The sequence below is a fragment of the Oryctolagus cuniculus genome, unplaced genomic scaffold (genome assembly GCF_964237555.1).
Source record: "Oryctolagus cuniculus unplaced genomic scaffold, mOryCun1.1 SCAFFOLD_82, whole genome shotgun sequence".
NCBI classification, from domain to species: Eukaryota; Metazoa; Chordata; class Mammalia; order Lagomorpha; family Leporidae; genus Oryctolagus; species Oryctolagus cuniculus.
The window spans coordinates 330,928-403,016 of record NW_027208366.1 but is presented as its reverse complement, the minus strand read 5'-3'; positions in this window follow the sequence as shown (position 1 = coordinate 403,016).

Below are 72,089 nucleotides of genomic sequence, written 5' to 3'. Positions count from 1 at the left end.
TGAGCCGCGGCGCCGGCCTTTTTTTTTTTTTTTTTTTTTTTTTTTTTTTTTTTTTTTTTTTTTTTTAGAGCTTCTCCAGGGAACCTGTCTTCAGGAATTTTTCTTTCATAAGATCTATTTATTAGAAAGGAAGAAAGGTTGATTTTTTTTTTATTTACGTATTGGAATGAGTTATAGAGAGGCAGAGACAGAGACAGAGTCTTCCATCCCCTGGTTCACCTCCAGATGGCTGCTATGGCTGGAGCTATGCTGATCCAAAGCCAGGAGCCAGGAGCTTCTTCCAGGTCACCCACATGGGTGCAGGGGCCCAAGGACTTGGGCCATCTTCTGCTGCTTTCCCAGGCCATAGCAGAGAGCTGGATTGGCCCCAATACAGTGCAATCTTCTTTTTTTTTTTTTTAATTTTAAAAGATTTATTTATTTGGGGCTGGTGCTGCAGTGCAGCGGGTTAACACCCTGGCCTGAAGCACCAGCATCCCATAGGAGTGCCATCAGACAGAAGACCTCTCTCTGCCTCTCCTCTCTCTGTGTGACTCTGACTTTCAAGTAAATAAATAAATCTTTAAGAAAAATTGATTTATTTATTTATTCACTTGAAAGAGTTACACACAGAGAGAGAGGAGAGGCAGAGAAAGTGAGAGAGGTCTTTTGTCTGATGGTTCACTCCCCAATGGGCTGCAATGGCTGGAAATGTGCTGATCTGAAGCCAGGAGCCAGGAGCTTCTTCTGGGTCTCCCACAGGGGGTATAGAGGCTCAAGGGCTTGGGCCATCTTCCACTGCTTTCCCAGGCCATAGCAGAGAGCTGGATTGGAAGAGGAGCAGCTGGGACTCAAACTGGCGCACATATGGGATGCTGGCGCTTCAGGCCAAGGCGTTAACCTGCTGCACCACAGCGCCGGCCCCCAGTGCAATCTTTCTTTAAAAAAAAAAAAAATCTTAAGGGAACTCGGCTCAGCTGTGATTCCGTGATCCGCTAATATGAGGTCTATTTCCAGTCCCTCCTCCTCCATTTCCAATCCAGCTCCTTGCTAATTCACCTGGAAAGCCACGGGAAGATTGACCCACTACTTGGACCAGCTGGGAGATGTGGAACAGATGAAGCTCCCGGCACCTGCCTCCTGGATTTGCCCTGGCCACCCAGAGCCCATCCAGCAGATGGAAGATCTCTCTTCCTCTCCCAACCCTCAGCCTGTTACCCCATAACTTTTCCACATACATAAGAGTAAATTAATTTTAAAAAGAATTGGCTAACTAAATCTCTGAATGGGGGGGGATGGGCTGGCCCTGGGGCATAGTAGGTTAAGCATCTGCCTGCCTGTGTGTGTGGCTCCACGCTCTGATATGAGATGCTGATGTCCCAAATGGTGTCTTTTTTTTTTTTTAAGAGCTTCTCCAGGGTACCTGACTTCAGGAATTTTTCTTTTATAAGATCTATTTATTTGAAAGAAAGGAAGGAAGGAAAGATTTATTTATTTATTTAAAACAGAGTTACAGAGAGGCAGAGGCAGAGAGAGACAGAGTCTTCCGTCCCCGGGTTCACTCCCCAGCTGTGCTGCTCCGAAGCCAGGAGCCAGGAGCCAGGAGCTTCTTCCCAGTCTCCCACGTGGGAGGCCATAGCAGAGAGCTGGATTGGCCCCAGTACAGTGTAATCTTAAAAAAAAAAAAAAAAGTCTTGGGCTGGCGCCACGGCTCACTAGGCTAATCCACTGCCTGCAGCGCCGGCACACCGGGTTCTAGTCCCAGTTGTGGCACCGGATTCTGTCCCGGTTGCTCATCTTCCAGTCCAGCTCTCCGCTGTGGCCCGGGAAGGCAGTGGAGGATGGCCCAAGTCCTTGGGCCCTGCACCTATAAGGGAGACCAGGAGAAGCACCTGGCTCCAGGCTTCGGATCGCTGTGGTGCAACAGCCACAGCAGCCCTTGGCGGGTGAACCAACGGAAAAGGAAGACCTCTCTCTCTCTCTCTCTCTCTCACTGTCCACTCTGCCTGTCAAAAAAAAAAAAAAATCTTAAGGGGGCTCAGCTCAGCTGTGACTCCGTGATCCGCTAATATGAGGTCTATTTCCAGTCCCTCCTCCTCCATTTCCAATCCAGCTCCTTGCTAATTCACCTGGAAAGCCACGGGAAGATTGACCCACTACTTGGACCAGCTGGGAGATGTGGAACAGATGAAGCTCCCGGCACCTGCCTCCTGGATTTGCCCTGGCCACCCAGAGCCCATCCAGCAGATGGAAGATCTCTCTTCCTCTCCCAACTCTCAGCCAGTCACCCCACAACTCTTTCACATAAATAAGAGTACATTAAATTTAAAAGAGAATTGGCCAACTAAGTCTCTGAAGGTGGGGGGGTTGGGCTGACCCTGGGGCATAGTAGGTTAAGCATCTATCTGTGGCTCCAGTTTGAGATGGAAGGACTCTCTGTAACTCTGACTCTCCAGAAAAAAAAAAGATAAAAATCTTAAAAAGAATTATTATTATTATTATTATTATTATTAGGGGGCCTGTGCTGTGGTGTAGCAGGTAAAACTGCCACAAGCAGTGCCGGCATCCCATATGGGCTCCCATTCGAATCCCATCCCAGCTGGCTGCTCTCTGCTATGGTCTGCAAAAACAGTAAAAGGAGGCCTGAGTCCTTCTGCCTCTGCACTCCCACGGGAGACATGGAAAAAGCTCAGGCTCCTGGGTTCGTATCGGTGCAACTCAGGGTGTTTCAGCCACCTGGGATGTGAACTGGTGCGTGGGAGACCTCTGCCTCTCTGTAACTCTGCCTGAAAAAATAAATATCTACAAAAAAAAAAGAATTAGAAGTGAAAATTGTGATAAAATATTGACCATGTAGAGGGAGGAGATTCAGACAACGGGCATGGCATGTGACACAACATGAAAAAAATCACAGCTTGCTTCTTTTTCTTAAAGGAAGATTGCAAGGCAGAGTGAGTGCGGCAGGTGGTCATTATGCCCTTGTGAGTTATGCTTGGGATGCACACACCCCACGGAGGAGTGCTGCTTTAGGTTCTGCCTGGCTGCTCTGCTAAACATATAGTTTCTGATGAATAGATCCTGGGAGTACCTTCTCCTTTTCACACACACACACACACACACCCCTACCTCCCTACCTCCTTCCCTACCTTTCCTCTCTGTAAGTCTACATTCTAAATCAATCAAGCCAAGACATCTTAGCAGGAAGGAGGAAGAGCCCACACTGATCTGAGAAGCTGCTGACCCAAACGCTGGATTTTTTTTTCCCTTTTAAAGAGCTTCTTCAGGGTGCCTGTCATGTATCGGGGTACACCTGATATATGACAGCAGAATCTGCCTTAACCCGCTGTGTTACCACACTGGTCCTGGCATCACAACATGTATGAATGAAGCCTTTTACCACCTTTTACTACCTGTCCCTGTGCTATAGCTGAGAAACTGAACTGAGAAAACATCATATTACACAGGAGATTGCACTTACCCTGGCTGTTACATTCAGGGTTCATGTGATCAGGTGACAGAATGTGTGTGTGTGTGTGTGTGTGTGTGTGTGTGTGTGTGTAAAATCCCAAATCCTGATGATGAATGACAAAAACAATTGAGGTGGGGTGTTTTGTGGCATGGTTGGATTAGCGGTTGCTTGAGATGTTGGCATCTCACACCAGAGTGCCAAGTCGGGTCCTGGGTACTCTATATGCTTCTGAATCGAGCTTCCTGCTAATGGGTCTGGAAAGGCAGCAGTGGATGGCTGAAGTAGATGAATGGAAGCAGATTTCATAATATAAAGACACTGGTGAGACCGGCATTGTGGTGCAGCAGGTACAGCTGCCGCCTGTGACCCCAGCATCTCATATGGGCACCAGTTTGAGTCTTAGCCACTCCAGTTCCAATCCAACTCCCTGATAATGGCCCCACGGGAGACCAGGAGAAGCACCTGGCTCCTGCCATCGGATCCGCGCGGTGCGCCGGCCACAGCGCGCCGGCCGCGACGGCCATTGGAGGGTGAACCAATGGCAAAGGAAGACCTTTCTCTCTGTCTCTCTCTCTCACTGTCCACTCTGTCTGTCAAAAAATTTTTTTTTTTTTTTTAAATATCCAATCCAGGTACTCCAATGGGAGAGGCGGATCATCTTATGATTACTTGAAGATAGTTGAAGATTCAACCCCACAATCGATCACTTTCTTTTCACTTTTTAATGGATTACATATTTATTGGAGAGGCAGCATTACAGAGACAGGGAAGGAGAGAAGGAGGAGGAGAATGAGAGAGAGAGAGAGAGAGATGCAAGCATTGTGAGGCATCTGGTTAAGCTGGATCAGTCCTGGACCAGGTGGCAGGCACTCAAACCCATGCTGCTGTGGGATGCCAGCGTTGCAGGCAGAGACTTGAGACCAAGGAACCGCTTCCTAGGGCCCTGAGGTTGCCACTGCCTGCGATGCCAGAGTCCAACTCCCTGCTAATGTGCTTGGGAAGATAGCTAAAGATGGCCTGAGTGCTTGGGCCCCTGCACCTATATGGGAGACCTTGATGAAGTTCCAAGCTCCTGGGTTTGGCCTGGCCCAGCCCAGGCTGTTGTAGTTCCATTTGTGGGAGTGAACCGACTGTCTCTGTAACTGCCTTTTGAGTAAATGGATACAGGAGAACCTGGTTGGTGACAGACATCTTAGAGACTACTGGTTATTTTTAAGCAGGAGGTTTCTGGGAATAAAGCGGATACTGTCGATAGCCCTACCTGGACTCTCTTTGGGCAGGTCTCTGTGGATGTGGAGTTGATGGGGAAGGAGGGAGGGAGGGAGGATCCAGTGTGAAATTTCTGCTTCCCTTCGTTTCCTCTTCACCGGGCCCTCCCTCACTCCGCGAGCCGAGCCGAGCCGAGCCGAGCCGAGTCTCTCTTGCCTGAGGCTCGCGCACCACCTAGCGGCCACAGTATTGAACATGGGTTTGGTGAAGGAGAGCTAAGATGGAGTCACAACTTTCCGGGCTGGCGGGCGGTTGGGGGTGGGGGCTTGTTTGGCATGGGCTGGGTGTGGAGCACCTTTGGACTTCCTCCTTTGGAAGCTGCTGGCATGCCTTTGGGTGGGGCTGGCCCATGTGGGACTGGAGACTGGGGTCGGTCGGTCTCCCCCCCCCCAAGTCTCCCCTTCTTCACCTGGAAAGGTGGAAGAAGAAAGTTGTTTGTTCTGAACGACATCGACCCCGGATTTTGTCCCTGTAGGAAACCATAGACATGACTGCCCTGTGGATTTTCTGACTTGGGTGCCTGGATAAAAAAAAGAAAGAAAGAAAGAAAGAAAGAAAGAAAGAAAGAAAGAAAGAAAGAAAGAAAGAAAGAAACCTAGTGTCTGGGTCTTCTTCTCCCTGAAGGAGACTATGGCCCAGGCCTGACCTCTAATTGGATCAGTCAACCCCCTCTCGCCCGTGCTGTAGTTCCCTTGACTGAATTTTTCTCATTGTCCCCCGTGCCTGCGACTTTGGCTGCCACACGTAGAGAATGATATCTACCCCAAAAGGAAGGCCTCAAAGGCCGCCTGAGGAGCGATGTTTCTCTGTGATCTACTTCTGTCTGTTGCTCCTCATCTCCCCCCCCCCCAGTCCCAGGGGAGTGAGCCTTGGGAGCCAGAAGACTTCTTCCCCCAGGTGGGTTCCAGAGACCTGACATCCCTCCCCGCCCTGGTGTTCCAGGGTGGTCAAGCTGCAGTCAAAATGTGTGTATGGTACACTGGTTTATTTTGGTATGTTATTGAGACACACACACACACACACACACAGCTCTGAAGGGCTCTCTCCATTTCCACACACATGCATACACGTACACACAGGTCTGACTGGGTGTGTTGTTTGTCTGGAACACTTGGAAGGCCATTTTAGGGGCAGTGCCTTCCCAGGCAGAGAGGAGAGTGGATGAGAACTTCTCAGGAGCAAAACCCCTCTTGGAATGGGAGGGTGAGTTGTGCTGCGGTATCTCCCGGGATGCGGTGACTGGCTCTCCCCTGCCTCTTTCTGTGCCTCACCGGAGGGAGCAGAAGCTTCTTGTGGGCTGAGCTGGATCCTGTGTGCCCAGACGCTGCTCACTGTGCAGCCATTTCTGCTCATGTGCTGGGAAGGGGAAGGCAGGCCAGGCTCCTGTCCTGTTTCCCAGAGACCCAGTCTGCTCTCTTCCTCCTCTGACCCCTGCCTGCTGATGGGGAGCAGAGTAAAGTGTGCTCTCTCTCTCTCTCTCCCTCTCTCTCTCTCTCTCTCTCTCCCTCTCCCTCTCCCTCTCTCTGCTTGCTCTCTCTGGGAGACTGTCTGTTCTCCCCTTCTTTCACATCTCTGACCCACTGCCATTCCACCTCCTTTCTGTCCCCAAAAGAGCTCAGTGGCTCCCCTAAGATCTTAGAAGAAAGACAAATAGAGGCCGGCAGGCGCAGTGGCTCACTAGGCTAATCCTCTGCCTGCGGCGCCGGCACACCGGGTCCTAGTCCTGGTTGGGGCACTGGATTCTGTCCCGGTTGCTCCTCTTCCAGGCCAGCTCTCTGCTGTGGATAGGGAGTGCAGTGGAGGATGGCCCAAGCCCTTGGGCCCTGCACACATAATGGAGACCAGGAGGAAGCATCTGGCTCCTGGCTTCAGATCGGTGCAGCGGTCCGGCCATAGCGGCCATTGGGGGGGGGGGTGAACCAACGGAAGGAAGACCTTTCTCTCTGTCTCTCTCTCACTGTCTAACTTTGCCTGTCAAAAAAAAAAAGACAGAAATTTAAAGTTAGCTAGTGGGAGCTAGGCAGCATTGTAGCACAACATGTTAAAGACAACGTCAGTGGGAGATGGGCCAAGTAGTTGTGTCCTTGTCACCCACAAGGGTGGCCCAGATGGAGCTCCTGGCTGCTGGTTTTGGCCTTGCCCAGCCTCAGCTGCTGTGGGCATTTGGGAAGTGAAGATATCTCCCTCCCTCCCTCCCTCTCTCTCCCTCTCTCTCTCCCCCCACCTCTCCTACCTCTCCTCTCTCCCCTCCCTCTCTATCCTTTTCTTTATGTCACTGCATTTCACATGAAAAAGAAAAAAATGGCATAAATCAATGTATCTCTCCAAGAAGCATACAAAGCTGGGCAGGTTTGTTGTGCTTCCACCCTGCCTCCCGGTCTTCCAGTGGTGACCCTTCACATTTCCTTCCAACTCCTGGTGGTGGAAGGAGACACACAGCGAGGAGATACTGGGCCATCCTTTATAACAGTACTACCTAGGGAGGGCCGTCCCGGCTGGAGACAGTGATTGCATTGAAGAAAGTGAGTGTGTGAGTGTGACTGTGAGTGTGTGCCTGTGTTCCTGTCTGGCCCAGCTCCCAGCTCCCGGGAAGCCCTCCCTCTCATCATTGGCTGAGATTTCTGGAGAGCCAGGCCTGGAGAAATATGGCCCAAGGGTGTGTGTGTGTGTGGGGGGGGAATCTGGAGCTGACCCACGGGCCTGGGACCCAGTGTCATTCCTCATTCACCTTCCTCCCTCAGCCTCCTCTGCCCTGCCCTTCATCTCCCCCTTCCTCCCCACCCACCTACCCCCGCCGAGAGAACCAAATCTCTCTACGGCGATCCTCGCGCGCCACCTAGCGACCACAGTATCAGATCGGGCACGGTGGCCGGTGAAAGCCAAAATGGCGCTGGCGTCTAAATAGAGCGTCCTGAGTATCGCGAGACTTCGGGGTGGAGGCTGCGCAGTGGTTGGGGGCCTGTTTAGCACATGCGCGGTGTGGAGCACAGGCGAGCTTTCTGCTGTGGGGGCGGGGGGGGCATTTTTCTCTGGGCTGGGGCGCTACCGCCGCCGCCGCAGCTGCCGCGAGAGGGGTGGGAAGCTGGCCGGGTGCGGGGAGCGGGCCGTGACTGGGGATGGGCTCTTGGGTCCTTGGGCGCCACCCTGGGTGATCTGAGTCCCCTGTGGGTTACCGTTCGCGTCTTTCTTTCTTTCTCTTTCTTTCTTTCTTTCTTTCTTTCTTTCTTTCTTTCTTTCTTTCTTTCTTTCTTTCTTTCTTTCTTTCTTTCTTCCTTCCTTCCTTCCTTCCTTCCTTCCTTCCTTCCTTCCTTCCTTCCTTCCTCTCGTTCTTTTTCCTTTCTTTTATGTTCTCTTTCTCAGTTTATTCCCTGTTGTCTCTTGCTCTCGTGCTGTTTCCCGCTCGTCCGTGTGTCTGTCCGCCTCCTCCTAGCTTCTTTCTCTTTCTTCCGACTTTATTTCTCACTCCCCCCTTGACTTGATATTCTTTGTCCTTACTTATTTTTTCTCCCCACTTGCTCTCTCTCTCTCTCATCTTTTTAAATCTTCATGCTTTCTCCTCTCTTCCTTATTTTGGTTTCATTTTTTGTCTCCTACCTTCCCTCATGTGTTTCCTCTCTTTGTCGTGTCCTCACGTCCTCACGGTTTTCTTTCTAAACTTCCATTCCTTCTTTCCCCCATCTTTTACGTTTTCTTTCTCTCTTCTTAGTTTTTGTCTTTCTGTTCGGTCCTCCTTTTTTTTCTTCTTTCTCCAACTTTTTTTTTTTTACTTTCACTCTTTCTGTTTCTCTCTCCCTAGTGTTCTTTCAATGTTTTCCCCTCTTTTTAATTCTCTCTGCTGCTCTCTCGTCTTTTCTTCTTCCTTTCCTTTCCTTTCCTTTCCTTTCCTTTCCTTTCCTTTCCTTTCCTTTCCTTTCCTTTCCTTTCCTTTCCTTCCTTCACCTTTGGGTGGCCAAGTGGACTTTTTAAGAAGTCAATTCTTATGTGAATGTGATATCAATGCAAAGAGAAGAGGTTCTATGTAGTTCATAGATACAAAAAATAAGAATATGACACACTACACTCCCCTCCCCCCCCATTTTTTTAAACTTCTGTGTAAACAGTGATCTGTGGAGTGCATCCCCACGTGCCCAGGCAATAGTGAAGCCCATGGATGGCCTCTGCCACAGATGGTGTGCTGCCAGAGGATGAGCCTCCTTCCCGATGCCCCCCTCTCCCTCCCCACACCCACCCCATGAGCCACGAGAAGATGCTCCTCGCGGCCAGGACAGCCCTGGGGGTCTGACAGGCTGACTCCCCGGAGCCAGGCGAGGCCAGACCCGTCTTCGGGAGGCACTTCATGCTCTGAGATGCCCAGAGTCTGCTGAGTCCCAACCCTCGGCTGTGTGGGCACCTATGCCCCACAGCCTTTGTGGTTGTGCAGACACCTGCCCCCGACCCCCTCCACACACTCTCTGCCCCCGGGCAGCTGAGAAACACGTTCTGAGCTACGATGTCGTCCCCCTGCCGCCTGGATGCATCCAGCTGGCTGTCCCTTGGTTCCTCGGTGTCGGTTGTCGGACTCCACCTGGTGGCTGCCTTGATATGGCTGTCGCAGGCTCCGGAGCCGACAAGGGATGACAAGTGGCTGAGGAGCCCGAGACAGAGTGTGACGAAGTCCCTAAGCTGCAGGAAGGACTGTCCCTGCCCTGCTGAGTACAGCCTCTGTGTTTGTTTGTGTTTTCTGGGCTTTATCTACGGACTTGACGGTTTTGAATGGCTTTTGGCATGTAACATTTTGTTTTCTGGCAGCAAACGCTAATAGATTCTACATGGTGTCAATCCCTCCACACATTCGAGTTTTCTTGGCAGAACAATTCAGAATCCCGAGAAAACATGCTATTTCTGTTTGTAAACATGACATTGGATCCACTTGCCTAACAGAAAGATTGTGCTTTTCCCAAAACCACTTTGACGGTGTTTTTTTGGTTCAATTTCACCCGATTTCCACCACACTTTGTCCAGATATGCCTGGAGGAAAGCAGAAATATCCGGTGTGTTGTGGCTATCTCAATGCCAGATATTGATACAGCCTCTGTGTTTGTGTTCTCTGGGCTTTATCTAAGGACTTGACGGTTTTGAATGCATTTTATCATGTAACATTTTGTTTTCTGCGGGAAACGCTAATTGGTACCACATGGAGTCAATTCGTCCACACATTCAAGTTTTCTCAGCAGAACAATTCAATATCCTGAGAAAACAAGCTAATTCTGTTTGTATACCTGGCCTTGGATCCACTTACAAAACAGGAAGTTTGTGCTTTTCTCCAAAACCACTTTGACGGTGATTTTTTGGTTCAGTTTCACCCGAATTCCACCACACTTTGCCCAGATATGCCTGGAGGAAAGCAGAAATATCCGGTGTGTTGTGGCTATCTCAATCCCATATCTTGTTACAGCCTCTGTGTTTGTTTGTGTTTTCTGGGTTTTATGTATGGACTGAATGGTTTAGAATGCATTTTAGCATGTAACATTTTGTTTTCTGCTGGTAAACGCTAATTGGTTCCACATGCAGTCAATTCCTCCACACATTCAATTTTTCTCGGGAGAATAATTCAGAATCCCGAGAAAACATGCTAATTCTGTTTGTAAACCTGGCATTGGATCCACTTACGAAACAGAAAGAATTTCCTTTTCCAAAACCACTTTGACGGTGATTTTTTGGTTCAGTTTCACCCAAATTCCACAACACTTTTTCGGGTTATGCCTGGAGGAAAGCAGAAATATCCGGTGTGTTGTGGCTATCTCAATCCCAGACCTTGCTACAGCCTCTGTGTTTGTTTGTGTTTTCTGGGCTTTATCTACAGACTTGATGGTTTTGAATGCATTTTGGCATGTAACATATTGTTTTCTGGTGGCAAACGCTAATTGGTTCCACATGGAGTCAATCACTCCACACATTCGAGATTTCTGGGCAGAACAATTCAGAATCCCGAGAAAACATGCTAATTCTGTTTGTAAACCTGGCATTGGATCCACTTACCAAACAGAAAGAATGTGCTTTTCTCCAAAACCACTTCGACGGTGATTTTTTGGTTCAATTTCACCCGAATTCCACAACACTTTGCCCAGAATGCCTGGAGGAAAGCAGAAATATCCGCTGTGTTGTGGCTATCTCAATCCCAGACCTTGCTAAAGCCTCTGTGTTTGTTTGTGTTTTCTGGGCTTTATGTATGGACTGGACAGTTTAGAATGCATTTTAGCATGTAACATTTTATTTTCTGCTGGCAAATGCTAATTGGTTCCACATGGAGTCAATCCCTCCACACATTTGAGTTTTCTGGGCAGAACAATTTAGAATCCCGAGAAAACATGCTATTTCTATTTGTTAAGATGGCATTGGATGCTTTTGCCGAAGAGAAAGATTGTGTTTTTCTCCAAAACCACTTTGACATTGATTTTTTGGTTCAATTTCACCTGAATTCCACAACGCTTTGTCATGATATGCCTGGAGGAAAGCAGAAATATCCGATGTGTTGTGGCTATCTCAATCCCCGATCTTGGTAAAGACTCTGTGTTTGTTTGTGTTTTCTGGGCTTTATGTACGGACTTGACAGTTTAGAATTCATTTTAGCATGTAACATTTTGTTTTCTGCTGGCAAACGCTAATTGGTTCCACATGGAGTCAATCCCTCCACACATTCGAGTTTTCTGGGCAGAACAATTTAGAAAATGAGAAAACATGCTATTTCTATTTGTTACCATGGCACTGGATGCATTTGCCGAACAGAAAGATTGTGCTTTTCTCCAAAACGACTTTGATGGTGATTTTTTGGTTCAATTTCACCCGAATTCCACAACACTTTGTATGGATACGCCTGGAGGAAAGCAGAAATATCCGGTGTGTTGTGGCTATATCAATGCCAGATATTGATACAGCCTCTGTGTTTGTTTGTGTTTTCTGGGCTTTATCTACGGACTTGAGGGTGTTGAATGCATTTTAGCATGTAACATTTTGTTTTCTGCCGGCAAATGCTAATTGGTTCCACATGGAGTCAATTCCTTTCACGCATTTGTGTTTTCAAGCTGTACAATTCAGAATCCTGAGAAAACATGCCATTTCTGTTTGTAAACATGGCACTGGATGCATTTACCGGACAAAAAGATTGTGCTTTTCTCCAAAACCACTTTGACGGTGATTCTTTTGGTTCAATTTCAACCGAATTCCACAACACTTTGTCGGGATATGCCTGGAGGAAAGTAGAAATATCCCGTGTGTTGTGGCTATGTCAATCCTAGATCTTGCTACATCCTCTGTGTTTGTGTTTTCTGGGCTTTATCTACGGACTTGACAGTTTTGAATGCATTGTTTTCTGCCTGCAAACACTAATTGGTACCACATGGAGGCAATCGCTCCACACATTCGAGTTTTATGGGCAGAACAATTCAGAATCCCGAGAAAACATGCTATTTCTATTTGTTAGCATGGCACTGGATGCATTTGCCGGACAGAAAGATTGTGCTTTTCTCCCAAACCACTTTGACGGTGATTTTTTGGTTCAGTTTCACCCGAATTCCACCACACTTTGCCCAGATATGCCTGGAGGAAAGCAGAAATATCCGGTGTGTTGTGGCTATCTCAATCCGAGATCTTGGTACAGACTCTGTGCTTGTTTGTGTTTTCTGGGCTGCATCTACGGACTTGACGGATTAGAATGCATTTTAGCATGTAGCATTTTATTTTCTGTTGGCAAACACTAATTGGTTCCACATGGAGGCAATCACTCCACACATTCGAGTTTTCTCGGCAGAACAATTCAGAATCCGGAGAAAACATGCCATTTCTATTTGTTGCCATGGCCCTGCATGCATTTGCTGAACAGAAAGATCGTGCTTTTCTCCAAAACCACTTTGACGGTGATTTTTTGGTTCAATTTCACCTGAATTCCACAACACTTTTTCCGGATATGCCTGGAGGAAAGCAGAAATATCCGGTGTGTTGTGGCTATCTCAATCCCAGACCTTGGTACAGCCTCTGTGTTTGTTTGTGTTTTCTGGGCTTTATGTATGGACTTGACAGTTTTGAATGCATTTTAGCATGTAACATTTTGTTTTCTGCCCGCAAACGCTAATTGGTTCCACATGGAGTCAATCACTCCACACATTCGAGATTTCTGGGCAGAACAATTCAGAATCCCGAGAAAACATGCTATTTCTATATGTTACCATGACACTGGATGCAATTGCTGAACAGAAAGATTGTGCTTTTTTCCAAAACCACTTTGACGGTGATTTTTTGTTCAATTTCACCCGAATTCCACCACATTTTGTCCGAATATGCCTGGAGGAAAGCAGAAATATCCGGTGTGTTGTGGCTATCTCAATCCCAGATCTTGGTTCAGCCTCTGTGTTTGTTTGTGTTTTCTGGGCTGCATCTACGGACTTGATGGTTTTGAATGCATTTTAGCATGTAACGTTTTGTTTTCTGCTGGCAAATGCTAATTGGTTCCACATGGAGTCAATCCCTCCACACATTCGAGTTTTCTGGGCAGAACAATTCAGAAAATGAGAAAACATGCTATTTCTATTTGTTACCATGGCACTGGATGCATTTGCCGAACAGAAAGATTGTGTTTTTCTCCAAAACTACTTTCACGGTGATTTTTTTGGTTCAATTTCACCCGAATTCCACAACACTTTGTCCGTATACGCCTGGAGGAAAGCAGAAATATCCAGTGTGTTGTGTCTATATCAATCCCAGATATTGATACAGCCTCTGTGTTTGTTTGTTTTCTCTGGGCTTTATGTATGGACTTGAGGGTGTTGAATGCATTTTAGCATGTAACATTTTGTTTTCTGCCGGCAAATGCTAATTGGTTCCACATGGAGTCAATTCCTTTCACGCATTTGTGTTTTCTTGCAGTAAAATTCAGAATCCCGAGAAAACATGCCACTTCTTTTTGTAAACATGGCATTGGATCACTTGCCGGACAGAAAGATTATGCTTTTCTCCAAAACCACTTTGACAGTGATTCTTTTTGTTCAATTTCAACCGAATTCCACAACACTTTGTCGGGATATGCCTGGAGGAAAGCAGAAATATCCGGTGTGTTGTGGCTATCTCAATCCCAGATCTTGTTACAGGCTCTGTGTTTGTGTTTGTGGGCTTTATCTACGGACTTGAGGGTGTTGAATGCATTTTAGCATGTAACATTTTGTTTTTTGCCGGCAAACGCTGATTGGTTCCACATTGAGTCAATTGTCCACGCATTCAACTTTTCTCAGCAGAACAATTCAGAATCCAGAGAAAACATGCCATTTCTGTTTGTAAACATGGCACTGGATGCACTTTCCGAACAGAAAGGTTGTGCTTTTCTCCAAAACCTCTTTGACCGTGATTTTTTGGATCAATTTCACCCGAATTCCACCACACTTTGCCCAGATATGCCTGGAGGAAAGCAGAAATATCCGGTGTGTAGTGGCTATCTCAATCCCAGATCTTGGTTCAGCCTCTGTGTTTGTTTGTGTTTTCTGGGCTTTATCTACGGCCTTGATTGTTTTGAATGCATTTTAGCATGTAACATTTTGTTTTCTGCTGGCAAACACTAATTGGTTCCACATGGAGTCAATCCCTCCACACATTCAATTTTTCTCGGGAGAACAATTCAGAATCCCGAGAAAACATGCTAATTCTGTTTGTGAACCTGGCATTGGATCCACTTACGAAACAGAAAGAATGTGCTTTTCTCCAAAACCACTTTGACGGTGATTTTTTGGTTCAATTTCACCCGAATTCCACAACACTTTGCCCAGATATGCCTGGAGGAAAGCAGAAATATCCGGTGTGTTGTGGCTATCTCAATCCCAGACCTTGCTACAGCCTCTGTGTTTGTTTGTGTTTTCTGGGCTTTATGTATGGACTGGACGGTTTAGAATGCATTTTAGCATGTAACTTTTTGTTTTCTGCTGGCAAACAATAATTGGTTCCACATGGAGTCAATTCCTCCACGCATTCGTGTTTTCTCGGTAGTACAATTCAGAATCCTGAGAAAACATGCCATTTCTGTTTGTAAACATGGCATTGGATCACTTGCCGGACAGAAAGATTATCCTTTTCTCCAAAACCACTGTGACGGTGATTTTTTGGTTAAATTTCACCAAAATTCCACAACATTTTGTCCGGATATGCCTGGAGGAAAGCAGAAATATCCGGTGTGTTGGGGCTGTCTGAATCCCAGATCTTGCTACAGCCTCTGTGTTTGTTTGTGTTTTCTGGGATTTATCTACGGACTTGATGGTTTTGGATGCATTTTAGCATGTAACATTTTGTTTTCTGCCGGCAAACGCTAATTGTTTCAACATGGAGTCAATCCCTCCACGCATTCAATTTTTCTCACCAGAACAATTCAGAATCCCGAGAAAACATGCTATTTCTGTTTGTAAACATGGCACTGGATGCACTTCCCGAACAGAAAGATTGTGCTTTTCTCCAAAACCACTTTGACGGTGATTTTTTGGTTCAATTTCACCCGAATTGCACAACACTTTGTCCGGATATGCCTGGAGGAAAGCAGAAGTATCGGTGTGTTGTGGCGATCTCAATCCCAGATCTAACTACAGCCTCTGTGTTTGTGTTTTCTGGGCTTTATCTACGGACATTGTGGTTTTGAATGCATTTTAGCATGTAACATTTAGTTTTCTGCCGGCAAACAATAATTGGTTCCACATGGAGTCAATTCCTCCACGCATTCGAGTTTTCTCTGCTGAACAATTCAGAATCCCAAGAAAACATGCTATTTCTGTTTGTAAACATGATATTGGATCCACTTGCTGAATAGAAAGATTGTGCTTTTAATCAAAACCACATTGACGTTGATTTTTTGGTGAAATTTCAACAGTATTCAACAACACTTTGTCCGGATATGCCTGGAGGAAAGCAGAAATATCCAGCGTGTTGTGGATATCTCAATCCCAGATCTTGCTACAGCCTCTGTATTTGTTTGTGTTTTATGGGCTTTATCTATGGACTTGATGGATTTGAATGCATTTTATCATGTACCTTTTTGTTTTCTTCCGGCAAACGCTAATTGGTTCCACATGGACTCAATATCTCCACACATTTGAGTTTTCTCGGCAAAACAATTCAGAATCCCTAGAAAACATGCTATTTCTTTTTGTAAACATGGCATTGGATCCACTTGCCGAACAGAAAGATTGTGCTTTTCTCCAAAACCACTTTGACGGTGATTTTTGGGTGAAATTTCACCTGAATTCCACAACACTTTGTCCGGATATGCCGGGAGGAAAGCAGAAGTATCCCGTGTGTTGTGGCTATCTGAATCCCAGATCTTGCTACAGCCTCTGTGTTTGTTTGTGTTTCTTGGGCTTCATGTATGACTTGACGGTTTTGAATGCATTTTAGCATGGAACATTTTGTTTTCTGCCGGCAAACGCTAATTGGTTCCACATGGAGTCAATTCGTCAACGCATTCGAGTTTTCTTGGCTTAACAATTCAGAATCCCAAGAAAACATGTTATTTCTGTTTGCAAACATGGCATTGGATCCACTTCCCAAACATAAAGATTGTGCTTTTCTCCAAAACCACTTTGACGGTGATTTTTTGGTTGAATTTCACCTGAATTCCACAACACTTTGTCCGGATATGCCTGGAGGAAACCAGAAATATCCCGTGTGTTGTGGCTATCTCAATCCCAGATCTTGCTACAGCCTCTGTGTTTGTTTGTGTTTTGTGGGCTTTATCTATGGACTTGAGGATTTGAATGCATTTTAGCATGTAGCTTTTTGTTTTCTGCCGACAAACGCTAATTGGTTCCAATGGAGTCAATTCCTTCATACATTCAAATTTTCTTGGCATAACAAACAGAATCCCGAGAAAACATGCTATTTCTGTTTGTAAACATGGCAGTGGATCCACTTTCCGGACAGAAAGATTGTGCTTTTCTACAAAACCACTTTGACGTTGATTTTTTGGTGAAATTTCACCCGAATTCCACAATGCTTTGTAAGGATATGCCTGGAGGAAAGCAGAAATATCTGGTGTGTTGTGGCTTTCTCAATCCCAGATCCTGCTATAGCCTCTGTTTTTGTTTGTGTTTTCTGGTCTTTGTGTATGGACTTGACGGTATTGAATGAATTTTAGCATGGAACATTTAGTTTTCTGCCGGCAATGCTAATAAGTTCCACATGGAGTCAATTAGTCCACACATTTGAGTTTTCTCGGCTGGCCAATTCAGAATCCCGAGAAAACATGCTATTTCTGTTTGTAAACATGGCAGTGGATCCACTTGCCGGACAGAAAGATTGTGCTTTTCTACAAAACCACTTTGACGGTGATTTTTTGGTTCAATTTCACCCCAATTCCACCACTCTTTGTCCGGATATGCCTGGAGGAAAGCAGAAATATCCGGTGTGTTGTGGCTATCTCAATCCCAGACCTTGCTACTGCCTCTGTGTTTGTTTGTGTTTTCTGGGCTTTATGTATGGACTTGATGGTTTTGAATGCATTATAGCATGTAACGTTTTGTTTTCTGACAGCAAATGCTAATTGGTTCCACATGGAGTCAATTCATCCACTAATTCGAGTTTTCTGTGCAGAACTATTCAGAATCCAGAGAAAACATGCTATTTCTCTTTGTAAACATGGCAGTGGATCCACTTGCCGGACAGAAAGATTGTGCTTTTCTCCAAAACCACTTTGACGGTGATTTTTTGTGAAATTTCACCCAAATTCCGCAACACTTTGTCCGGATATGCCTGGAGGAAATCAGAAATATCTGGTGTGTTGTGTCTTTCTCAATCCCAGATCTTGGTACAGCCTCTGTGTTTGTTTGTGTTTTCTTGGATTTATCTATGGACTTGAAGGTTTTGAATGCATTTTAGCATGGAACATTTAGTTTTCTGCCGGCAAACAATAATTGGTTCCACATGGAGTCAATTAGTCCACACATTCGAGTTTTCTCCACAGAATAATTCATAATCCCGAGAAAACATTCTATTTCTGTTTGTACACATGACATTGGATCCACTTCCCGAACAGAAAGATTGTGGTTTTCTCCAAAACCACTCTGACGGTGATTTTTTGGTTGAATTTCACCAGAATTCCACAACGCTTTGTCCGGATATGCCTGGAGGAAAGCAGAAATATCCCGTGTGTTGTGGCTATCTCAATCCCAGATCTTGCTACAGCCTCTGTGTTTGTTTGTGTTTTCTGGGCTTTATCTATGGACTTGATGGATTTGAATGCATTTTAGCATGTAACTTTTTGTTTTCTGCCAGCAAACTCTAATTGGTTTCAATGGAGTCAATTCCTCCATACATTCAAATTTTCTTGGCATAACAATACAGAATCCTGAGAAAACATTCTATTTCTCTTTGTAAACATGCCATTGGATCCACTTTCCGAAAAGAAAGATTGTGGTTTTCTTCAAAACCACTTTGACGGTGATTTTTTGTTGAAATTTCACCCGAATTCCACAACACTTTGTCGGGATATGCCTGGAGGAAAGCAGAAATATCCGGAGTGCTGTGGCTGTCTAAATCCCGGATCTTGCTACAGCCTCTGTGTTTGTTTGTGTTTTCTAATTTAACTACGGACTTGACGGTTTTGAATGCATTTTAGCATGTACCTTTTTGTTTTCTGCCTGCAAATGCTAATAGGTTCCACATGGATTCTATTCCTCCAAACATTCGAGTTTTCTCTGCAGAGGAATTCCGAATTCCGAGAAAACATGCTATTTCCATTGTAAACATGGCATTGGATCCACTTGCCGAACAGAAAGATTGTGCTTTTATCCTAAACCACTTTGACGTTGATTTTTTGGTGAAATTTCACCCAAATTCATCAACACTTTGTCCGGATATGCCTGGAGGAAAGCAGAAATATCCAGTGTGTTGTGGCTGTCACAATCCCGGATCTTGCTACAGCCTCTGTGTTTGTTTGTGTTTTCTGGGCTTCATCTATGGACTTGAGGGTTTTGAATGCATTATATCATGTAACATTTTGTTTTCTGCCGGCAAACGCTAATAGGTTCCACATGGACTCAATATCTCCACACATTTGAGTTTTCTCGGCAGAAAAATTCAGAATCCAGAGAAAACATGCTATTTCTGTTTGCTAACATGACATTGGATTCACTTGCCGAACAGAAAGATTGTGGTTTTCTCCAAAACATCTTTGACGGTGATTTTTTGTTTAAATTTCACCCGAATTCCACAAAACATTGTCCGGATATGCCTGGATGAAAGCAGAAATATCCGGTGTATCGTGGCTATCTCATTCCCAGATCTAGCTAAGCCTCTGTGTGTGTTTGTGTTTTCTGGCTTTAGCTACGGACTTGACGGTTTTGAATGCATTTTAGCATGTAACTGTTTGTTTTCTGCCTGCAAATGCTAACTCAATCCACAGGGATTCAATTCCCCTACACATTCGAGTTTTCTCGGCAGAGCAATTCAGAATTCCGAGAAAACATGCTATTTCTGTTTGTAAACATGATATTGGATCCACTTGCCGAACAGAGAGATTGTGCTTTTCTCCAAAACCACTTTGACGGTGACTTTTTGGTGAAATTTCACCCAAATTCGACAACACTTTCTCCGGATATGCCTAGATGAAAGCAGAAATATCCAGTGTGTTGTGGCTATCTCAATCCCGGATCTTGCTACAGCCTCTTGTTTGTTTGTGTTTTCTGGGCTTTATCAAGGACTTGAGAGTTTTGAATGCATTTTAGCATGTAACATATTGTTTTCTGCAGGCAAACGATAATTGGTTCCACATGGACTCAATTCTTCCACACATTCGAGTTTTCTCGGCTGAACAATTCAGAATCCAGAGAAAACATGCAATTTCTGTTTGTAAACATGACATTGGATCCATTTGCGAATAGAAAGATTGTTCTTTTCTCCAAAACCACTTTGACAATGATTTTTTTGGTTTAATTTCACCCGAATACCACAACACGTTGTCCGGATATGCCTGGAGGAAAGCAGAAATATCCGGTGTGTTGTGGCTATCTGAATCCCAGATCTTGCTACAGCCTCTGCGTTTTTTTGTGTTTTCTGGGCTTTATGTATGTACTTGACAGTTTTGAATGCATTTTAGCATGTAACTGTTTGTTTTCTGCCGGCAAACCCTAATGGGTTCCACATGGAGTCAATTCCTCCACACGTTTGAGTTTTCTCGGCAGAACAATTCATAATCCCGAAGAAACATGCTATTTCTGTTTGCAAACATTACATTGGATCCACTTACCGAACAGAAAGATTGTGCTTTTCTCCAAATCACTTTGACAGTGATTTTTTTGGTGAAATTTCACACGAATTACACAACACTTTGTCAGGATATGCCTGGAGGAAAGCAGAAATATCCAGTGTTTGTGTCTATCTCAATCCCAGATCTTGCTACAGCCTATGTGTTTTTTTTTGTGTTTTCTGGCCTTTATCTACAGATTTGAAGGGTTTTAATGCATTTTAGCATGTAACTTTATGTTTTCTCGCGGCATAAGTTAATTGGTTCCACATGGATTCAAATCCTCTACACATTTGAGTTTTCTCGGCAGAACAATTAAGAATCCCGAGACAACATGCTATTTCTGTTTTTAAACATGGCATTGGATCCACTTGCCAAACAGAAAGATTATGCTTTTCCCCAAAACCGCTCTGACAGTGATTTTTTGGTTCAATTTCACCCGAATACCACAACAGTTTGTCCGGATATGCCTGGAGGAAAGCAGAAATATCCGGTGTGTTGTGGCTATCTCAATCCCAGATCTTGCTACAGCCTCTGTGTTTGTTTGTGTTTTCTGGGCTTTATCTATGGACTTGATGGTTTTGAATGCATTTTAGCATGTAACTCTTTGTTTTCTGCTGGCAAAACCTAATGGGTTCCACATGGAGTCAAATCTTCCACACATTCGAGTTTTCTCTGCAGACCAATTCAGAATTCCGAGAATACATGCTATTTCTGTTTGTCAACATGATATTGGATCCACTTGATGAACAGAAAGATTGTGCTTTCTTTAAAACCACTTTGACAGTGATTTTTTGATGAAATTTCACCTGAATTCGACAACACTTTCTCCGGATATGCCTGGAGTTAAGCAGAAATATCCAGTGTGTTGTGTCTCTCTCAATCCCAGATCTTGCTACAGCCTCTGTGTTTGTGTATTCTGGGCTTTATCTACAGACTTGACAGTTTTGAATGCATTTTAGCATGTAAATGTTTGTTTTCTGCCGGCAAAACATAATGGGTTCCACATGGAGTCAAATCCTCTACACATTTGAGTTTTCTCGGCAGAGCAATTCAGAATCCCGAGAAAACATGCTATTTCTGTTTGTAAACATGGCAGTGGATCCACTTTCCGGACAGAAAGATTGTGCTTTTCTACAAAACCACTTTGACGGTGACTTTTTGGTGAAATTTCACCCAAATTCGACAACACTTTCTCTGGATATGCCTAGATGAAAGCAGAAGTATCTGGTGTGGTGTGGCTATCTCAATCCCAGATCTTGCTATAGCGTCTGTTTTTGTTTGTGTTTTCTGGGCTTTATCTACGGACTTGACAATTTTGAATGCATTTTAGCATGTACCTCTTTGTTTTCTGCTTGCAAATGCTAATTGGTTCCACATGGACTCATTTCCTCCACACATTCGAGTTTTCTCGGAAGAAGAATTCAGAATCCCGAGAAAACATGCTATTTCTGTTTGTAAACATGGCAGTGGATCCACTTTCCGGACAGAAAGATTGTGCTTTTCTACAAAACCACTTTGACGGTGATTTTTTGGTTCAATTTCACCCCAATTCCACCACTCTTTGTCCGGATATGCCTGGAGGAAAGCAGAAATATCCGGTGTGTTGTGGCTATCTCAATCCCAGACCTTGCTACTGCCTCTGTGTTTGTTTGTGTTTTCTGGGCTTTATGTATGGACTTGATGGTTTTGAATGCATTATAGCATGTAACGTTTTGTTTTCTGACAGCAAATGCTAATTGGTTCCACATGGAGTCAATTCATCCACTAATTCGAGTTTTCTGTGCAGAACTATTCAGAATCCAGAGAAAACATGCTATTTCTCTTTGTAAACATGGCAGTGGATCCACTTGCCGGACAGAAAGATTGTGCTTTTCTCCAAAACCACTTTGACGGTGATTTTTTGTGAAATTTCACCCAAATTCCGCAACACTTTGTCCGGATATGCCTGGAGGAAATCAGAAATATCTGGTGTGTTGTGTCTTTCTCAATCCCAGATCTTGGTACAGCCTCTGTGTTTGTTTGTGTTTTCTTGGATTTATCTATGGACTTGAAGGTTTTGAATGCATTTTAGCATGGAACATTTAGTTTTCTGCCGGCAAACAATAATTGGTTCCACATGGAGTCAATTAGTCCACACATTCGAGTTTTCTCCACAGAATAATTCATAATCCCGAGAAAACATTCTATTTCTGTTTGTACACATGACATTGGATCCACTTCCCGAACAGAAAGATTGTGGTTTTCTCCAAAACCACTCTGACGGTGATTTTTTGGTTGAATTTCACCAGAATTCCACAACGCTTTGTCCGGATATGCCTGGAGGAAAGCAGAAATATCCCGTGTGTTGTGGCTATCTCAATCCCAGATCTTGCTACAGCCTCTGTGTTTGTTTGTGTTTTCTGGGCTTTATCTATGGACTTGATGGATTTGAATGCATTTTAGCATGTAACTTTTTGTTTTCTGCCAGCAAACTCTAATTGGTTTCAATGGAGTCAATTCCTCCATACATTCAAATTTTCTTGGCATAACAATACAGAATCCTGAGAAAACATTCTATTTCTCTTTGTAAACATGCCATTGGATCCACTTTCCGAAAAGAAAGATTGTGGTTTTCTTCAAAACCACTTTGACGGTGATTTTTTGTTGAAATTTCACCCGAATTCCACAACACTTTGTCGGGATATGCCTGGAGGAAAGCAGAAATATCCGGAGTGCTGTGGCTGTCTAAATCCCGGATCTTGCTACAGCCTCTGTGTTTGTTTGTGTTTTCTAATTTAACTACGGACTTGACGGTTTTGAATGCATTTTAGCATGTACCTTTTTGTTTTCTGCCTGCAAATGCTAATAGGTTCCACATGGATTCTATTCCTCCAAACATTCGAGTTTTCTCTGCAGAGGAATTCCGAATTCCGAGAAAACATGCTATTTCCATTATAAACATGGCATTGGATCCACTTGCCGAACAGAAAGATTGTGCTTTTATCCTAAACCACTTTGACGTTGATTTTTTGGTGAAATTTCACCCAAATTCATCAACACTTTGTCCGGATATGCCTGGAGGAAAGCAGAAATATCCAGTGTGTTGTGGCTGTCACAATCCCGGATCTTGCTACAGCCTCTGTGTTTGTTTGTGTTTTCTGGGCTTCATCTATGGACTTGAGGGTTTTGAATGCATTATATCATGTAACATTTTGTTTTCTGCCGGCAAACGCTAATAGGTTCCACATGGACTCAATATCTCCACACATTTGAGTTTTCTCGGCAGAAAAATTCAGAATCCAGAGAAAACATGCTATTTCTGTTTGCTAACATGACATTGGATTCACTTGCCGAACAGAAAGATTGTGGTTTTCTCCAAAACATCTTTGACGGTGATTTTTTGTTTAAATTTCACCCGAATTCCACAAAACATTGTCCGGATATGCCTGGATGAAAGCAGAAATATCCGGTGTATCGTGGCTATCTCATTCCCAGATCTAGCTAAGCCTCTGTGTGTGTTTGTGTTTTCTGGCTTTAGCTACGGACTTGACGGTTTTGAATGCATTTTAGCATGTAACTGTTTGTTTTCTGCCTGCAAATGCTAACTCAATCCACAGGGATTCAATTCCCCTACACATTCGAGTTTTCTCGGCAGAGCAATTCAGAATTCCGAGAAAACATGCTATTTCTGTTTGTAAACATGATATTGGATCCACTTGCCGAACAGAGAGATTGTGCTTTTCTCCAAAACCACTTTGACGGTGACTTTTTGGTGAAATTTCACCCAAATTCGACAACACTTTCTCCGGATATGCCTAGATGAAAGCAGAAATATCCAGTGTGTTGTGGCTATCTCAATCCCGGATCTTGCTACAGCCTCTTGTTTGTTTGTGTTTTCTGGGCTTTATCAAGGACTTGAGAGTTTTGAATGCATTTTAGCATGTAACATATTGTTTTCTGCAGGCAAACGATAATTGGTTCCACATGGACTCAATTCCTCCACACATTCGAGTTTTCTCGGCTGAACAATTCAGAATCCAGAGAAAACATGCAATTTCTGTTTGTAAACATGACATTGGATCCATTTGCGAATAGAAAGATTGTTCTTTTCTCCAAAACCACTTTGACAATGATTTTTTTGGTTTAATTTCACCCGAATACCACAACACGTTGTCCGGATATGCCTGGAGGAAAGCAGAAATATCCGGTGTGTTGTGGCTATCTGAATCCCAGATCTTGCTACAGCCTCTGCGTTTTTTTGTGTTTTCTGGGCTTTATGTATGTACTTGACAGTTTTGAATGCATTTTAGCATGTAACTGTTTGTTTTCTGCCGGCAAACCCTAATGGGTTCCACATGGAGTCAATTCCTCCACACGTTTGAGTTTTCTCGGCAGAACAATTCATAATCCCGAAGAAACATGCTATTTCTGTTTGCAAACATTACATTGGATCCACTTACCGAACAGAAAGATTGTGCTTTTCTCCAAATCACTTTGACAGTGATTTTTTTGGTGAAATTTCACACGAATTACACAACACTTTGTCAGGATATGCCTGGAGGAAAGCAGAAATATCCAGTGTTTGTGTCTATCTCAATCCCAGATCTTGCTACAGCCTATGTGTTTTTTTTTGTGTTTTCTGGCCTTTATCTACAGATTTGAAGGGTTTTAATGCATTTTAGCATGTAACTTTATGTTTTCTCGCGGCATAAGTTAATTGGTTCCACATGGATTCAAATCCTCTACACATTTGAGTTTTCTCGGCAGAACAATTAAGAATCCCGAGACAACATGCTATTTCTGTTTTTAAACATGGCATTGGATCCACTTGCCAAACAGAAAGATTGTGCTTTTCCCCAAAACCGCTCTGACAGTGATTTTTTGGTTCAATTTCACCCGAATACCACAACAGTTTGTCCGGATATGCCTGGAGGAAAGCAGAAATATCCGGTGTGTTGTGGCTATCTCAATCCCAGATCTTGCTACAGCCTCTGTGTTTGTTTGTGTTTTCTGGGCTTTATCTATGGACTTGATGGTTTTGAATGCATTTTAGCATGTAACTCTTTGTTTTCTGCTGGCAAAACCTAATGGGTTCCACATGGAGTCAAATCTTCCACACATTCGAGTTTTCTCTGCAGACCAATTCAGAATTCCGAGAATACATGCTATTTCTGTTTGTCAACATGATATTGGATCCACTTGATGAACAGAAAGATTGTGCTTTCTTTAAAACCACTTTGACAGTGATTTTTTGATGAAATTTCACCTGAATTCGACAACACTTTCTCCGGATATGCCTGGAGTTAAGCAGAAATATCCAGTGTGTTGTGTCTCTCTCAATCCCAGATCTTGCTACAGCCTCTGTGTTTGTGTATTCTGGGCTTTATCTACAGACTTGACAGTTTTGAATGCATTTTAGCATGTAAATGTTTGTTTTCTGCCGGCAAAACATAATGGGTTCCACATGGAGTCAAATCCTCTACACATTTGAGTTTTCTCGGCAGAGCAATTCAGAATCCCGAGAAAACATGCTATTTCTGTTTGTAAACATGGCAGTGGATCCACTTTCCGGACAGAAAGATTGTGCTTTTCTACAAAACCACTTTGACGGTGACTTTTTGGTGAAATTTCACCCAAATTCGACAACACTTTCTCCGGATATGCCTAGATGAAAGCAGAAGTATCTGGTGTGGTGTGGCTATCTCAATCCCAGATCTTGCTATAGCGTCTGTTTTTGTTTGTGTTTTCTGGGCTTTATCTACGGACTTGACAATTTTGAATGCATTTTAGCATGTACCTCTTTGTTTTCTGCTTGCAAATGCTAATTGGTTCCACATGGACTCATTTCCTCCACACATTCGAGTTTTCTCGGAAGAAGAATTCAGAATCCCGAGAAAACATGCTATTTCTGTTTGTAAACATGATATTGGATCCACTTGACGAACAGTTAGATTGTGCTTTTCTCCAAAACCACTTTGACAGTGATTTTTTTGGTTTAATTTCACCCGAAATCCACAACAAATTCTCTGGATATGCCTGGAGAAAAGCAGAAATATCCGGTGTGTTGTGGCTATCTCAATCCCAGATCTTGCTACAGCCTCTGTGTTTGTGTTTTCTGGCTTTAGCTACGGACTTGACGGTTTTGAATGCATTTTAGCATGTAACTGTTTGTTTTCTGCCTGCAAATGCTAACTCGTTCCACAGGGAGTCAATTCCTCCACGCATTCGAGTTTTCTCAGCAGGAAAATTCAGAATCCCAAGTAAACATGCTATTTCTGTTGTAAACATGGCATTGCATCCACTTGCTGAATAGAAAGGTTGCGCTTTTCTCCAAAAGAACTTTGACGGTGACTTTTTGGTTAAATTTCACCCGAATTCCACAACATTTTGTCCGGATATGCCTGGAGGAAAGCAGAAATATTCGGTGTGTTGTGGCTATCTCAATCCCAGATCTTGCTACAGCCTCTGTATATGTTTGTGTTTTCTGGGCTTTATCTAGGGACTTGACAGTTTTGAATGCATTTTAGCATGTACCTTTTTGTTTTCTGCCGGCAAACACTAATTGGTTCCACATATAGTCAATTCCTCCTCACATTCGAGTTTTCTTGGCAGAACAATTCAGAATCCCGAGAAAACATGCTATTTCTCTTTTAAATATGGCATTGGATCCGCTTGCCGAACAGAAAGATTGTGCTTTTCTCCAAAACCACTTTGACGGTGATTTCTTGGTTCAGTTTCAACCGTATTCCACAACACTTTGTCCGGATATGCCTTCAGGACCGCAGAAATATCCGGTGTGTTGTGGCTATCTCAATCCCAGATCTTGCTACAGCCTCTGTGTTTCTCTGTGTTTTCGGGGCTTTATCTACGTACTTGACGGTTTTGAATGCATTTTAAAATGTAACATTTTGTGTTCTGCCGGCAAACCCCACTTGGTTCCACATGGAGTCCATTCCTCCACACATTCGAGTTTTCTCAGCAGATCAATTCAGAATCCGGAGAAAACATGCTATTTCTGTTTATAAACATGACATTGGATCCAGTTCCCGAACATAAAGATTGTGCTTTTCTCCAAAACCACTTTGACGGTGATTTCTTGGTGAAATTTCACCCGAATTCCACAACACTTTGTCCGGATATGCCGGGTGGAAAGCAGTAATATCCGGTGTGTTCTGGCTATCTCAATCCCAGATCTTGCTACTGCCTCTGCATTTGTGTTTTCTAGCATTTATCTACGGACTTGATAGTTTTGAATGCATTTTAAAATGTAACAATTTGTTTTCTGCCGGCAAATGCTAATTGGTTCCACATGGAGTCAATCTGTGCACACATTCGAGTTTTCTCAGCATAACAATTCTGAATCCTGGAAAACATGCTATTTCTATTTGTTACCATGGGAGTGGATGCAATTCCCGAACAGAAAGCTTGTGCTTTTCTCCAAAACCACTTTGATGGTGATATTTTGGTGAAATTTCAACCGAATTCCACAACACTTTGTCCGGATATGCCTGGAGGAAAGCAGAGATATCCAGTGTGTTGTGGCTATCTCAATCTCAGATCTTGGTACAGCCTCCGTGTTTGTTTGTGTTTTCTTGGCTTTATACGGACTTGACAGTTTTGAATGTATTTTAGCATGTAACATGTTGTATTCTGCCGGCAAATGTTAATTGGTTCCACATGGGGTCAATTCCTCCACACATTGGTGTTTTCTCGGCAGAACAATTCAGAATCTCGAGAAACATGATATTTCTATTTGTTACCATGGCACTGGATGCCTTTCCTGAACAGAAAGATTGTGTGTTTCTCCAAAACCACTTTGACGGTGATTTTTTTTGAAAATTCACCCGAATTCCACAACACTTTGTCCGGATATGCCTATACGAAAGCACAAATATCCGGTGTGTTGTCACCACATCAATCCCAGATCTTGCTACAGCCTCTGTGTTTCTTTGTGTTTTCGGGGCTTTATCTACATACTTGACGGTTTTGAATGTATTTTAGCATGTAACATGTTGTATTCTGCCGGCAAATGCTAATTGGTTCCACATGGAGTCAATTCCTCCACGCATTGGTGTTTTCTCGGCAGAACAATTCAGAATCTCGAGAAACATGATATTTCTATTTGTTACCATGGCACTGGATGCCTTTCCTGAACAGAAAGATTGTGTGTTTCTCCAAAACCACTTTGACGGTGATTTTTTGTTGAAATTTCACCCGAATTCCACAACACTTTGTCCGGATATGCCTGCAGGACAGCAGAAATATCCGGTGTGTTGTCACCATCTCAATCCCAGATCTTGCTCCAGCCTCTGTGTTTCTTTGTGTTTTCGGGGCTTTATCTACATACTTGATGGTTTTGAATGCATTTTAAAATGTAACATTTTGTGTTCTGCCGGCAAACCCCACTTGGTTCCACATGGAGTCCATTCCTCCGCACATTCGTGTTTTCTCGGCAGAACAATACAGAATCCGAGAAAACATGCTATATCTCTGTGTAAAATGGCATTCGATCCACACGCCAAACAGAAAGATTGTGCTTTTCTCCAAAACCTCTTTGATGGTGATTTTTTGGTTCAATTTCAACGAATTCCACAAGACTTAGTCCAGATATGCATGGAGGAAATCAGAAATATCCGGTGTGTTGTGGCTATCTCAATCCCAGATCTTGCTCCAGCCTCTGGGTTTGTTTGTGTTTTCTGTGCTTTATCTATGCACTTGAGGGTGTGGAATGCATTTTAGCATGTAACATTTTGTTTTCTGCCGGCAAACGCTAATTGGTTCCACATGGATTCAATTCCTCCACACATTCGTGTTTTCTAGGCAGAACAATTCAGAATAAAAGAAAACATGCTATTTCTGTTTGTAAACATGGCATTGGATCCACTTGCCGAACAGAAAGGTTGTGCTTTTCTCCAAAACCACTTTGACGGTGCTTTTTAGTTCAATTTCACCAGAATTCCACAACACGTTTTCTGGATATGCCTGGAGGAAAGCAGAAATATCCGGTGTGTTGTGGCTATCTCAATCCCAGATCTTGCTGCAGCCTCTGTGTTTGTGTTTTCTGGGCTTTTTCTACGGACTTGAGGGTGTTGAATGCATTTAAGCAGGTAACTTTTTGTTTTCTACCGGCAAACGCTAATTGGTTCCACATGGAGTCAATTCCTCCACATATTCGAGTTTTCTCGGCAAAACAATTCAGAATCCCGAGAAAACATGCTATTTTTTGTTAGTAAACATAGCAGTGGATGCACTTCCTGAACAGAAAGATTGTGCTTTTCTCCAAAACCACTTTGAAGGTGATTTTTTGTTGAAAATTCACCCGAATTCCACAACACTTTGTCCGGATATGCCTATACGAAAGCACAAATATCCGGTGTGTTGTCACCATCTCAATCCCAGATCTTGCTACAGCCTCTGTGATTGTTTGTGTTTTCTGGGTTTTCTCTATGGACTTGAGGGTGTTGAATGCATTTTAGCATGTAACTGTTTGTTTTCTGCTGGCAAACACTAATTGGTTCCACATGGAGTCAATTCCTCCACGCATTCGTGTTTTCTCGGGGGAACAATTCAGAATCCGAGAAAACATGCTACTTCTGTGTGTAAACATGGCACTGTATGAACTTCCCGAAAGAAAGATTGTGCTTTTCTCAAAACCACTTTGACGGTGATTGTTTGGTTAAATTTCAAATGAATTCCACAACACTTGTCTTCATATGCCTGGAGGAAAGGAGACATATCCGGTGTGTTGTGGCTATCTCAATCTCAGATCTTACTACAGCTTCTGTGTTTGTTTGTGTTTTCTGGATTTATCTACGGAGTTGAGGTTGTTGAATGCATTTTAGCAGGAAAAATTTTTTTTCTGCCGGCAAACGCTAATTGGTTCCACATGAGGTGAATTCCTCCACACAATAGAGTGTTCTCAGGAGAACAATTCAGAATCCTGAGAAAACATGACATTTCTCTTTATAAACACGGCATTGGATCCACTTGCTGAACACAAAGATTTTGCTTTCTTCCAAAACCAATTTGACGCTGATTTCTTGGTTCAATTACACCCGAATTCCACAAAACTTTGTCTGGATATGCCTGGAGGAAAGCAGAAATATCCGGTGAGTTGTGGCTATCTCAATCCCAGATCTTGCTACCGCCTCTGTGTTTGTTTGTGTTTTCTGCCTTAATCTACGGACTTGAAGGTTTTGAATGCATTTTAGCATGTACCTTTTTGTTTTCTGCCGGCAAATGCTAATTGGTTCCACATGGAGTCAATTCCGCCACACATTCAAGTTATCTTGGCAGAACAATTCAGAATCCCCAGCAAACATGCTATTTCTGCTTGTAAACATGGCATTGGATCCACTAGCTGAACAGAAAGATTTGCTTTTCTCCAAAACCACTTTGACGGTGATTTTTTGTTGAAATTTCACCCGAATTCCCCAACACTTTGTCCGGATATGCCTGGAGGAAAGCACAAATATCCGGTGTGTTGTCACCATCTCAATCCCAGATCTTGCTCCAGCCTCTGTGTTTGTTTGTGTTTTCTGGGCTTTCTCTATGGACTTGAGGGTTTGGAATGCATTTTCGCATGTAACTGCTTGTTTTCTGCCAGCAAACGCTAATTGGTTCCACATGGAGTCTATTCCTCCACGCATTCGTGTTTTCTCGGGGGAACAATTCAGAATCCGAGAAAACATGCTACTTCTGTTTGTAAACATGGCACTGTATGTACTTCCCGAAAAGAAAGATTGTGCTTTTCTCCAAAACCACTTTGACGGTGATTTTTTGTTTAAATTTCACCCGAATTCCACAACACTTTGTCCGGATATGCCTGGAGGAAAGCAGAGATATCAGTGTATTGTTGCTATCTCAATCCCAGATCTAACTACACACTCTGTGCTTGTGTTTTCGGGGCTTTATCTATGTACTTGACGGTTTTGAATGCATTTTAAAATGTAGCATTTTGTTTTCAGCTGGCAAACGCTAATTGTTCCACATGGAATCAATTCCTCCACACATTCGAGTTTTCTCGGCAGAACTATTCAGAATCTGGAGAAAACATGCTGTATCTGTTTGTAAACAAGACATTGGATCCACTTGCCGAACCGAAAGATTGTGATTTTCTCCAAAACCACTTCTACAGTGATTTTTTGGTTCAATTTCATCCGAATTCCACAAGACTTTGTCCGGATATGCCTGGAGAAAAGCAGAAATATCAGGTGTGTTGTGGCTAACTCAATCCCAGATCTTGCTACAGCCTCTGTGTTTGTGTTTTCTGGCATTTATGTACGGACTTGACGGTTTTGAATGCATTTTAGCATGTACCTTTTTGTTTTCTGCCGGCAAACGCTAATTGGTTCCACATATATTTAACTCCTCCTCACATTCGAGTTTTCTGGGCAGAACAATTCAGAATCCTTTGAAAACATGCTATTTCTCTTTGTAAATATGGCATTGTATCCACTTGCCAAACTAAAAGATTGTGCTTTTCTCCAAAACCACTTTGACGGTGCTTTTTTGGTGAAATTTCACCCGAATTCCACAACACTTTGTCCGGATATGCCTGGAGGAAAGCAGAAATATCTGGTGTGTTGTGGCTATCTCAATCCCAGATCTTGCTACAGCCTCTGTGTTTCTTTGTCTTTTCTGGGCCTTATCTACGGACATGATGGTTTTGAATGCATTTTAGCATGTAACAATTTGTTTTCTGCTGGCAAATGCTAATTGGTTCCACATGGAACCAATTCGTGCATGCATTCGAGTTTTCTCAGCAGAACAATTCCGAATCCAGAGAAAACAAGCTATTTCTATTTGTTACCATGGGAGTGGATCCACTTGCCGAACAGAAAATTTGTGCTTTTCTCCAAAACCACTTTGACGGTGATTTCTTGGTTCAGTTTCACTCAAATTCCACAACACTCTGTCCGGATATGCCTGCAGGACCGCAGAAATATCCGGTGTGTTGTGGCGATCTCAATCCCAGATCTTGCTACAGCCTCTGTGTTTGTGATTTCTGGGCTGTATCTATGGATCAGGGTTTTGAATGCATTTTAGCATGTAACTTTTTGTTTTCTGCCGGTAAATGCTAATTGGTTCCACATGGAGTCAATTCCTCCACACATTCGTGTTTTCTCGGCAGAACAATTTAGAATCCCCAGAAAACATGCTACATCTGTATGTAAAGATGGCACTGGATGAATTTCCTGAACAGAAAGGTTGTGCTTTTCTCCAAAACCACTTTGACGGTGATTTTTTGGTTCAATTTCACCTGAATTCCACAACACTTTTTCCGGACTTGCCTGGAGGAAAGCAGAAATACCCGGTGTGTTGTGGCTAACTCAATCCCAGCTCTTGCTACAGCTTCTGTGTTTGTTTGTGTTTTCTGGGCTTTATCTACGGACTTGAGGGGGTTGAATGCATTTTAGCATGTAACATTTTGTTTTCTGCTGGCAAACGCTAATTGTTTTCACATGGCGTCAATTCATCCATGCATTCGTGTTTTCTCGGCAGAACAATTCAGAATCCGAGAAAACATGCTATATCTCTATGTAAACATGGCATTCGATCCACATGCCGAACAAAAAGATTGTGCTTTTCTCTAGAACCACTTTGACGGTGATTTTTTGGTTCAATTTCACCCGAATTGCACAACGCTTTGTCTGGATATGCCTGCAGCAAAGCAGAAATATCCGGTGTGTTGTGCCTATCTCAATCCCAGATCTTGCTACAGCCTCTGTGATTGTTTGTGTTTTCTGGGCTTTATCTAAGGACTTGAGGGTTTTGAATGCATTTTAGCAAGTAACATTTTGTTTTCTGCCTGCAAATGCTAATTGGTTCCACAAGGAGTCAATTCCTCCACACATTCATGTTTTCTCAGCAGAACAATTCAGAATTTCGAGAAAACATGCTATTTCTGTTTAAACATGGCATTGGATCCACTTGCCGAACAGAAAGTTTGTGCTTTTCTCCAAAACCACTTTCACGGTGCTTTCTGGTTCAATTTTACCCGAATTCTACAACACGTTTCTTGGATATGCCTGGAGGAAAGCAGAAATATCCGGTGAGTTGTGGCTATCTCAATCCCAGATCTTGCTACAGCCTCTGTGTTTGTTTGTGTTTTCTGCCTTAATCTACGGACTTGAAGGTTTTGAATGCATTTTAGCATGTACCTTTTTGTTTTCTGCCGGCAAACGCTAATTGGTTCCACATGGAAACAATTCCGCCACACATCGAGTTATCTTGGCAGAACAATTCAGAATCCCCAGCAAACATGCTATTTCTGCTTGTAAACATGGCATTGGATCCACTAGCTGAACAGAAATATTTGCTTTTCTCCAACACCACTTTGACGGTGATTTTTTGTTGAAATTTCACCCGAATTCCACAACACTTTGTCCGGATATGCCTGCAGGACAGCAGAAATATCCGGTGTGTTGTCACCATCTCAATCCCAGATCTTGCTCCAGCCTCTGTGTTTGTTTGTGTTTTCTGCCTTAATCTACGGACTTGAAGGTTTTGAATGCATTTTCGCATGTAACTGTTTGTTTTCTGCCAGCAAACGCTAATTGGTTCCACATGGAGTCTATTCCTCCACGCATTTGTGTTTTCTTGGGGGAAAAATTAAGAATCCGAGAAAACATGCTACTTCTGTTTGTAAACATGGCACTGTATATACTTCCCGAAAAGAAAGATTGTACTTTTCTCCAAAACCACTTTGACGGTGATTTTTTGGTTAAATTTCACCCGAATTCCACAACACTTTGTCCTGATATGCATGAAGGTAAGCAGAAATTTCGGGTGTGTTGTGGCTATCTCAATCCCAGATCTTGCTACAGCCTCTGTGCTTGTGTTTTCGGGGCTTTATCTATGTACTTGACGGTTTTGAATGCATTTTAAAATGTAGCATTTTGTTTTCAGCTGGCAAACGCTAATTGTTCCACATGGAATCAATTCCTCCACACATTCGAGTTTTCTCAGCGGAATAATTCAGAATCTGGAGAAAACATGCGGTATCTGTTTGTAAACAAGACATTGGATCCACTTGCCGAACCGAAAGATTGTGATTTTCTCCAAAACCGCTTCTACAGTGATTTTTTTGGTTCAATTTCATCCGAATTCCACAAGACTTTGTCCGGATATGCCTGGAGAAAAGCAGAAATATCAGGTGTGTTGTGGCTAACTCAATCCCAGATCTTGCTACAGCCTCTGTGTTTGTGTTTTCTGGCATTTATGTACGGACTTGACGGTTTTGAATGCATTTTAGCATGTACCTTTTTGTTTTCTGCCGGCAAACGCTAATTGGTTCCACATATATTTAACTCCTCCTCACATTCGAGTTTTCTGGGCAGAACAATTCAGAATCCTTTGAAAACATGCTATTTCTCTTTGTAAATATGGCATTGTATCCACTTGCCAAACTAAAAGATTGTGCTTTTCTCCAAAACCACTTTGACGGTGCTTTTTTGGTGAAATTTCACCCGAATTCCACAACACTTTGTCCGGATATGCCTGGAGGAAAGCAGAAATATCTGGTGTGTTGTGGCTATCTCAATCCCAGATCTTGCTACAGCCTCTGTGTTTCTTTGTCTTTTCTGGGCCTTATCTACGGACACGACGATTTTGAATGCATTTTAGCATGTAACAATTTGTTTTCTGCTGGCAAATGCTAATTGGTTCCACAAGTTGTCAATTCGTGCATGCATTCAAGTTTTCTCAGCAGAACAATTCCGAATCCAGAGAAAACATGCTATTTCTATTTGTTACCATGGGAGTGGATCCACTTGCCAAACAGAAAATTTGTGCTTTTCTCTAAAACCAATTTGACGATGATTTCTTGGTTCAGGTTCACTCGAATTCCACAACACTTTGTCCGGATATGCCTGCAGGACAGCAGAAATATCCGGTGTGTTGTGGCGATCTCAATCCCAGATCTTGCTACAGCCTCTGTGTTTGTTTGTGATTTCTGGGCTGTATCTATGGATCAATGTTTTGAATGCATTTTAGCATGTAACTTTTTGTTTTCTGCAGGCAAATGCTAATTGGTTCCACATGGAGTCATTTCCTCCACACATTCGTGTTTTCTCGGCAGAACAATTCAGAATCCCCAGAAAACATGCTACATCTGTATGTAAAGATGGCACTGGATGAATTTCCTGAACAGAAAGGTTGTGCTTTTCTCCAAAACCACTTTGACGGTGATTTTTTGGCTCAATTTCACCTGAATTCCACAACACTTTATCCGGATATGCCTGGAGGAAATCAGAAATACCCGGTGTGTTGTGGCTATCTCAATCCCAGATCTTGCTATAGCTTCTGTGTTTGTTTGTGTTTTCTGGGCTTTATCTATGGACTTGACTGTTTTGAATGCATTTTAGCATGTAACATTTTGTTTTCTGCCGGCAAAAGCTAATTGTTTCCACATGGAGTCAATTCCTCCACACATTAGAGTTTTCTCGGCAGAACAATACAGAATCCCGAGAAAACATGCTATTTCTGTTTATAAAGATGGCATTTGATCCACTTGACGAACAGAAAGATTGTGCTTTTCCCCTAAACCACTTTGACGGTGATTTTTTGGTTCAATTTCACCCGAATTCCACAACACTTTTTCCTGTAATGTCTGGAGGAAAGTAGAAATATCCGGTGTGTTGTCACCATCTCAATCCCAGAGCTTGCTACAGCCTCTGTGTTTGTTTGTGTTTTCTGGGCTTTATCTACGGACTTGACGGTTTTGAATGCATTTAAGCCCGTAACTTTTTGTTTTGTGCCGGCAAACGCTAATTGGTTCCACATGGAGTCAATTCCTCCACACATTCGTGTTTCTCGGCAGAACAATTCAGAATCTGAGAAAACATGCTACTTCTGTTTGTAAACATGGCACTGTATGTACTTCCCGAAATGAAAGATTGTGCTAAGGACTTGACGGTTTTGAATGCATTTCAGCATTTTTTTTTTGTTTTCTGCCGGCAAACACTTATGAATTCCTCATGAAGCAAATTCCTCCACACATTTGAGTGTTCTATGCAGAACAATACAGAATCCGAGAAAACATGCTATTTCTGTTCGTAAACATGAAACTGGATACACGTCCCAAAAAGATAGATTGTGCTTTTCTCCAAAGCCACTTTGACGGTGATGTTTTGGTTAACTTTAACCCAAATTCCACAACACTTTGTCTGGATATGCCTGGAGGAAAGCAGAAATACCTAGTGTGTTGTGGCTATCACAATCCCAGATCTTGCTACAGCCTCTTTGTTTGTGTTTTCTGGGCTTTATCTAAGGACTTGACGGTTTTGAATGCATTTCAGCATTTTTTTTGTTTTCTGCCGGCAAATGCTAATTGGTTCCACATGGAGTCATTCCTCCACACATTCCAGTTTTCTCAGCAGAACCATTCAGAATCCGAGAAAACATGATATATCTCTTTGTAAACATGGCATTCGATCCACATGCCGAACACAAAGATTGTGCTTTTCTCCAAAACCACTTTGACGGTGATTTTTTGGTTAAATTTCACATGAATTCCACAACACTTTGTCCGGATATGCCTGGAGAAAAGCAGAAATATCCGGTGTGTTGTGGGTATCTCAATCCCAGATCTTGCTACAGCCTCTGTGTTTGTTTGTGATTTCTGGGCATTATCTATGGACTTGACGGTGTTGAATGCATTTTAGCATGTAACTTTTTGTTTTCTGCCAGCAAACACTAATTGGTTCCACATGAAGTCATTCCTCCACACATTCCAGTTTTCTCAGCAGAACAATTCAGAATCCCGAGAAAACATGCCATTTCTGTTGTAAACATGGCACTGGATGCATTTCCTGAACACAAAGATTGTGCGTTTCTCCAAAACCACTTTGACGGCGATTTTTTGGTTCAATTTCACCCGAATTCCACAACACTTTGTCCGGATATGCTTGGAGGAAAGCAGAAATATCTGGTGTGTTGTGGCTATCTCAATCCCAGATCTTACTGCAGACTCTGTGTTTGTGTATTCTGGCCTTTATCTACGGACTTGAGGGGGTTGAATGCATTTAAGCCCGTAACTTTTTGTTTTGTGCCGGCAAACACTAATTGGTTCCACATGGATCAATACCTCCACACATTCGAGTTTTCTCGGCAGAACAATTCAGAATCCCGAGAAAAAATGCTATTTCTGTTTGTAAACATGGCAGTGGATGCACTTCCTGAACAGAAAGATTGTGCTTTTCTCCAAAACCACTTTGACGGTGATTTTTTGGTTCAATTTCACCTGAATTCCACAAAAATTGACCGGATATGCCTGGAGGAAAGCACAAATATCCGGTGTGTTGTCACCATCTCAATCCCAGATCTGGCTACAGCCTCTGTGTTTGTGTTTTCTGGGATTTCTCTATGGACTTGAAGGTGTTGAATGCATTTTAGCACGTAACTGTTTGTTTTCTGCCAGCAAACGCTAATTGGTTCCACATGGAGTCAATTCCACCATGCATTCATCTTTTCTCGGCAGAATAATTCAAAATACGAGAAAACATGCTATTTCTGTTTTTAACATGCATTGGAAGCACTTCTCGAACAAAAAGATTGTACTTTTCTTGAAAACCACTTTGACGGTGATTTTTTGGTTCAATTTCACCTGAATTCCACCACACTTTCTCCGCATAAGCCTGGAGGAAAGCAGAAATATCCGGTGTGTTGTGGCGATCTCAATCAAAGATCCTGCTATAGCCTCTGTGTTTGTTTGTGTTTTCTGGGCTTTATCTATGGAATTGATGGTTTAGAATGTATTTTAGCATGTACCTTTTTGTTTACTTCCAGCAAACGCTAATTGGTTCCACATGGAGTCATTTCATCCACACATTCGAGTTTTCTAGGCAGTACAATTCAGAATCCTAAGAAAACATGCTCTTTCTGTTTGCAACATGGCATTGGATGCACTTCCCGAACAGAAAATTGTGCTTTTCTCCAAAACCACTTTGACGGTGAATTTTGGTTCAATTTCACCCAAATTCCACAACACTTTGTCCAGATATGCTTGGAGGAAAGCAGAAATATCCGGTGTGTTGTGGCTATCTCAATCCCAGATCTTTCTACAGCCTCTTTGTTTGTTTCTGTTTTCTGGGCTTTATCTATGGACTTGACGATTTTGAATGCATTTTAGCATATAACTTTTTTTCTGACAGCAAACGCTAATTGATTCCACATGAAGTAAATTCCTCCACACATTCGAGTGTTCTTGGCAAAACAATTCAGAATCCAGTGAAAACATGCTATTTCTGTTCGTAAACATGGCACTGGATCCACTTGCCGAACAGAAAGATTGTGCTTTTCTCCAAAACCACTTTGACGGTGATTTTGTGGTTACCTTTCACCCGAAATCCACAACACTTTGTCCTGATATGCCTGCAGGAAAGCAGAAATATCCGGTGTGTTGTGGCTATCTGAATCCCAGATCTTGCTACAGCCTCTTTGTTTGTGTTTTCTGGGCTTTATCTAAGGACTTGAGGGTTTTGAATGCATTTTAGCACGTAACTTTTTGTTTTCTGCTTGCAAACGCTAATTGGTTCCACATGGAGTCAATTCATCCACGCATTCATGTTTTCTCGGCAGAACCATTCAGAATCTGAGAAAACATGATATATCTCTTTGTAACCATGGCATTCCATCCACAGGCCGAACACAAAGATTGTGCTTTTCTCCAAAACCACTTTGACAGTGATTTTTTGGTTAAATTTCACCCGAATTCCACAACACTTTGTCCGTATATGCAGGGAGGAAAGCAGAAATATCTGGTATGTTCTGGCTATCTCAATCCCAGATCTTGCTACAGCTTCTGTGTTTGTGTTTTCTGGGCTTTATCTATGGACTTGACGGTTTTGAATGCATTTTAGCACGTAACTTTTTGTTTTGTGCCAGTAAATGCTAATTGGTTCCACATGGAGTCTATTCCACAACGCATTTGTCTTTTCTCGGCAGAACAATTCAAAATTCGAGAAAACATGCTACTTCAGTTGGTAAACATGGCATTTGATGCACTTCCCAAACAAAAAGATTCTGCTTTTCTCCAAAACCACTTTGACGGCGATTTTTTGGTTCAATTTCACCCGAATTCCACCACATTTTGTACGGATATGCCTGGAGGAAAGCAGAAACATCCGGTGTGTTGTGGCTATCTCAATCCAGGATCGTCCTACACCCTCTGTGTTTGTTTGTGTTTTCTGGGCTTACCTACGGACTTGAAGGTTTTGAATGCATTTTAGCATGTAAATTTTTGTTTTCTGCCGTTAAAAACTAATTGGTTCCACATGGAGTCAATTCCTCCACACATTCGAGTATTCTCGGTAGAACAATTCAGAATCCCGAGAAAACATGCTATTTCTGTTTGTAAACATGACATTGGATCCTCTTGAGGAACAGAAAGATTGTGGTATTCTCCAAAACCACTTTGACGGTGATTTTTTGGTGAAATTTCACCTGAATTCCACAACACTTTTTCCAATTAATACTGGAGGAAAGCAGAAATATCTGGTGTGTTGTGGCTATCTCAATCCCAGATCTTGCCACAGCCTCTGTGTTTGTTTGTGTTTTCTGGGCTTTATCTACGGACTTGAGTGTGTTGAATTCATTTTAGCATGTAACATTTTGTTTCTACCGGTAAATGTTAATTGGTTCCACATGGAGTCAATTCCTCCACACATTCGAGTGTTCTCGGCAGAACAATCCAGTATCCAGAGAAAACATGCTATTTGTATTTGTTACCATGGCACTGGATGCACTTCTTGAACAGAAAGATTGTGCCTTTCCCCAAAACTACTTTGACGGTGATTTTTTGGTTCAATTTCACCTGAATTCCACAACACATTGTCCGGATATGCCTGGAGGAAAGCAGAAATATCCGGTGTGTTGTGGCTATCTCAATCCCAGATCTTGCTACAGCCTCTGTGTTTGTTTGTGTTTTCTGGGCTTGATCTACGGACTTGAGGGTGTTGAATGCATTTTAGCATGTAACTTTTTGTTTTCTGCTTGCAAACGCTAATTGGTTGCACATGGAGTCAATTCCTCCACACATTTGAGTTTTCTCAGGAGAACAATTCAGAATCTCGAGAAAAAATGCCATTTCTGTCTATAAACATGGCATTGGATCTACTAGCCGAACAGAAAGATTCTGCTTTTCTCCAAAACCTCTTTGACGGTGATTTTTTGGTGAAATTTCACCTGAATTCCACAACACTTTTACCAGATATGCCTGGAGGAAAGCAGAAATATCCAGTGTCTTGTGCCTATCTCAGCCCCAGATCTTGCCACAGCCTCTTTGTTTGTTTGTGTTTTTTGAGCTTTCTGTATGGACTTGTGGGTGTTGAATGCATTTTAGCATGTAACATTTTGTTTTCTGCTGGCAAACGCTAATTGGTTTCACATGGTTCAATTTCTCAACACATTAGAGGTTTCTTGGCAGAACAATTCATAATCCCGAGAGAACATGACATTTCTGCTGTTAACATGGGATTGGATGCATTTGGCGATCGGAAATATTGTTCGTTTCTCCAATACCACTTTGACGGTGATTTTTTGGTTCAATTTCTCCTGAATTCCACAACACTTTTTCTGGATATGAATTGAGGAAAGCAGAAATATCCGGTGCGTTGTGGCTATCTCAATCCCAGATCTTACTACAGCCTCTGGGTTTGTTTGTGTATTCTGGGCTTTATCTACGGACTTGACGGTTTTGAATGCATTTTGGCACGTAGCTGTTTGTTTTCTGCCGGCACACACTAATTGGTTCCCCATGAAATAAATTCCTCCACACATTCGAATTTTCTCGGAAGAACAATTCAGAATGCAGAGAAAACATGCCATTTCTGTTGTAAACATGGCACTGGATGCATTTCCCGAACACAAAGATTGTGCGTTTCTCCAAAACCACTTTGACGGTGATTTTTTGGTTCATTTTCACCTGAATTCCACAGCACTTTTTCCGGATATGAATGGAGGAAAGCAGAAATATCCGGTGTGTTGTGGCTATCTCAATCCCAGATCTTACTACAGCCTCCGTGTTTGTTTGTGTATTCTGGCCTTTATCTACGGACTTGACGGTTTTGAATGCATTTTAGCATGTAACTTTTTGCTTTCTGCTGGCAAACGGTAATTGGTTCCACATGGAGTCAATTCCTCCACACATACGAGTGTTCTAGGCAGAAAAATTCAGAATCCAGAGAAAACATGCAATTTTTATTTGTTACAATGGCACTGGTTGCACTTGCCGAACAGAAATATTCTGCTTTTCTCCAAAACCACTTTGACGGTGATTTTTTGGTGAAATTTCACCTGAATTCCACAACACTTTGTCCGGATATGCCTGGAGGAAAGCAGAAATATCCGGTGTGTTGTGGCGATCTCAACCCCAGACCTTGCTCCAGCCTCTGGGTTTGTTTGTGTTTTCTTGGCTTTATCTATGGACTTGAGGGTGTTGAATGCATTTTAGCACGTAACTGTTTGTTTTCTGCTGGCAAACGCTCATTGGTTCCACATGGAGTCAATTCATCCACGCATTCATGTTTTCTCAACAGAACAATTCAGAATCCGAGAAAACATGATATATCTCTTTTAAACATGGCATTTGATCCACATGCCGAACAGAAAGATTGTGCTTCTGCAAAACCTCTTTGACGGTGATTTTTTGGTTAAATTTCACATGAATTCCACAACACTTTGTCCGGATAGCCTGGAGAAAAGCAGAAATATCCGGTGTGTTGTGGCTATCTCAATCCCAGATCTTGCTACAGCCTCTGTGTTTGTTTGTGTTTTTTTTGGGCATTATCTATGGACTTGACAGTTTTGAATGCATTTTAGCATGTAACTTTTTGTTTTCTGCCGGTAAACTCTAATTGGTTCCACATGGAGTCAATTCCTCCACACATTCGAGTTTTCTCGGCTGAACAATTCAGAATCCTGAGAAAACATACCATTTCTGTTGTAAACATGGCAGTGGATGCATTTCCCGAACGTAAAGATTGTGCTTTTTTCAAAACCAATTTGACGTTGATTTATTGGTTAAATTTCACCTGAATTCCACCACACGTTCTCTGGATATGCCTGGAGGAAAGCAGAAATATCCGGTGTGTTGTGGCGATCTCAATCCCAGATCTTGCTACAGCCTCTGGGTTTGTTTGTGTTTTCTGGGCTTTATCTACGGAATTGATGGTTTAGAATGTATTTTAGCACGTAACTTTTTGTTTACTTCCGGCAAACGCTAATTGGTTCCACATGGAGTCATTTCATCCACACATTCGAGTTTTCTAGGCAGTACAATTCAGAATCGCAAGAAAACATGCTCTTTCTGTTTGTAACATGGCATTGGATGCACTTCCCGAACAGAAAGATTGTGCTTTTCTCCAAAACCACTTTGACGGTGATTTTTGGTTCAATTTCACCCAAATTCCACAACACTTTGTCCGGATATGCTTGGAGGAAAGCAGAAATATCCGGTGTGTTGTGCTATCTCAATCCCAGATCTTGCTACATCCTCTGTGTTTGTTTCTGTTTTCTGGGCTTTATCTATGGACTTGACGATTTTGAATGCATTTTAGCATATAACTTTTTTTCTGACAGCAAACGTTAATTGATTCCACATGAAGTAAATTCCTCCACACATTCGAGTGTTCTTGGCAAAACAATTCAGAATCCAGTGAAAACATGCTATTTCTGTTCGTAAACATGGCAATGGATCCACTTGCCGAACAGAAAGATTGTGCTTTTCTCCAAAACCACTTTGACGGTGATTTTGTGGTTACCTTTCACCCGAATTCCACAACACTTTGTCCTGATATGCCTGGAGGAAAGCAGAAATATCCGGTGTGTTGTGGCTATCTGAATCCCAGATCTTGCTACAGCCTCTGTGTTTGTTCATGTTTCTGGGCTTTATCTACAGATTTGAGGGTGTTGAATGCATTTTAGCATGTAACATTTTGTTTTCTGCCGGGAAATGCTAATTGGTTCCACATGGAGTCAGTTCCTCCACACATTCGAGTCTTCTTGCAGAACAATTCAGAATCCCGAGAAAACATGCTATTTCTGTTCGTAAACGTGCCTCTGGATGTACTTGCCGAACAGAAAGATTGTGCTTTTCTCCAAAACCACTTTGACGGTGATTTTTTGGTTAACTTTAACCCGAATTCCACAACACTTTGTCTGGATATGCCTGAAGGAAAGCAGAAATATCCATTGCGTTGTGGCAATCTCAATCGCAGATCTTGCTACAGCCTCTTTGTTTGTGTTTTCTGGGCTTTATCTAAGGACTTGACGGTTTTGAATGCATTTCAGCATTTTTTTTTGTTTTCTGCCGGCAAACACTTATGAATTCCACATGAAGCAAATTCCTCCACACATTTGAGTGTTCTATGCAGAACAATTCAGAATCCGAGAAAACATGCTACTTCAGTTGGTAAACATGGCACTGGATGCACGTCCCAAAAAGAAAGATTGTGCTTTTCTCCAAAACCACTTTGACGGTGATTTTTTAGTTAACTTTCACCCAAATTCCACAACACTTTGTCTGGATATGCCTGGAGGAAAGCAGAAATATCCAGTGTGTTGTGGCTATCTCAATCCCAGATCTTGCTACAGCCTCTTTGTTTGTGTTTTCTGGGTTTTATCTAAGGACTTGACGGTTTTGAATGCATTTCAGCATTTTTTTTTTGTTTTCTGCCGGCAAATGCTAATTGGTTCCACATGGAGTCAATTCATCCACGCATTCGTGTTTTCTCGCAGAACCATTCAGAATCCGAGAAAACATGATATATCTCTTTGTAAACATGGCAGTCGATCCACATGTCGAACACAAAGATTGTGCTTTTCTCCAAAACCACTTTCATGGTGATTTTTTGGTGAAATTTCTCCCAAATTCCACAACACTTTGTCCGGATATGCCTGGAGGAAAGCAGAAATATCCAGTGTGTTGTGGGTATCTCAATCCCAGATCTTTCTACAGCCTCTGTGTTTGTTTGTGATTTCTGGGCATTATCTATGGACTTGACGGTGTTGAATGCATTTTAGCATGTAACTTTTTGTTTTCTGCCGGCAAACACTAATTGGTTCCACATGGAGTCATTCCTCCACACATTCCAGTTTTCTCAGCAGAACAATTCAGAATCCGTAGAACACATGCTATTTCTGTTTATAAACATGACATTGGATCCACTTGCCGAACAGAAAGATTGTGCTTTCCTCAAAACCACTTTTACGGTGATTTCTTGGTTCAGTTTCACCCGAATTCCACAACACTTTTTCTGGATAAGCCTAGAGGAAAGCAGAAATATCCGGTGTCTTGTGGCTATCTCAATCCCAGATCTTGCTACAGCCTCTGTGTCTGTGTTCTGGCATTTATCTACGGACTTCATGGTTTTGAATGCATTTTAGCATGTACTTTTTTGTTTTCTGCCGGCAAACGCTAATTGGTCCCACATATAGTCAATTCCTCCTCACATTGGAGTTTTCTAGGAAGAACAACTCAGAATCCCGAGAAAACATGCTATTTCTCTTGTAAATATGGCATTGGATCCACTTGAGCAATAGAAAGATTCTGCTTTTCTCCAAAACCACTTTGACGGTGATTTCTTGGTTCAGTTTCACTCGAATTCCACAACACTTTGTCCGGATATGCCTGGAGGAAAGCAGAAATATGCAGTGTGTTGTGGCTAACTTAACCGCAGATCTTGATACAGACTCTGTGTTTGTTTGTGTTTTCAGGGCTTTATCTATGGACTTGACTGTTTTGAATGCATTTTAGTATGTAACAATTTGTTTTCTGCCGGCAAATGCTAATTGGTTCCACATGGAGTCAATTCGTGCACGCATTCGAGTTTTCTCAGCATAACAATTCTGAATCCCGAAAAAACATGCTATTTCTATTTGTTACCAATGGAGTGGATGCAATTCCCGAACCGAAAGATTGTGATTTTCTTCAAAACTACTTTGACGGTGACTTCCTGGTTCAATTTCACCCGAATTCCACAACACTTTGTCTGGATATGAATGGAGGACAGCAGAAATATCCGGTGTGTTGTGGCTATCTCAATCCCAGATCTTGCTACAGCCTCTGTGTTTGTGTTTTCTAGCATTTATCTATAGACTTGATTGTTTTGAATGCATTTTAGCATGTAAGTTTTTGTTTTCAGCTGGCAAACGCTAATTGGTTCCACCTGGAGTCTAATACGCCACACATTCGAGTTTTCTAGGAAGAAAGCTTCAGAAACCTGAGAAAACATGATATTTCTTTCTGTAAACATGACATTGGCTGCATTTGCCGAACAGGAAGATTGTGCTTTTCGCCAAAACCACTTTCACCGTGATTTTTGGTTAAATTTCACCGGGATACTACAACATTTTGTCCAGATACTCCTGGATGAAAACAAAACTATCTGGTGTGTTGTGGCTATCTCAATCCCAGATCTTGCTACAGCCTCTGTGTTTGTTTGTGTTTTCTGGACATTCTCTATGGACTTTACGGTTTTGAATGCATTTTAGCATGTAAGTTTTTGTTTGCAGCTGGCAAACGCTAATTGGTTCCACCTGGAGTCTAATACGCCACACATTCGAGTTCTCTAGGAAGAAAGCTTCAGAAACCTGAGAAAACATGATATTTCTTTCTGTAAACATGACATTGGATGCATTTGCCGCACAGGAAGATTGTGCTTTTCTCCAAAACCACTTTCACCATGATTTTTGGTTAAATTTCACCGGGATCCTACAACATTTTGTCCAGATACTCTGGATGAAAACAAAACTATCTGGTGTGTTGTGGCTATCTCAATCCCAGATCTTGCTACAGCCTCTGTGTTTGTTTGTGTTTTCTGGACATTCTCTATGGACTTTACGGTTTTGAATGCATTTTAGCATGTAAGTTTTTGTTTGCAGCTGGCAAACGCTAATTGGTTCCACCTGGAGTCTAATACGCCACACATTCGAGTTCTCTAGGAAGAAAGCTTCAGAAACCTGAGAAAACATGATATTTCTTTCTGTAAACATGACATTGGATGCATTTGCCGAACAGGAAGATTGTGCTTTTCTCCAAAACCACTTTCACCGTGATTTTTGGTTAAATTTCACCGGGATCCTACAACATTTTGTCCAGATACTCCTGGATGAAAACAAAACTATCTGGTGTGTTGTGGCTATCTCAATCCCAGATCTTGCTACAGCCTCTGTGTTTGTTTGTGTTTTCTGGACATTCTCTATGGACTTTACGGTTTTGAATGCATTTTAGCATGTAAGTTTTTGTTTTCAGCTGGCAAACGCTAATTGGTTCCACCTGGAGTCTAATACGCCACACATTCGAGTTTTCTAGGAAGAAAGCTTCAGAAACCTGAGAAAACATGATATTTCTTTCTGTAAACATGACATTGGATGCATTTGCCGCACAGGAAGATTGTGCTTTTCTCCAAAACCACTTTCACGGTGATTTTTGGTTAAATTTCACCCGAAATCCACAACAATTGTCCAGATACTCCTGGATGAAAACAAAACTATCTGGTGTGTTGTGGCTATCTCAAACCCAGATCTTGCTACAGCCTCTGTGTTTGTTTGTGTTTTCTGGACATTCTCTATGGACTTTACGGTTTTGAATGCATTTTAGCATGTAAGTTTTTGTTTTCAGCTGGCAAACGCTAATTGGTTCCACCTGGAGTCTAATACGCCACACATTCGAGTTTTCTAGGAAGACGGCTTCAGAAACCTGAGAAAACATGATATTTCTTTCTGTAAACATGACATTGGATGCATTTGCCGAACAGGAAGATTGTGCTTTTCTCCAAAACCACTTTCACGGTGATTTTTGGTTAAATTTCACCCGAAATCCACAACAATTGTCCAGATACTCCTGGATGAAAACAAAACTATCTGGTGTGTTGTGGCTATCTCAATCCCAGATCTTGCTACAGCCTCTGTGTTTGTTTGTGTTTTCTGGACATTCTCTATGGACTTTACGGTTTTGAATGCATTTTAGCATGTAAGTTTTTGTTTGCAGCTGCCAAACGCTAATTGGTTCCACCTGAAGTCTAATACGCCACACATTCGAGTTTTCTAGGAAGAAAGCTTCAGAAACCTGAGAAAACATGATATTTCTTTCTGTAAACATGACATTGGATGCATTTGCCGAACAGGAAGATTGTGCTTTACTCCAAAACCACTTTCATGGTGATTTTTGGTTAAATATCACCCGAAATCCACAACAATTGTCCAGATACTCTGGATGAAAACATAACTATCTGGTGTGTTGTGGCTATCTCAATCCCAGATCTTGCTACAGCCTCTGTGTTTGTTTGTGTTTTCTGGACATTCTCTATGGACTTTACGGTTTTGAATGCATTTTAGCATGTAAGTTTTTGTTTGCAGCTGGCAAACGCTAATTGGTTCCACCTGGAGTCTAATACGCCACACATTCGAGTTTTCTAGGAAGAAAGCTTCAGAAACCTGAGAAAACATGATATTTCTTTCTGTAAACATGACATTGGATGCATTTGCCGAACAGGAAGATTGTGCTTTTCTCCAAAACGACTTTCACCGTGATTTTTCATTAAATTTCACCGGGATACTATAACATTTTGTCCAGATACTCTGGATGAAAACAAAACTATCTGGTGTGTTGTGGCTATCTCAATCCCAGATCTTGCTACAGCCTCTGTGTTTGTTTGTGTTTTCTGGACATTCTCTATGGACTTTACGGTTTTGAATGCATTTTAGCATGTAAGTTTTTGTTTTCAGCTGGCAAACGCTAATTGGTTCCACCTGGAGTCTAATACGCCACACATTCGAGTTTTCTAGGAAGAAAGCTTCAGAAACCTGAGAAAACATGATATTTCTTTCTGTAAACATGACATTGGATGCATTTGCCGCACAGGAAGATTGTGCTTTTCTCCAAAACCACTTTCACGGTGATTTTTGGTTAAATTTCACCCGAAATCCACAACAATTGTCCAGATACTCCTGGATGAAAACAAAACTATCTGGTGTGTTGTGGCTATCTCAATCCCAGATCTTGCTACAGCCTCTGTGTTTGTTTGTGTTTTCTGGACATTCTCTATGGACTTTACGGTTTTGAATGCATTTCAGCATGTAAGTTTTTGTTTTCAGCTGGCAAACGCTAATTGGTTCCACCTGGAGTCTAATACGCCACACATTCGAGTTTTCTAGGAAGACGGCTTCAGAAACCTGAGAAAACATGATATTTCTTTCTGTAAACATGACATTGGATGCATTTGCCGCACAGGAAGATTGCACTTTTCTCCAAAACCACTTTCACGGTGATTGTTGGTTAAATTTCACCCGAAATCCACAACAATTGTCCAGATACTCCTGGATGAAAACAAAACTATCTGGTGTGTTGTGGCTATCTCAATCCCAGATCTTGCTACAGCCTCTGTGTTTGTTTGTGTTTTCTGGACATTCTCTATGCACTTTACGGTTTTGAATGCATTTTAGCATGTAAGTTTTTGTTTGCAGCTGGCAAACGCTAATTGGTTCCACCTGGAGTCTAATACGCCACACATTCGAGTTTTCTAGGAAGAAAGCTTCAGAAACCTGAGAAAACATGATATTTCTTTCTGTAAACATGACATTGGATGCATTTGCCGAACAGGAAGATTGTGCTTTTCTCCAAAACCACTTTCACCGTGATTTTTGGTTAAATTTCACCGGGATACTACAACATTTTGTCCAGATACTCTGGATGAAAACAAAACTATCTGGTGTGTTGTGGCTATCTCAATCCCAGGTCTTGCTACAGCCTCTGTGTTTGTTTGTGTTTTCTGGACATTCTCTATGGACTTTACGGTTTTGAATGCATTTCAGCATGTAAGTTTTTGTTTGCAGCTGGCAAACGCTAATTGGTTCCACCTGGAGTCTAATACGCCACACATTCGAGTTTTCTAGGAAGAAAGCTTCAGAAACCTGAGAAAACATGATATTTCTTTCTGTAAACATGACATTGGATGCATTTGCCGCACAGGAAGATTGTGCTTTTCTCCAAAACCACTTTCACGGTGATTTTTGGTTAAATTTCACCCGAAATCCACAACAATTGTCCAGAAACTCCTGGATGAAAACAAAACTATCTGGTGTGTTGTGGCTATCTCAATCCCAGATCTTGCTACAGCCTCTGTGTTTGTTTGTGTTTTCTGGACATTATCTATGGACTTTACGGTTTTGAATGCATTTTAGCATGTAAGTTTTTGTTTGCAGCTGGCAAACGCTAATTGGTTCCACCTGGAGTCTAATACGCCACACATTCGAGTTTTCTAGGAAGAAAGCTTCAGAAACCTGAGAAAACATGATATTTCTTTCTGTAAACATGACATTGGATGCATTTGCCGCACAGGAAGATTGTGCTTTTCTCCAAAACCACTTTCACCGTGATTTTTGGTTAAATTTCACCGGGATACTACAACATTTTGTCCAGATACTCTGGATGAAAACAAAACTATCTGGTGTGTTGTGGCTATCTCAATCCCAGATCTTGCTACAGCCTCTGTGTTTGTTTGTGTTTTCTGGACATTCTCTATGGACTTTACGGCTTTGAATGCATTTCAGCATGTAAGATTTTGTTTGCAGCTGGCAAACGCTAATTGGTTCCACCTGGAGTCTAATACGCCACACATTCGAGTTTTCTAGGAAGAAAGCTTCAGAAACCTGAGAAAACATGATATTTCTTTCTGTAAACATGACATTGGATGCATTTGCCGCACAGGAAGATTGCACTTTTCTCCAAAACCACTTTCACGGTGATTGTTGGTTAAATTTCACCCGAAATCCACAACAATTGTCCAGATACTCCTGGATGAAAACAAAACTATCTGGTGTGTTGTGGCTATCTCAATCCCAGATCTTGCTACAGCCTCTGTGTTTGTTTGTGTTTTCTGGACATTCTCTATGGACTTTACGGTTTTGAATGCATTTCAGCATGTAAGTTTTTGTTTGCAGCTGGCAAACGCTAATTGGTTCCACCTGGAGTCTAATACGCCACACATTCGAGTTTTCTAGGAAGAAAGATTCAGAAACCTGAGAAAACATGATATTTCTTTCTGTAAACATGACATTGGATGCATTTGCCGCACAGGAAGATTGTGCTTTTCTCCAAAACCACTTTCACGGTGATTGTTGGTTAAATTTCACCCGAAATCCACAACAATTGTCCAGATACTCCTGGATGAAAACAAAACTATCTGGTGTGTTGTGGCTATCTCAATCCCAGATCTTGCTACAGCCTCTGTGTGTGTTTGTGTTTTCTGGACATTCTCTATGGACTTTACGGTTTTGAATGCATTTTAGCATGTAAGATTTTGTTTGCAGCTGGCAAACGCTAATTGGTTCCACCTGGAGTCTAATACGCCACACATTCGAGTTTTCTAGGAAGAAAGCTTCAGAAACCTGAGAAAACATGATATTTCTTTCGGTAAACATGACATTGGATGCATTTGCCGAACAGGAAGATTGTGCTTTTCTCCAAAACCACTTTCACCGTGATTGTTGGTTAAATTTCAGCCGAAATCCACAACAATTGTCCAGATACTCCTGGATGAAAACAAAACTATCTGGTGTGTTGTGGCTATCTCAATCCCAGATCTTGCTACAGCCTCTGTGTTTGTTTGTGTTTTCTGGACATTCTCTATGGACTTTACGGTTTTGAATGCATTTTAGCATGTAAGTTTTTGTTTGCAGCTGGCAAACGCTAATTGGTTCCACCTGGAGTCTAATACGCCACACATTCGAGTTTTCTAGGAAGAAAGCTTCAGAAACCTGAGAAAACATGATATTTCTTTCTGTCAACGTGACATTGGATGCATTTGCCGCACAGGAAGATTGTGCTTTTCTCCAAAACCACTTTCACGGTGATTTTTGGTTAAATTTCACCCGAAATCCACAACAATTGTCCAGATACTCCTGGATGAAAACAAAACTATCTGGTGTGTTGTGGCTATCTCAATCCCAGATCTTGCTACAGCCTCTGTGTTTGTTTGTGTTTTCTGGACATTCTCTATGGACTTTAAGGTTTTGAATGCATTTTAGCATGTAAGATTTTGTTAGCAGCTGGCAAACGCTAATTGGTTCCACCTGGAGTCTAATACGCCACACATTCGAGTTTTCTAGGAAGAAAGCTTCAGAAACCTGAGAAAACATGATATTTCTTTCTGTAAACATGACATTGGATGCATTTGCCGCACAGGAAGATTGTGCTTTTCTCCAAAACCACTTTCACCGTGATTTTTGGTTAAATTTCACCGGGATACTACAACATTTTGTCCAGATACTCTGGATGAAAACAAAACTATCTGGTGTGTTGTGGCTATCTCAATCCCAGATCTTGCTACAGCCTCTGTGTTTGTTTGTGTTTTCTGGACATTCTCTATGGACTTTATGGTTTTGAATGCTTTTTAGCATGTAAGTTTTTGTTTTCAGCTGGCAAACGCTAATTGGTTCCACCTGGAGTCTAATACGCCACACATTCGAGTTTTCTAGGAAGAAAGCTTCAGAAACCTGAGAAAACATGATATTTCTTTCTGTAAACATGACATTGGATGCATTTGCCGAACAGGAAGATTGTGCTTTTCTCCAAAACGACTTTCACCGTGATTTTTCATTAAATTTCACCGGGATACTATAACATTTTGTCCAGATACTCTGGATGAAAACAAAACTATCTGGTGTGTTGTGGCTATCTGAATCCCAGGTCTTGCTACAGCCTCTGTGTTTGTTTGTGTTTTCTGGACATTCTCTATGGACTTTACGGTTTTGAATGCATTTCAGCATGTAAGTTTTTGTTTGCAGCTGGCAAACGCTAATTGGTTCCACCTGGAGTCTAATACGCCACACATTCGAGTTTTCTAGGAAGAAAGCTTCAGAAACCTGAGAAAACATGATATTTCTTTCTGTAAACATGACATTGGATGCATTTGCCGCACAGGAAGATTGTGCTTTTCTCCAAAACCACTTTCACGGTGATTTTTGGTTAAATTTCACCCGAAATCCACAACAATTGTCCAGAAACTCCTGGATGAAAACAAAACTATCTGGTGTGTTGTGGCTATCTCAATCCCAGATCTTGCTACAGCCTCTGTGTTTGTTTGTGTTTTCTGGACATTATCTATGGACTTTACGGTTTTGAATGCATTTTAGCATGTAAGTTTTTGTTTGCAGCTGGAAAACGCTAATTGGTTCCACCTGGAGTCTAATACGCCACACATTCGAGTTTTCTAGGAAGAAAGCTTCAGAAACCTGAGAAAACATGATATTTCTTTCTGTAAACATGACATTGGATGCATTTGCCGCACAGGAAGATTGTGCTTTTCTCCAAAACCACTTTCACCGTGATTTTTGGTTAAATTTCACCGGGATACTACAACATTTTGTCCAGATACTCTGGATGAAAACAAAACTATCTGGTGTGTTGTGGCTATCTCAATCCCAGATCTTGCTACAGCCTCTGTGTTTGTTTGTGTTTTCTGGACATTCTCTATGGACTTTACGGCTTTGAATGCATTTCAGCATGTAAGATTTTGTTTGCAGCTGGCAAACGCTAATTGGTTCCACCTGGAGTCTAATACGCCACACATTCGAGTTTTCTAGGAAGAAAGCTTCAGAAACCTGAGAAAACATGATATTTCTTTCGGTAAACATGACATTGGATGCATTTGCCGAACAGGAAGATTGTGCTTTTCTCCAAAACCACTTTCACCGTGATTGTTGGTTAAATTTCACCCGAAATCCACAACAATTGTCCAGATACTCCTGGATGAAAACAAAACTATCTGGTGTGTTGTGGCTATCTCAATCCCAGATCTTGCTACAGCCTCTGTGTTTGTTTGTGTTTTCTGGACATTCTCTATGGACTTTACGGTTTTGAATGCATTTTAGCATGTAAGTTTTTGTTTGCAGCTGGCAAACGCTAATTGGTTCCACCTGGAGTCTAATACGCCACACATTCGAGTTTTCTAGGAAGAAAGCTTCAGAAACCTGAGAAAACATGATATTTCTTTCGGTAAACATGACATTGGATGCATTTGCCGAACAGGAAGATTGTGCTTTTCTCCAAAACCACTTTCACGGTGATTTTTGGTTAAATTTCACCCGAAATCCACAACAATTGTCCAGATACTCCTGGATGAAAACAAAACTATCTGGTGTGTTGTGGCTATCTCAATCCCAGATCTTGCTACAGCCTCTGTGTTTGTTTGTGTTTTCTGGACATTCTCTATGGACTTTAAGGTTTTGAATGCATTTTAGCATGTAAGATTTTGTTAGCAGCTGGCAAACGCTAATTGGTTCCACCTGGAGTCTAATACGCCACACATTCGAGTTTTCTAGGAAGAAAGCTTCAGAAACCTGAGAAAACATGATATTTCTTTCTGTAAACATGACATTGGATGCATTTGCCGCACAGGAAGATTGTGCTTTTCTCCAAAACCACTTTCACCGTGATTTTTGGTTAAATATTACCGGGATACTACAACATTTTGTCCAGATACTCTGGATGAAAACAAAACTATCTGGTGTGTTGTGGCTATCTCAATCCCAGATCTTGCTACAGCCTCTGTGTTTGTTTGTGTTTTCTGGACATTCTCTATGGACTTTATGGTTTTGAATGCTTTTTAGCATGTAAGTTTTTGTTTTCAGCTGGCAAACGCTAATTGGTTCCACCTGGAGTCTAATACGCCACACATTCGAGTTTTCTAGGAAGAAAGCTTCAGAAACCTGAGAAAACATGATATTTCTTTCTGTAAACATGACATTGGATGCATTTGCCGCACAGGAAGATTGCACTTTTCTCCAAAACCACTTTCACGGTGATTGTTGGTTAAATTTCACCCGAAATCCACAACAATTGTCCAGATACTCCTGGATGAAAACAAAACTATCTGGTGTGTTGTGGCTATCTCAATCCCAGATCTTGCTACAGCCTCTGTGTTTGTTTGTGTTTTCTGGACATTCTCTATGGACTTTACGGTTTTGAATGCATTTTAGCATGTAAGTTTTTGTTTGCAGCTGGCAAACGCTAATTGGTTCCACCTGGAGTCTAATACGCCACACATTCGAGTTTTCTAGGAAGAAAGCTTCAGAAACCTGAGAAAACATGATATTTCTTTCTGTAAACATGACATTGGATGCATTTGCCGCACAGGAAGATTGTGCTTTTCTCCAAAACCACTTTCACGGTGATTTTTGGTTAAATTTCACCCAAAATCCACAACAATTGGTCCAGATACTCCTGGATGAAAACAAAACTATCTGGTGTGTTGTGGCTATCTCAATCCCAGATCTTGCTACAGCCTCTGTGTTTGTTTGTTTTTTCTGGACATTCTCTATGCACTTTACGGTTTTGAATGCATTTTAGCATGTAAGTTTTTGTTTGCAGCTGGCAAACGCTAATTGGTTCCACCTGGAGTCTAATACGCCACACATTCGAGTTCTCTAGGAAGAAAGCTTCAGAAACCTGAGAAAACATGATATTTCTTTCTGTAAACATGACATTGGATGCATTTGCCGAACAGGAAGATTGTGCTTTTCTCCAAAACCACTTTCACCGTGATTTTTGGTTAAATTTCACCGGGATCCTACAACATTTTGTCCAGATACTCCTGGATGAAAACAAAACTATCTGGTGTGTTGTGGCTATCTCAATCCCAGATCTTGCTACAGCCTCTGTGTTTGTGTTTTCTAGCATTTATCTATAGACTTGATTGTTTTGAATGCATTTTAGCATGTAAGTTTTTGTTTTCAGCTGGCAAACGCTAATTGGTTCCACCTGGAGTCTAATACGCCACACATTCGAGTTCTCTAGGAAGAAAGCTTCAGAAACCTGAGAAAACATGATATTTCTTTCTGTAAACATGACATTGGATGCATTTGCCGAACAGGAAGATTGTGCTTTTCTCCAAAACCACTTTCACGGTGATTTTTGGTTAAATTTCACCCGAAATCCACAACAATTGTCCAGATACTCCTGGATGAAAACAAAACTATCTGGTGTGTTGTGGCTATCTCAATCCCAGATCTTGCTACAGCCTCTGTGTTTGTTTGTGTTTTCTGGACATTCTCTATGGACTTTACGGTTTTGAATGCATTTTAGCATGTAAGTTTTTGTTTGCAGCTGCCAAACGCTAATTGGTTCCACCTGAAGTCTAATACGCCACACATTCGAGTTTTCTAGGAAGAAAGCTTCAGAAACCTGAGAAAACATGATATTTCTTTCTGTAAACATGACATTGGATGCATTTGCCGAACAGGAAGATTGTGCTTTACTCCAAAACCACTTTCATGGTGATTTTTGGTTAAATATCACCCGAAATCCACAACAATTGTCCAGATACTCTGGATGAAAACATAACTATCTGGTGTGTTGTGGCTATCTCAATCCCAGATCTTGCTACAGCCTCTGTGTTTGTTTGTGTTTTCTGGACATTCTCTATGGACTTTACGGTTTTGAATGCATTTTAGCATGTAAGTTTTTGTTTGCAGCTGGAAAACGCTAATTGGTTCCACCTGGAGTCTAATACGCCACACATTCGAGTTTTCTAGGAAGAAAGCTTCAGAAACCTGAGAAAACATGATATTTCTTTCTGTAAACATGACATTGGATGCATTTGCCGCACAGGAAGATTGTGCTTTTCTCCAAAACCACTTTCACCGTGATTTTTGGTTAAATTTCACCGGGATACTACAACATTTTGTCCAGATACTCTGGATGAAAACAAAACTATCTGGTGTGTTGTGGCTATCTCAATCCCAGATCTTGCTACAGCCTCTGTGTTTGTTTGTGTTTTCTGGACATTCTCTATGGACTTTACGGCTTTGAATGCATTTCAGCATGTAAGATTTTGTTTGCAGCTGGCAAACGCTAATTGGTTCCACCTGGAGTCTAATACGCCACACATTCGAGTTTTCTAGGAAGAAAGCTTCAGAAACCTGAGAAAACATGATATTTCTTTCGGTAAACATGACATTGGATGCATTTGCCGAACAGGAAGATTGTGCTTTTCTCCAAAACCACTTTCACCGTGATTGTTGGTTAAATTTCACCCGAAATCCACAACAATTGTCCAGATACTCCTGGATGAAAACAAAACTATCTGGTGTGTTGTGGCTATCTCAATCCCAGATCTTGCTACAGCCTCTGTGTTTGTTTGTGTTTTCTGGACATTCTCTATGGACTTTACGGTTTTGAATGCATTTTAGCATGTAAGTTTTTGTTTGCAGCTGGCAAACGCTAATTGGTTCCACCTGGAGTCTAATACGCCACACATTCGAGTTTTCTAGGAAGAAAGCTTCAGAAACCTGAGAAAACATGATATTTCTTTCGGTAAACATGACATTGGATGCATTTGCCGAACAGGAAGATTGTGCTTTTCTCCAAAACCACTTTCACGGTGATTTTTGGTTAAATTTCACCCGAAATCCACAACAATTGTCCAGATACTCCTGGATGAAAACAAAACTATCTGGTGTGTTGTGGCTATCTCAATCCCAGATCTTGCTACAGCCTCTGTGTTTGTTTGTGTTTTCTGGACATTCTCTATGGACTTTAAGGTTTTGAATGCATTTTAGCATGTAAGATTTTGTTAGCAGCTGGCAAACGCTAATTGGTTCCACCTGGAGTCTAATACGCCACACATTCGAGTTTTCTAGGAAGAAAGCTTCAGAAACCTGAGAAAACATGATATTTCTTTCTGTAAACATGACATTGGATGCATTTGCCGCACAGGAAGATTGTGCTTTTCTCCAAAACCACTTTCACCGTGATTTTTGGTTAAATATTACCGGGATACTACAACATTTTGTCCAGATACTCTGGATGAAAACAAAACTATCTGGTGTGTTGTGGCTATCTCAATCCCAGATCTTGCTACAGCCTCTGTGTTTGTTTGTGTTTTCTGGACATTCTCTATGGACTTTATGGTTTTGAATGCTTTTTAGCATGTAAGTTTTTGTTTTCAGCTGGCAAACGCTAATTGGTTCCACCTGGAGTCTAATACGCCACACATTCGAGTTTTCTAGGAAGAAAGCTTCAGAAACCTGAGAAAACATGATATTTCTTTCTGTAAACATGACATTGGATGCATTTGCCGCACAGGAAGATTGTGCTTTTCTCCAAAACCACTTTCACGGTGATTTTTGGTTAAATTTCACCCGAAATCCACAACAATTGTCCAGATACTCCTGGATGAAAACAAAACTATCTGGTGTGTTGTGGCTATCTCAATCCCAGATCTTGCTACAGCCTCTGTGTTTGTTTGTGTTTTCTGGACATTCTCTATGGACTTTACGGTTTTGAATGCATTTTAGCATGTAAGTTTTTGTTTGCAGCTGGCAAACGCTAATTGGTTCCACCTGGAGTCTAATACGCCACACATTCGAGTTTTCTAGGAAGAAAGCTTCAGAAACCTGAGAAAACATGATATTTCTTTCTGTAAACATGACATTGGATGCATTTGCCGCACAGGAAGATTGTGCTTTTCTCCAAAACCACTTTCACGGTGATTTTTGGTTAAATTTCACCCAAAATCCACAACAATTGGTCCAGATACTCCTGGATGAAAACAAAACTATCTGGTGTGTTGTGGCTATCTCAATCCCAGATCTTGCTACAGCCTCTGTGTTTGTTTGTTTTTTCTGGACATTCTCTATGCACTTTACGGTTTTGAATGCATTTTAGCATGTAAGTTTTTGTTTGCAGCTGGCAAACGCTAATTGGTTCCACCTGGAGTCTAATACGCCACACATTCGAGTTCTCTAGGAAGAAAGCTTCAGAAACCTGAGAAAACATGATATTTCTTTCTGTAAACATGACATTGGATGCATTTGCCGAACAGGAAGATTGTGCTTTTCTCCAAAACCACTTTCACCGTGATTTTTGGTTAAATTTCACCGGGATCCTACAACATTTTGTCCAGATACTCCTGGATGAAAACAAAACTATCTGGTGTGTTGTGGCTATCTCAATCCCAGATCTTGCTACAGCCTCTGTGTTTGTGTTTTCTAGCATTTATCTATAGACTTGATTGTTTTGAATGCATTTTAGCATGTAAGTTTTTGTTTTCAGCTGGCAAACGCTAATTGGTTCCACCTGGAGTCTAATACGCCACACATTCGAGTTCTCTAGGAAGAAAGCTTCAGAAACCTGAGAAAACATGATATTTCTTTCTGTAAACATGACATTGGATGCATTTGCCGAACAGGAAGATTGTGCTTTTCTCCAAAACCACTTTCACGGTGATTTTTGGTTAAATTTCACCCGAAATCCACAACAATTGTCCAGATACTCCTGGATGAAAACAAAACTATCTGGTGTGTTGTGGCTATCTCAATCCCAGATCTTGCTACAGCCTCTGTGTTTGTTTGTGTTTTCTGGACATTCTCTATGGACTTTACGGTTTTGAATGCATTTTAGCATGTAAGTTTTTGTTTGCAGCTGCCAAACGCTAATTGGTTCCACCTGAAGTCTAATACGCCACACATTCGAGTTTTCTAGGAAGAAAGCTTCAGAAACCTGAGAAAACATGATATTTCTTTCTGTAAACATGACATTGGATGCATTTGCCGAACAGGAAGATTGTGCTTTACTCCAAAACCACTTTCATGGTGATTTTTGGTTAAATATCACCCGAAATCCACAACAATTGTCCAGATACTCTGGATGAAAACATAACTATCTGGTGTGTTGTGGCTATCTCAATCCCAGATCTTGCTACAGCCTCTGTGTTTGTTTGTGTTTTCTGGACATTCTCTATGGACTTTACGGTTTTGAATGCATTTTAGCATGTAAGTTTTTGTTTGCAGCTGGCAAACGCTAATTGGTTCCACCTGGAGTCTAATACGCCACACATTCGAGTTTTCTAGGAAGAAAGCTTCAGAAACCTGAGAAAACATGATATTTCTTTCTGTAAACATGACATTGGATGCATTTGCCGCACAGGAAGATTGTGCTTTTCTCCAAAACCACTTTCACCGTGATTTTTGGTTAAATTTCACCCGAAATCCACAACAATTTGTCCAGATACTCCTGGATTAAAACAAAACTATCAGGTTTGTTGTGGCTATCTCAATCCCAGATCTTGCTACAGCCTCTGTGTTTGTTTGTGTTTTCTGGACATTCTCTATGCACTTTACGGTTTTGAATGCATTTTAGCATGTAAGTTTTTGTTTGCAGCTGCCAAACGCTAATTGGTTCCACCTGAAGTCTAATACGCCACACATTCGAGTTTTCTAGGAAGAAAGCTTCAGAAACCTGAGAAAACATGATATTTCTTTCTGTAAACATGACATTGGATGCATTTGCCGAACAGGAAGATTGTGCTTTACTCCAAAACCACTTTCATGGTGATTTTTGGTTAAATATCACCCGAAATCCACAACAATTGTCCAGATACTCTGGATGAAAACATAACTATCTGGTGTGTTGTGGCTATCTCAATCCCAGATCTTGCTACAGCCTCTGTGTTTGTTTGTGTTTTCTGGACATTCTCTATGCACTTTACGGTTTTGAATGCATTTTAGCATGTAAGTTTTTGTTTGCAGCTGCCAAACGCTAATTGGTTCCCCCTGAAGTCTAATACGCCACACATTCGAGTTTTCTAGGAAGAAAGCTTCAGAAACCTGAGAAAACATGATATTTCTTTCTGTAAACATGACATTGGATGCATTTGCCGAACAGGAAGATTGTGCTTTACTCCAAAACCACTTTCATGGTGATTTTTGGTTAAATATCACCCGAAATCCACAACATTTTGTCCAGATACTCCTGGATGAAAACAAAACTATCTGGTGTGTTGTGGCTATCTCAATCCCAGATCTTGCTACAGCCTCTGTGTTTGTGTTTTCTAGCATTTATCTATAGACTTGATTGTTTTGAATGCATTTTAGCATGTAAGTTTTTGTTTTCAGCTGGCAAACGCTAATTGGTTCCACCTGGAGTCTAATACGCCACACATTCGAGTTCTCTAGGAAGAAAGCTTCAGAAACCTGAGAAAACATGATATTTCTTTCTGTAAACATGACATTGGATGCATTTGCCGAACAGGAAGATTGTGCTTTTCTCCAAAACCACTTTCACGGTGATTTTTGGTTAAATTTCACCCGAAATCCACAACAATTGTCCAGATACTCCTGGATGAAAACAAAACTATCTGGTGTGTTGTGGCTATCTCAATCCCAGATCTTGCTACAGCCTCTGTGTTTGTTTGTGTTTTCTGGACATTCTCTATGGACTTTACGGTTTTGAATGCATTTTAGCATGTAAGTTTTTGTTTGCAGCTGCCAAACGCTAATTGGTTCCACCTGAAGTCTAATACGCCACACATTCGAGTTTTCTAGGAAGAAAGCTTCAGAAACCTGAGAAAACATGATATTTCTTTCTGTAAACATGACATTGGATGCATTTGCCGAACAGGAAGATTGTGCTTTACTCCAAAACCACTTTCATGGTGATTTTTGGTTAAATATCACCCGAAATCCACAACAATTGTCCAGATACTCTGGATGAAAACATAACTATCTGGTGTGTTGTGGCTATCTCAATCCCAGATCTTGCTACAGCCTCTGTGTTTGTTTGTGTTTTCTGGACATTCTCTATGGACTTTACGGTTTTGAATGCATTTTAGCATGTAAGTTTTTGTTTGCAGCTGGCAAACGCTAATTGGTTCCACCTGGAGTCTAATACGCCACACATTCGAGTTTTCTAGGAAGAAAGCTTCAGAAACCTAAGAAAACATGATATTTCTTTCTGTAAACATGACATTGGATGCATTTGCCGCACAGGAAGATTGTGCTTTTCTCCAAAACCACTTTCACCGTGATTTTTGGTTAAATTTCACCCGAAATCCACAACAATTTGTCCAGATACTCCTGGATTAAAACAAAACTATCAGGTTTGTTGTGGCTATCTCAATCCCAGATCTTGCTACAGCCTCTGTGTTTGTTTGTGTTTTCTGGACATTCTCTATGCACTTTACGGTTTTGAATGCATTTTAGCATGTAAGTTTTTGTTTGCAGCTGGCAAACGCTAATTGGTTCCACCTGGAGTCTAATACGCCACACATTCGAGTTTTCTAGGAAGAAAGCTTCAGAAACCTGAGAAAACATGATATTTCTTTCTGTAAACATGACATTGGATGCATTTGCCGCACAGGAAGATTGTGCTTTTCTCCAAAACCACTTTCACGGTGATTGTTGGTTAAATTTCACCCGAAATCCACAACAATTGTCCAGATACTCCTGGATGAAAACAAAACTATCTGGTGTGTTGTGGCTATCTCAATCCCAGATCTTGCTACAGCCTCTGTGTTTGTTTGTGTTTTCTGGACATTCTCTATGGACTTTACGGTTTTGAATGCATTTCAGCATGTAAGTTTTTGTTTTCAGCTGGCAAACGCTAATTGGTTCCACCTGGAGTCTAATACGCCACACATTCGAGTTTTCTAGGAAGAAAGCTTCAGAAACCTGAGAAAACATGATATTTCTTTCTGTAAACATGACATTGGATGCATTTGCCGCACAGGAAGATTGTGCTTTTCTCCAAAACCACTATCACGGTGATTTTTGGTTAAATTTCACCCGAAATCCACAACAATTGTCCAGATACTCCTGGATGAAAACAAAACTATCTGGTGTGTTGTGGCTATCTCAAACCCAGATCTTGCTACAGCCTCTGTGTTTGTTTGTGTTTTCTGGACATTCTCTATGGACTTTACGGTTTTGAATGCATTTCAGCATGTAAGTTTTTGTTTTCAGCTGGCAAACGCTAATTGGTTCGACCTGGAGTCTAATACGCCACACATTCGAGTTTTCTAGGAAGACGGCTTCAGAAACCTGAGAAAACATGATATTTCTTTCTGTAAACATGACATTGGATGCATTTGCCGAACAGGAAGATTGTGCTTTTCTCCAAAACCACTTTCACGGTGATTTTTGGTTAAATTTCACCCGAAATCCACAACAATTGTCCAGATACTCCTGGATGAAAACAAAACTATCTGGTGTGTTGTGGCTATCTCAATCCCAGATCTTGCTACAGCCTCTGTGTTTGTTTGTGTTTTCTGGACATTCTCTATGGACTTTACGGTTTTGAATGCATTTTAGCATGTAAGTTTTTGTTTGCAGCTGCCAAACGCTAATTGGTTCCACCTGAAGTCTAATACGCCACACATTCGAGTTTTCTAGGAAGAAAGCTTCAGAAACCTGAGAAAACATGATATTTCTTTCTGTAAACATGACATTGGATGCATTTGCCGAACAGGAAGATTGTGCTTTACTCCAAAACCACTTTCATGGTGATTTTTGTAATTTTTTTTGGATTCAATCGTGTTGATTTCTTCTCTGATTTTAATTATTTTCTCTTCCCCTACTAGAATTGGGTCTGGTTTGCTGTAGGTTTTCTAAATCCTTGAGGTGAATTGAAAGCTCATCTATTCGGTGCCTTTCCAATTTCTTGATGTAGGCACCTATGATATAAAACTTTCCTCTTAACACTGCTTTTGCTGTGTCCCATAAGTTTTGTATGTTGTGCTGTTATCCTCATTTACTTCCAGAAAATTTTTGATTTCTCTTTTAATTTCTTCTATGACCCATGTTGATTCAGGAGCATGTTGTTCAATCTCCATGTCTTTGCATATGCTCTAGGGATTCCTGAGTTGCTAATTTCCAACTTCATTCCTTTATGGTCTGAGAAGCTGCATGGTATGATTCTAATTCTTTTGAATTTGCTGAGACTTGCTTTATGGCCTAGTATGTCAATCCCAGATCTTGCTACAGCCTCTGTGTTTGTTTGTGTTTTCTGGACATTCTCTATGGACTTTACGGTTTTGAATGCATTTCAGCATGTAAGTTTTTGTTTGCAGCTGGCAAACGCTAATTGGTTCCACCTGGAGTCTAATACGCCACACATTCGAGTTTTCTAGGAAGAAAGCTTCAGAAACCTGAGAAAACATGATATTTCTTTCTGTAAACATGACATTGGATGCATTTGCCGCACAGGAAGATTGTGCTTTTCTCCAAAACCACTTTCACGGTGATTTTTGGTTAAATTTCACCCGAAATCCACAACAATTGTCCAGAAACTCCTGGATGAAAACAAAACTATCTGGTGTGTTGTGGCTATCTCAATCCCAGATCTTGCTACAGCCTCTGTGTTTGTTTGTGTTTTCTGGACATTATCTATGGACTTTACGGTTTTGAATGCATTTTAGCATGTAAGTTTTTGTTTGCAGCTGGCAAACGCTAATTGGTTCCACCTGGAGTCTAATACGCCACACATTCGAGTTTTCTAGGAAGAAAGCTTCAGAAACCTGAGAAAACATGATATTTCTTTCTGTAAACATGACATTGGATGCATTTGCCGAACAGGAAGATTGTGCTTTTCTCCAAAACCACTTTCACCGTGATTTTTGGTTAAATTTCACCGGGATACTACAACATTTTGTCCAGATACTCTGGATGAAAACAAAACTATCTGGTGTGTTGTGGCTATCTCAATCCCAGATCTTGCTACAGCCTCTGTGTTTGTTTGTGTTTTCTGGACATTCTCTATGGACTTTACGGCTTTGAATGCATTTCAGCATGTAAGATTTTGTTTGCAGCTGGCAAACGCTAATTGGTTCCACCTGGAGTCTAATACGCCACACATTCGAGTTTTCTAGGAAGAAAGCTTCAGAAACCTGAGAAAACATGATATTTCTTTCTGTAAACATGACATTGGATGCATTTGCCGCACAGGAAGATTGCACTTTTCTCCAAAACCACTTTCACGGTGATTGTTGGTTAAATTTCACCCGAAATCCACAACAATTGTCCAGATACTCCTGGATGAAAACAAAACTATCTGGTGTGTTGTGGCTATCTCAATCCCAGATCTTGCTACAGCCTCTGTGTTTGTTTGTGTTTTCTGGACATTCTCTATGGACTTTACGGTTTTGAATGCATTTCAGCATGTAAGTTTTTGTTTGCAGCTGGCAAACGCTAATTGGTTCCACCTGGAGTCTAATACGCCACACATTCGAGTTTTCTAGGAAGAAAGATTCAGAAACCTGAGAAAACATGATATTTCTTTCTGTAAACATGACATTGGATGCATTTGCCGCACAGGAAGATTGTGCTTTTCTCCAAAACCACTTTCACGGTGATTGTTGGTTAAATTTCACCCGAAATCCACAACAATTGTCCAGATACTCCTGGATGAAAACAAAACTATCTGGTGTGTTGTGGCTATCTCAATCCCACATCTTGCTACAGCCTCTGTGTGTGTTTGTGTTTTCTGGACATTCTCTATGGACTTTACGGTTTTGAATGCATTTTAGCATGTAAGATTTTGTTTGCAGCTGGCAAACGCTAATTGGTTCCACCTGGAGTCTAATACGCCACACATTCGAGTTTTCTAGGAAGAAAGCTTCAGAAACCTGAGAAAACATGATATTTCTTTCGGTAAACATGACATTGGATGCATTTGCCGAACAGGAAGATTGTGCTTTTCTCCAAAACCACTTTCACCGTGATTGTTGGTTAAATTTCACCCGAAATCCACAACAATTGTCCAGATACTCCTGGATGAAAACAAAACTATCTGGTGTGTTGTGGCTATCTCAATCCCAGATCTTGCTACAGCCTCTGTGTTTGTTTGTGTTTTCTGGACATTCTCTATGGACTTTACGGTTTTGAATGCATTTTAGCATGTAAGTTTTTGTTTGCAGCTGGCAAACGCTAATTGGTTCCACCTGGAGTCTAATACGCCACACATTCGAGTTTTCTAGGAAGAAAGCTTCAGAAACCTGAGAAAACATGATATTTCTTTCTGTCAACATGACATTGGATGCATTTGCCGCACAGGAAGATTGTGCTTTTCTCCAAAACCACTTTCACGGTGATTTTTGGTTAAATTTCACCCGAAATCCACAACAATTGTCCAGAAACTCCTGGATGAAAACAAAACTATCTGGTGTGTTGTGGCTATCTCAATCCCAGATCTTGCTACAGCCTCTGTGTTTGTTTGTGTTTTCTGGACATTCTCTATGGACTTTACGGTTTTGAATGCATTTTAGCATGTAAGATTTTGTTAGCAGCTGGCAAACGCTAATTGGTTCCACCTGGAGTCTAATACGCCACACATTCGAGTTTTCTAGGAAGAAAGCTTCAGAAACCTGAGAAAACATGATATTTCTTTCTGTAAACATGACATTGGATGCATTTGCCGCACAGGAAGATTGTGCTTTTCTCCAAAACCACTTTCACCGTGATTTTTGGTTAAATTTCACCGGGATACTACAACATTTTGTCCAGATACTCTGGATGAAAACAAAACTATCTGGTGTGTTGTGGCTATCTCAATCCCAGATCTTGCTACAGCCTCTGTGTTTGTTTGTGTTTTCTGGACATTCTCTATGGACTTTATGGTTTTGAATGCTTTTTAGCATGTAAGTTTTTGTTTTCAGCTGGCAAACGCTAATTGGTTCCACCTGGAGTCTAATACGCCACACATTCGAGTTTTCTAGGAAGAAAGCTTCAGAAACCTGAGAAAACATGATATTTCTTTCTGTAAACATGACATTGGATGCATTTGCCGCACAGGAAGATTGTGCTTTTCTCCAAAACCACTTTCACGGTGATTTTTGGTTAAATTTCACCCGAAATCCACAACAATTGTCCAGATACTCCTGGATGAAAACAAAACTATCTGGTGTGTTGTGGCTATCTCAATCCCAGATCTTGCTACAGCCTCTGTGTTTGTTTGTGTTTTCTGGACATTCTCTATGGACTTTACGGTTTTGAATGCATTTTAGCATGTAAGTTTTTGTTTGCAGCTGGCAAACGCTAATTGGTTCCACCTGGAGTCTAATACGCCACACATTCGAGTTTTCTAGGAAGAAAGCTTCAGAAACCTGAGAAAACATGATATTTCTTTCTGTAAACATGACATTGGATGCATTTGCCGCACAGGAAGATTGTGCTTTTCTCCAAAACCACTTTCACGGTGATTGTTGGTTAAATTTCACCCAAAATCCACAACAATTGGTCCAGATACTCCTGGATGAAAACAAAACTATCTGGTGTGTTGTGGCTATCTCAATCCCAGATCTTGCTACAGCCTCTGTGTTTGTTTGTTTTTTCTGGACATTCTCTATGCACTTTACGGTTTTGAATGCATTTTAGCATGTAAGTTTTTGTTTGCAGCTGGCAAACGCTAATTGGTTCCACCTGGAGTCTAATACGCCACACATTCGAGTTCTCTAGGAAGAAAGCTTCAGAAACCTGAGAAAACATGATATTTCTTTCTGTAAACATGACATTGGATGCATTTGCCGAACAGGAAGATTGTGCTTTTCTCCAAAACCACTTTCACCGTGATTTTTGGTTAAATTTCACCGGGATCCTACAACATTTTGTCCAGATACTCCTGGATGAAAACAAAACTATCTGGTGTGTTGTGGCTATCTCAATCCCAGATCTTGCTACAGCCTCTGTGTTTGTGTTTTCTAGCATTTATCTATAGACTTGATTGTTTTGAATGCATTTTAGCATGTAAGTTTTTGTTTTCAGCTGGCAAACGCTAATTGGTTCCACCTGGAGTCTAATACGCCACACATTCGAGTTCTCTAGGAAGAAAGCTTCAGAAACCTGAGAAAACATGATATTTCTTTCTGTAAACATGACATTGGATGCATTTGCCGAACAGGAAGATTGTGCTTTTCTCCAAAACCACTTTCACGGTGATTTTTGGTTAAATTTCACCCGAAATCCACAACAATTGTCCAGATACTCCTGGATGAAAACAAAACTATCTGGTGTGTTGTGGCTATCTCAATCCCAGATCTTGCTACAGCCTCTGTGTTTGTTTGTGTTTTCTGGACATTCTCTATGGACTTTACGGTTTTGAATGCATTTTAGCATGTAAGTTTTTGTTTGCAGCTGCCAAACGCTAATTGGTTCCACCTGAAGTCTAATACGCCACACATTCGAGTTTTCTAGGAAGAAAGCTTCAGAAACCTGAGAAAACATGATATTTCTTTCTGTAAACATGACATTGGATGCATTTGCCGAACAGGAAGATTGTGCTTTACTCCAAAACCACTTTCATGGTGATTTTTGGTTAAATATCACCCGAAATCCACAACAATTGTCCAGATACTCTGGATGAAAACATAACTATCTGGTGTGTTGTGGCTATCTCAATCCCAGATCTTGCTACAGCCTCTGTGTTTGTTTGTGTTTTCTGGACATTCTCTATGGACTTTACGGTTTTGAATGCATTTTAGCATGTAAGTTTTTGTTTGCAGCTGGCAAACGCTAATTGGTTCCACCTGGAGTCTAATACGCCACACATTCGAGTTTTCTAGGAAGAAAGCTTCAGAAACCTGAGAAAACATGATATTTCTTTCTGTAAACATGACATTGGATGCATTTGCCGCACAGGAAGATTGTGCTTTTCTCCAAAACCACTTTCACCGTGATTTTTGGTTAAATTTCACCCGAAATCCACAACAATTTGTCCAGATACTCCTGGATTAAAACAAAACTATCAGGTTTGTTGTGGCTATCTCAATCCCAGATCTTGCTACAGCCTCTGTGTTTGTTTGTGTTTTCTGGACATTCTCTATGCACTTTACGGTTTTGAATGCATTTTAGTATGTAAGTTTTTGTTTGCAGCTGCCAAACGCTAATTGGTTCCACCTGAAGTCTAATACGCCACACATTCGAGTTTTCTAGGAAGAAAGCTTCAGAAACCTGAGAAAACATGATATTTCTTTCTGTAAACATGACATTGGATGCATTTGCTGAACAGGAAGATTGTGCTTTACTCCAAAACCACTTTCATGGTGATTTTTGGTTAAATATCACCCGAAATCCACAACAATTGTCCAGATACTCTGGATGAAAACATAACTATCTGGTGTGTTGTGGCTATCTCAATCCCAGATCTTGCTACAGCCTCTGTGTTTGTTTGTGTTTTCTGGACATTCTCTATGCACTTTACGGTTTTGAATGCATTTTAGCATGTAAGTTTTTGTTTGCAGCTGCCAAACGCTAATTGGTTCCACCTGAAGTCTAATACGCCACACATTCGAGTTTTCTAGGAAGAAAGCTTCAGAAACCTGAGAAAACATGATATTTCTTTCTGTAAACATGACATTGGATGCATTTGCCGAACAGGAAGATTGTGCTTTTCTCCAAAACCACTTTCATGGTGATTTTTGGTTAAATATCACCCGAAATCCACAACATTTTGTCCAGATACTCCTGGATGAAAACAAAACTATCTGGTGTGTTGTGGCTATCTCAATCCCAGATCTTGCTACAGCCTCTGTGTTTGTGTTTTCTAGCATTTATCTATAGACTTGATTGTTTTGAATGCATTTTAGCATGTAAGTTTTTGTTTTCAGCTGGCAAACGCTAATTGGTTCCACCTGGAGTCTAATACGCCACACATTCGAGTTCTCTAGGAAGAAAGCTTCAGAAACCTGAGAAAACATGATATTTCTTTCTGTAAACATGACATTGGATGCATTTGCCGAACAGGAAGATTGTGCTTTTCTCCAAAACCACTTTCACGGTGATTTTTGGTTAAATTTCACCCGAAATCCACAACAATTGTCCAGATACTCCTGGATGAAAACAAAACTATCTGGTGTGTTGTGGCTATCTCAATCCCAGATCTTGCTACAGCCTCTGTGTTTGTTTGTGTTTTCTGGACATTCTCTATGGACTTTACGGTTTTGAATGCATTTTAGCATGTAAGTTTTTGTTTGCAGCTGCCAAACGCTAATTGGTTCGACCTGAAGTCTAATACGCCACACATTCGAGTTTTCTAGGAAGAAAGCTTCAGAAACCTGAGAAAACATGATATTTCTTTCTGTAAACATGACATTGGATGCATTTGCCGAACAGGAAGATTGTGCTTTACTCCAAAACCACTTTCATGGTGATTTTTGGTTAAATATCACCCGAAATCCACAACAATTGTCCAGATACTCTGGATGAAAACATAACTATCTGGTGTGTTGTGGCTATCTCAATCCCAGATCTTGCTACAGCCTCTGTGTTTGTTTGTGTTTTCTGGACATTCTCTATGGACTTTACGGTTTTGAATGCATTTTAGCATGTAAGTTTTTGTTTGCAGCTGGCAAACGCTAATTGGTTCCACCTGGAGTCTAATACGCCACACATTCGAGTTTTCTAGGAAGAAAGCTTCAGAAACCTGAGAAAACATGATATTTCTTTCTGTAAACATGACATTGGATGCATTTGCCGCACAGGAAGATTGTGCTTTTCTCCAAAACCACTTTCACGGTGATTTTTGGTTAAATTTCACCCGAAATCCACAACAATTGTCCAGATACTCCTGGATGAAAACAAAACTATCTGGTGTGTTGTGGCTATCTCAATCCCAGATCTTGCTACAGCCTCTGTGTTTGTTTGTGTTTTCTGGACATTCTCTATGGACTTTACGGTTTTGAATGCATTTCAGCATGTAAGTTTTTGTTTTCAGCTGGCAAACGCTAATTGGTTCCACCTGGAGTCTAATACGCCACACATTCGAGTTTTCTAGGAAGAAAGCTTCAGAAACCTGAGAAAACATGATATTTCTTTCTGTAAACATGACATTGGATGCATTTGCCGCACAGGAAGATTGTGCTTTTCTCCAAAACCACTTTCACGGTGATTGTTGGTTAAATTTCACCCGAAATCCACAACAATTGTCCAGATACTCCTGGATGAAAACAAAACTATCTGGTGTGTTGTGGCTATCTCAATCCCAGATCTTGCTACAGCCTCTGTGTTTGTTTGTGTTTTCTGGACATTCTCTATGCACTTTGCGGTTTTGAATGCATTTTAGCATGTAAGTTTTTGTTTGCAGCTGGCAAACGCTAATTGGTTCCACCTGGAGTCTAATACGCCACACATTCGAGTTTTCTAGGAAGAAAGCTTCAGAAACCTGAGAAAACATGATATTTCTTTCTGTAAACATGACATTGGATGCATTTGCCGAACAGGAAGATTGTGCTTTTCTCCAAAACCACTTTCACCGTGATTTTTGGTTAAATTTCACCGGGATACTACAACATTTTGTCCAGATACTCTGGATGAAAACAAAACTATCTGGTGTGTTGTGGCTATCTCAATCCCAGGTCTTGCTACAGCCTCTGTGTTTGTTTGTGTTTTCTGGACATTCTCTATGGACTTTACGGTTTTGAATGCATTTCAGCATGTAAGTTTTTGTTTGCAGCTGGCAAACGCTAATTGGTTCCACCTGGAGTCTAATACGCCACACATTCGAGTTTTCTAGGAAGAAAGCTTCAGAAACCTGAGAAAACATGATATTTCTTTCTGTAAACATGACATTGGATGCATTTGCCGAACAGGAAGATTGTGCTTTTCTCCAAAACCACTTTCACGGTGATTTTTGGTTAAATTTCACCCGAAATCCACAACAATTGTCCAGAAACTCCTGGATGAAAACAAAACTATCTGGTGTGTTGTGGCTATCTCAATCCCAGATCTTGCTACAGCCTCTGTGTTTGTTTGTGTTTTCTGGACATTATCTATGGACTTTACGGTTTTGAATGCATTTTAGCATGTAAGTTTTTGTTTGCAGCTGGCAAACGCTAATTGGTTCCACCTGGAGTCTAATACGCCACACATTCGAGTTTTCTAGGAAGAAAGCTTCAGAAACCTGAGAAAACATGATATTTCTTTCTGTAAACATGACATTGGATGCATTTGCCGCACAGGAAGATTGTGCTTTTCTCCAAAACCACTTTCACCGTGATTTTTGGTTAAATTTCACCGGGATACTACAACATTTTGTCCAGATACTCTGGATGAAAACAAAACTATCTGGTGTGTTGTGGCTATCTCAATCCCAGATCTTGCTACAGCCTCTGTGTTTGTTTGTGTTTTCTGGACATTCTCTATGGACTTTACGGCTTTGAATGCATTTCAGCATGTAAGATTTTGTTTGCAGCTGGCAAACGCTAATTGGTTCCACCTGGAGTCTAATACGCCACACATTCGAGTTTTCTAGGAAGAAAGCTTCAGAAACCTGAGAAAACATGATATTTCTTTCTGTAAACATGACATTGGATGCATTTGCCGCACAGGAAGATTGCACTTTTCTCCAAAACCACTTTCACGGTGATTGTTGGTTAAATTTCACCCGAAATCCACAACAATTGTCCAGATACTCCTGGATGAAAACAAAACTATCTGGTGTGTTGTGGCTATCTCAATCCCAGATCTTGCTACAGCCTCTGTGTTTGTTTGTGTTTTCTGGACATTCTCTATGGACTTTACGGTTTTGAATGCATTTCAGCATGTAAGTTTTTGTTTGCAGCTGGCAAACGCTAATTGGTTCCACCTGGAGTCTAATACGCCACACATTCGAGTTTTCTAGGAAGAAAGATTCAGAAACCTGAGAAAACATGATATTTCTTTCTGTAAACATGACATTGGATGCATTTGCCGCACAGGAAGATTGTGCTTTTCTCCAAAACCACTTTCACGGTGATTGTTGGTTAAATTTCACCCGAAATCCACAACAATTGTCCAGATACTCCTGGATGAAAACAAAACTATCTGGTGTGTTGTGGCTATCTCAATCCCAGATCTTGCTACAGCCTCTGTGTGTGTTTGTGTTTTCTGGACATTCTCTATGGACTTTACGGTTTTGAATGCATTTTAGCATGTAAGATTTTGTTTGCAGCTGGCAAACGCTAATTGGTTCCACCTGGAGTCTAATACGCCACACATTCGAGTTTTCTAGGAAGAAAGCTTCAGAAACCTGAGAAAACATTATATTTCTTTCGGTAAACATGACATTGGATGCATTTGCCGAACAGGAAGATTGTGCTTTTCTCCAAAACCACTTTCACGGTGATTTTTGGTTAAATTTCACCCGAAATCCACAACAATTGTCCAGATACTCCTGGATGAAAACAAAACTATCTGGTGTGTTGTGGCTATCTCAATCCCAGATCTTGCTACAGCCTCTGTGTTTGTTTGTGTTTTCTGGACATTCTCTATGGACTTTACGGTTTTGAATGCATTTTAGCATGTAAGTTTTTGTTTGCAGCTGGCAAACGCTAATTGGTTCCACCTGGAGTCTAATACGCCACACATTCGAGTTTTCTAGGAAGAAAGCTTCAGAAACCTGAG